The sequence below is a fragment of the Leptopilina boulardi genome, unplaced genomic scaffold (assembly GCF_019393585.1).
Source record: "Leptopilina boulardi isolate dan_hultmark-lab unplaced genomic scaffold, ZJU_Lbou_2.1 LbouV2_44, whole genome shotgun sequence".
NCBI lineage: Eukaryota > Metazoa > Arthropoda > Insecta > Hymenoptera > Figitidae > Leptopilina > Leptopilina boulardi.
Window position 1 is genome coordinate 643922 of NW_026137988.1, and position 72089 is coordinate 716010.

Below are 72089 nucleotides of genomic sequence, written 5' to 3' on the forward strand. Positions count from 1 at the left end.
AAAGAGGTGTAGCTTCAGCAACAATTTACAATAAAAAGCTCACGAAAAATGAAGAGGACTTTCAGAACTTACTGCAAATCGTTGAAAAACACAGAAAAAATATACCTAATGTACACAAAAGTGTTGTTGAAACAGCTTTTAAAAATGCAAGATGAAAAGGTATTAATTTATATACTTTGACTTTAGATATATTATATGTTATAATATAATATAGTCTTTTATATTTATAGTCAAAGTTATTCTTTCGATTGTACTTGCTTTATACGTCCATAATGTATTGTTCCTAAAAATGATTGAATCATTTTGATTTTTTATTGTGAAAAATAATTATTTTGGAAAAGTTTGGATAGTTTAAACAAATAAAATATGTCTCACATAATTTTTTTTAAACAAAATGAGGTAAATTCTTCATTTAATCATTCTAAAAATGAATTACATATTTTAAGCGGCTTTAAATTTAAAAAAGTAACTTTTAACCTGCAGCAGATAGACTTTTTTTCATTTAATGTCAAAAAAATAAGCTTCAAATTTTTTTTTTTTCTCGGAATAATTTTTTTTACTAATTCGGTAACCTGAACTAGTAATTTGCATAGTTTTAACGAACCTGGACATGTAGAAATAAAAATAATAAATTTTTTTTAATAAAAAGCACAAATTTTGCAGAAAAATCAAAATAGCGACCTCTAAATGACCTTCAAAAAATCTGAAAAAAATCTGACATATTTTTTGGGTCAAAAGGAGTATAATTCCGGGTTAAGCTTTTAGAAAATCGAAAGAAAAGGTTTTCGTGAAACGCCCTAATGTGTATAGAAACTTCACTTTCACCCGCGTCGGTAACAGATACCCCTGCGCGCATGTAACCAATACGCATAATCACCAATAGGTGTCACTGCATTTGATCGCAGCTGTCATTCTGCTTGTCATGATAACATACTTTTCCAACTTTTCGTTTTAAAGTCACATTTCTTAATAAATGTATTCCATTTTTTTTGTACGGATACTTTCATTAGCTCCGCACCATTGTATTTTCTTTATTTTTATAATAATACTCTACATTTTTTACAAAATTAATCTAAAATGTGGACAAGCGCAGGATACTGTATTTCAACAAGTGCCGTCAATTTTTGGTATTATTCTGAGGTGCCCCTCACACGTATTTAATGTGAAAGTGTGTTAGTGAGAAATTATCGAGACCGTTCGACACTCTTAAGGGATAATTAATGTCTGATTGAACAATTCTGTATTAAAATTTAAAAAGAGTTCAAGTTCCTCAATTGTCGACGTTTTTTAAAATAAAAAATCCATATCTACAAACAGTAGATAATAATAGTTGACGTAGATAATAAAAATTGTGCTTTTAATTGAATATTCCAAAAAATTAATATTACATTTTCCGATTTTCTATTTTATTTGTTTGCGATTTCTTGTATAGTTTAATTTTTTTTTTTTTTTTTCGTTAAGGAAAGTTTATAATTTTTATGAGCATAAAATTTTATTTTTAAGAGACCTAGAAAATTAAAGACCTATAAAAAATTGAGAAAATGCATTAGAAAACCGTTCATCCATGTCTTTTTTCGCTTTTGGGTATTACGGTTTTTCTTCATTAAAAACATGAAAATTAGAAAAACTATTAAAATGGCAAAAATGATAATCGTTAAGTCTTTTATTAATTTCTTCGCTAATCAATTGACATGAAATTTAAGTTTTTTCGTTACGTGTAAACGAAAAAGTATTTAAAACAACCAAATTCTCATTTTCCAACATTCAAAAAATACTTAATTTTTAAGTTGAGAGGAACATCATGAAAATGATCAATTAAAAAATTAACCAAATATCAAGCGACCGGAAATGAATCACAATTTAACGACGATGGCAAAAAGAAGCTGTGATAGCAACTGCTTAAATGATTAATAGCGAAACAGATAAGTAAAAAAACTTTTAACAAATTTAATAAGTCTAATTATTTATTATGAAAGTACTAATGAAAATGAAAAATTTTCAGATAAGGGCAGAAAGTTCGTAAAGAAGAGATAGGTGTACTACAGCGACTTTCGACCAAGATCAGAAGAAAAGAAGAAATACGGCTGACTGTTTTGAATCAGCAGATGAACAAATTCATAAATCCAAACAAGGGAGAATTGCAGTGGATTTTGATAGTTGGAAACGTGATTTTCATTAAATGTGAAAAATATTAATGTCAGGAATTACGTTTTGGAAGAAAAATTTTCAAATTTTTTTTTTACTTTCATTATTGGATGCCGTTTGAAAATGCAAATTAAAAACTGTTAACAAAAGCGCTACACTATTAAGTAGGAAATATGGTTTTAATAACGAATGGAGCTTTTGGACGTTTAAAGTGAACTGCTATTCTCCATTGTAAGAAGTCACCAATAATTATTAAAAACAAAAATTTATTATTCTTAAAAAAAGTTTTAAAATAAACAAATAAGAAAATGACAAATAAGTTGGCCACCTTAAAAAGCAGTAGAACAAAATTTTTTTTAATTACAAAAAAATTAGGCTTCTTTATAGTGATACTGAAAATGTTTAGTAAGAAACAGATTCTTTCTACCTCATATGGTTTTGCTGCTATTCGAAATTCAAAAGTGTTCGACTACTGTCTGGTTTACGCGTAGTTTTAAGGAATATTGAAAAATCAAACAATTACCGAATCACTACTTGGAAATTTTTTAACGGTAGCGATATTCAAAAATATCACCCTCGTCTGCAATGCAAACGCGTAATCGTTCCTCCATTTCAGAAGTCACCACTTTGTGCAGGACTTCCGGTCTTATGTTGGCGATAATTTCTTCAATTTTTGCTCTAAGCTCTTGTAACGTTTCTATCCGGATAGATTCGTAAAGTTTCGTTTTAACATAGCCCCATAAAAAAAAGTCGCATGGGGTTAAGCATGGTGATCGGGCAGCCCATTCAAGAAATTCACTAAACCTCCCTATCCATTCATGAAACGTATCATTTAGGAAGATTCGCACCAGACGAGCTGTGTGGGGACCAGCTCCATCTTGTTGACAAATCACGTGCTGAAAATAAATTTTAAAATTTTGAATATTTAAAATAATTAATTTTATTAACTGCTTGATAAAATATTTTAAAATCCGAATCTCTTTTTCTCTAAACTTTTATTAGCATAATGAAATTCTAAACCAAAAAATTTTTGACTATTTATTATTGAGTCAGTACACGCCAACAAAACATATCATTGACTTTAATATTTTCAAAATAGCCCAAATTCTTTTATTTTTGTACTCTTTGAAAAAGAGCTTTCCGATCTTTTAGAATTTTTTTCAGCCATTAACTTGACATAAATTTTTTTAAATTTTACATTTTTTAAAGATTTTTTGCGGAAGTGTGTGTTTTTAAATCAATTTTCTAATGATTTGATGCTAAAAATTCCAAAAAATTATGTAGAATTTTGTTTTTAATTTAAAGATTAAAATCTTATTTTTAAAATTGCTTGTACCCGTCGATTTTTTTATTACAAAATTACTTCCATTAACATAAATTTTAAGCCTGGTACCGTTTAGGGGAAAGGATTTTTCCACTTTCTTCGCAGCTTTTTAAAATTAACATAACGGAAAATACCACCAATTTTTTTTATTTTACACATATTTATGTATTACGATGCACAGATTCCAAAAATAATGATAAAAATTGTCGCAAATTTTATAATCATATTTGTAACTATAAGAAAAGACTCAAAATGATTGATTTTTTACTATTATCTCATAAAATACACAAAAATTTAGAAAAATATTTTAGACAGAAGTTTTAGGCCTATTATTAAACTACAAATTTTATTTTTCATACATTTTTTTGAAAAAGGAAAAAATTTGAAAAAAATATTTAAAAAACGACATAACATTTTCACGGTGTTAAAATTGTTTTGAAAAATAATTTTTTATGGAAAAATTTTATATCATAGAACAAAAAATGTGTAGAATAATGAGGCTTAAACTTTTGTCTAAAATTTTTTTTAAATTTGTGTATTTTATGCTATAATTGCAAAAGACCATGAATGTTGGTTATTTTTTATAGTCTTGTTCATAAGAATGAAATTTGCGCCATTTTTCATCATTATTTTCAGAATCAGCAGATTGAAATACAGAAATATTTGTAATATCAAAAGAATTAGAGGTATTTTTGAGCAAATTCTAAATTCATTAACTATAAAAAAATTCTAATACAAATTGACAAATTCGTTTTCCCATGACGGCACCAGGCTTAAAAGTTGCGTAAATAACGTAGTTTTTTGAAAAATTTTACAAAAAAATCGAACGATATAAACAATTTTAAAAATATGATTTTAATCTTTACATTTAAAAAAAATTCTAAATAATTTTTTGGATTTTTTATTTACTCGAACCTAGGACATCGAAGTTACGAAGCTTCAGACTTACCAATGTGCTACGTAACCATATACTGTAGCGGTGGCTGAAGACATATCTAACTACCATGTTATTAGGTCGTTACGGGATTCAATGTACAGCATTAAAAGAATTACTAATTTAAATATGTTAAAATATTATTTTAACTTTAAATTTTTGCAACCCTGTTAATTAAAAAATTATTAAGATTTTTATTTGCTTCAATTACTACAAGAAACGTGACGATTATATACACGTTATTTAAGACGCCGTAGTTAGTGCGCAAAAACTAAATAAAGCCTACAGTGATAGGCGCTCTGAATAACATTTTCAATCGCTTACATTTATTTAAATAATCTATTTTTTGGTAGTTTTAATTTTTGAATCAGCAGCTTAATCAAAAAGTTATCAATCTAATAATCTACATGTTCACTACATGTTCACTTATTTCTAAAGAAAATGGCAAATTTTATATTCAAATGAATACCAGATTGAAGCCACGCAGTAATTGGTATCACCTTAAAAAAATTTCAATTTGATAAGAATTAAAAGATAAGTATAGTCACACTTAATCAATAATAAAATAAATTTTAAATAAAGTAAAATGAAAGTAAGTATAGTCACAATGAATCAAGAATAAGGTAAATTTTAAATGAAGTGAAAGGAAAGTAAAGTGAGAGCAAAGTGAAAATCAAGTGAAAGTGGATTAAAAGTGAATTAAAAATCGAGTGAAAGTGAAGTGAAAGTGAAGTGAATGTGAAGTGAAAGTGAAGTGAATGTGAAGTGAAAGTGAAGTGAAAGTGAAGTGAAAGTGAAGTGAAAGTGAAGTGAAAGTGAAGTGAAAGTGAAAGTGAAGTGAAAGTGAAGTGAAAGTGAAGTGAAGTGAAGTGAAGTGAAGTGAAGTGAAGTGAAGTGAAAGTGAAGTAAAAGTGAAGTAAAAGTGAAGTGAAAGTGAAGTGAAAGTGAAGTGAAAGTGAAGTGAAAGTGAAGTGAAAGTGAAGTGAAAGTGAAGTGAAAGTGAAGTGAAAGTGAAGTGAAAGTGAAGTGAAAGTGAAGTGAAAGTGAAGTGAAAGTGAAGTGAAAGTGAAGTGAACATCAAGTGAAAGTGAACTTCGATTGAAAATGAATACTTACCCGAGGTGCTTCATTATGTCCATTAATAGATCCTCTATCATTGAATGATAGGATTACTCTTTGTATTGTAGTAAGTGATGGAATTGGCCTCTCAGGAAAATCCGCAGCGAAATGGTCGCGAGTTTGCCTGCCACTAAGTCCATCAGACACTTGTCTCATAAACATATACTTTTTTTCTTCTAGTGTATATATTGTAGCCATTTTATACAGAAGACTAATTAAATAAGAAATGAATTCATTCTTTTACACCCAGTTATAGAAAATGAACAAGTATGATCATCGATAATGCGTAAGATTCGGATAAATTTTAAACTTCTTGCTACGATTGTTTTAAGTTTCAAAATGTAAACAAGAAAACCTCATTTCAAAAACAAAGAGAGATTAAATTAATGAAATAGCAAAAAAATGATGCTGAAGAAAAGTGCGCTATACTTTATGGAGCACGGAAAATAAAAATGGCAGCTGTCAACACGAACATTGTTTTAACATGTCAATTTGAAAGCTTGGCAACGTTGCATTAAAGTCATTACAGAATTCATCTGTGTAAATTAATTTTATTTATCAAATTAATTTAAAATATTAACGTATAACAACTATTATTTATTTAAAACTAAATTTTTTTACAATTATTGTTATTTCTTTTTATGCACTATTATAATCCTTAAACCTATTCAATACTATTTTAAGCTGACATTAACAATTTGCACTGTTGCAAATCATCGTCAAAGCTACAAGAAAAGCTGTGAAAAATTACAATATAAGAAAGAATTATTTCTTTATTCGTTTTTCTATTGGTCAACTAGAACGCTCCTAATTTGTTGAGCTTTTGAATATTTTTAAAACTTTAAAAATACTAAATTATATTTTGTAAATATAATTTTAAATATAAATCAAAAAAGGGTAAAATAATAAAAGGTTCAGCACACGGAGAAATAACGTATTGATGACAAAAAAATAGGAATAAATTTTTTAGCTCCATTGTTTTATTGACTGTTACATTTATTTAGGCTTTTTAAAATTACTTGTTGTTAAAGTCATAAAATAATGAAATGCATTCTTCAAAATATTTTTAAAAATATAGGTGCAAACAAAGGGAAGAACCCGTTCTACATTCAGATTTATTAGAAAAAATGGAAAATTACTATTTTTCGCATAGATTTATGATGCAATTTAACAAGTAATTTTTTCTTTACAATAATCCCTGTAGCTGAACAAACTAGTCCACACATTTTAAAAAGAACGAATCAGGTAAAGAGTACAGATTGTAATTACAATTCAAAAACAGATAGTAGAGGTGTGCAAATAGGTTCAAAAGTCGTGTGGTGCCAATACAACCTTTTTTTGAGTCAAGTCGGGTGAAGCTCAAACTTCCTTGAAGTAATGAGAACTTTATATTTTCAAGCACCAAAATTCTTTCGAGTTCTTTATTTTACTCGAGAACTTGAAATATTTTAGAACTTAAAAAATGTGTACTCGATAATTTTCAGGACTTAAATTTTTTCCAGTTCTCTAACGCAGTAAAGTACTAGAAAACTTCAAAAACTTGAACACTTTTGAGTTATCGATTGCATTCAATAATTCAAAAATATCAAGAATTTGATCTCAAGCTTTAAGAATTTACTAGTTCGTGATTCGATATAAAAATTAGGAAAAAATAAAGTTTTTCCATCCATTTTTCCTTCTGATCCTAGTTTAAAGTCACTATAGTACACTTGCTTCTTCTTTACTAATTTCCTGCCCTTATCCTGAAAATTTTTAATTTTTAATAGCATTTTTATAATTAATAATTACAGTTATTAAATTTGTTATAAGTTATCTGTTTCGTTATTAATCCTCTTAGGCAGTTTTTATTGCAGCTTCTTCTTTCTCATCGTCGTTGAATTATAATTCTTTTCCAGTCGCTTGACATTTGCTTGTTTTATTTAGTTGACCATTGTTACGGATTTCCTTCCCATTTAAAAAGGTAGTATTTCTTGAATGTTGTAAATCTATGAGAATTTGTTTGTTATAAGTAATTATCTTTTTTTACGTAAAAATGAATCAAGTTTAAATTTTTCATATTTTAGATTGTTTTTTTACAAATTCATTGTAAACAAAATACTTTTTTCCTTGTAGAAAGTTCACTTAGTTTATTATTTCCTTCAATTTTTAGAAGTGAAATATGCTTTTATGTTCTAAACAATGCCAAAACAGAAGGTTAATTAAATAATAGAAAATTGTGATTAAAATTTTTAATACATTTGTTTATTCAAATAGATTTCTACTGTTTATTTGTAAAATGGAGTGATTATTTTAAAACATCGCCGAACTTAAAATAATGATGAATTTCGAGAAACTAAAATAGATATTATTTCAGATCGCTTTTTATCAAAACGCAAAGAAGACAATTATTTCCATAAATCGCATCGTTTGAATGAAAAAATGGAAAAATACAAATAGATTATTTTCGATTCGTCTTTCGAATAGCAGTTTTTTTTTAAATTTTAATTATTTCACTATTAAAATTAAAATCGGAACAAATTATCCTTAAAATAGGGTTATTAATTGTATTTAAAATTTGCATAAGTCGTTTCGCAATAAATTTCGAATTACTTTCACTTATTGTCTATTTATTTCGGAATAATGTTTTTTTTCCATAATTTCGAATTTCGACAAGCAAACTGAATGATTTGATTTTTAAAAATCATGCGAATTAAGTTTCTCTTTCCGAGTTAAAAATCCAGAACTTTTATTTTTAAAATAAATAGGACGTTAATAATTTTTGGATATTTGTAAAAAAGGATTTATCATTACTAAAAACTTGAACTAAAATCCTTTTTGCTTTAAACTCTGATTTACAATGACAATAATTTACGCTTTTTGTAAGCTTTTGAAATTAATATCCAATTTTCAGTTCAAATCAAAATTTGATAAATAATCACTGCATTTAAAAAAGCTTAATTTTTATAAATTATTAAAATACTAGCGATGTATTCCTCGCACGCTAACGCACGCTCGGTTAAAATTGTACTTATTGTTGTTTACTTATTGTAGTTTATGTATATTATATATATAATTTATATTTTAAATTAATATCTTATTAATATTGTATAAAATTTATCTTAATTTTGATCAGTTTCATTGAAGGATGAAATGACAATTGTTAAATATTAGATTTTTTTTATTATAATTATGACAACAATATTAATTATATTATATTATAATATATTTTTTTTATCTTAAATTATATTATATTATATTATATTGATGTAAATTGTCCCACAAACACATGTAGATTTTGTAAATTTTTGAGAAAAATATTCGTAATAAATCGAAATACTTTTTAAAATATCGGTTTTTATTTTTATTATCTATAGTAAACCGTTATAAAGAGATTCTTGTTTGATTTTACATATATTACTAGTTCTCCGGAATAATGATGTATTTGAATTAAATAATGATGTTGTTAAACGAATGACAGGTGAACCTAGAGAATATTTAAGTAAAGATTCATCTGAAGAAGATGAAAAGTGTGACACAATAACTAACTTAATACCAATTGAAGTATTAAATAGTTTAACTCCAAATGGACTTCCTCCTCACAAATTAATATTAAAGATTGGTGCAATTGTGATACTTTTAAGGAATATTAATTTAGAAAGAGGTCTTTGTAATGGAACAAGACTAAAAGTTATTAAAATGGGTAGTTTTTCTATTCATGCACAAGTAATAACGCGAAATTATAAAAATGAGATTGTAATTTTGCCACGAATTACATTGTCACCGTCTAACGAAGAAATACCATTTCAAATGTCAAGAAAGCAATTTCAAATAAGGCTTGGATTTGCTTTAACAAAAAAGATAGGCAATGAAAAAGAAATTTATGTAAGAAACCTTGTTTACCAAGAAGTATTACAATAATATTTAACACATGTTTTAAAAAAATTCGACTACGAAGAAATCTACTAACTCTACTTTATAAATAAATTAATTCATTGAATTGGAAATGGCTGCGCTGAACAGTAACGGCAGCGCCATAAAAAAATATTATAATTATTATTATACTGATCATATCGCATAGAAAGGATTAAAAAACCATTTAAAAGAAAAAAATATATAAAATATGCTCCCTCATTAACAAAAATATATAAAATATAATCAAGTAATAACAAAAACTGTAAACTGGCTGCGCTGAATAGTAACGGCTGCGTAACATAAAGAAAATAATATAATAAATTATAATAATTTATTAATAACATCACTCATATAAAACTAAATTATAAAAAATTAATTTAAAAATTAATAAGAAATAAAACAACTTACGAAAATTGCACAATGGATGCCATAAATAAGTTAAAACATATTATAACTTTACATTATTGTAAATGAAAATTAAGTATTAAAAATAAAAAATCAATATTTTTCTAAGTCCCTAATTTTTTTGGACTTATAAAAAAAAATAGTTTGTAAGATTTTCTAACAGCATATATGCAAAGTATGGTATTTCGAAATTTGTTAACTTAATATAATAGAAGATGTTTCATTTTAAATTAAGAAATGATAAAATTATTAAGTTAAAAACATTTGATTTTAATGACACTTAAAATTAGACACAATATTATAGGTTACTAACTAAAAATTGAAAAAACAACAATAAATAAAAAAAAATAATAATAAAAAATTGAAAAAATCAAAAAATTCTTAAAAAATTGCAAAATAACCTTTTTTCGGGTTAAAATTGAAAAAAGATGTTACATAAAAATAGTTTGTAAGATTTTCTAACAGCATATATGCAAAGTATTTTGATTTATTTGAAAATAATTGAAAATAGATTTTTCAAGGACGGTGTCGAGGTCACGGGGTCGGTGTCGTTTTTCAAAATTTGTTAACTTAATATAATAGAAGATGTTTCGTTTTAAATTAAGAAATGTTAAAATTATTAAGTTAAAAACATTTGATTTTCATGACACTTAAAATTAGACACAATATTATAGGTTACTAACTAAAATTTGAAAAAACAACAATAAATAATAAAAAATTGAAAAAATTAAAAAATTCTTCAAAAATTGCAAAATAACCCTTTTTCGGGTTAAAATTGCAAAAAGATGTTACATAAAAATAGTTTGTAAGATTTTCTAACAGCATATATGCAAAGTATTTTGATTTATTTGAAAATAATTAAAAATAGATTTTTAAAGGACGGTGTCGAGGTCACGGGGTCGGTGTCGTTTTTCGAAATTTGTTAACTTAATATAATAGAAGATGTTTCATTTTAAATTAAGAAATGATAAAATTATTAAGTTAAAAACATTTGATTTTAATGACACTTAAAATTAGACACAATATTATAGGTTACTAACTAAAAATTGAAAAAACAACAATAAATAATAAAAAATAATAATAAAAAATTGAAAAAATCAAAAAATTCTTAAAAAAATGCAAAATAACCCTTTTTCGGGTTAAAATTGAAAAAAGATGTTACATAAAAATAGTTTGTAAGATTTTCTAACAGCATATATGCAAAGTATTTTGATTTATTTGAAAATAATTGAAAATAGATTTTTCAAGGACGGTGTCGAGGTCACGGGGTCGGTGTCGTTTTTCAAAATTTGTTAACTTAATATAATAGAAGATGTTTCGTTTTAAATTAAGAAATGTTAAAATTATTAAGTTAAAAACATTTGATTTTCATGACACTTAAAATTAGACACAATATTATAGGTTACTAACTAAAATTTGAAAAAACAACAATAAATAATAAAAAATTGAAAAAATTAAAAAATTCTTAAAAAATTGCAAAATAACCCTTTTTCGGGTTAAAATTGCAAAAAGATGTTACATAAAAATAGTTTGTAAGATTTTCTAACAGCATATATGCAAAGTATTTTGATTTATTTGAAAATAATTAAAAATAGATTTTTCAAGGACGGTGTCGAGGTCACGGGGTCGGTGTCGTTTTTCGAAATTTGTTAACTTAATATAATAGAAGATGTTTCATTTTAAATTAAGAAATGATAAAATTATTAAGTTAAAAACATTTGATTTTAATGACACTTAAAATTAGACACAATATTATAGGTTACTAACTAAAAATTGAAAAAACAACAATAAATAATAAAAAATAATAATAAAAAATTGAAAAAATCAAAAAATTCTTAAAAAATTGCAAAATAAGCTTTTTTCGGGTTAAAATTGCAAAAAGATGTTACATAAAAATAGTTTGTAAGATTTTCTAACAGCATATATGCAAAGTATTTTGATTTATTTGAAAATAATTGAAAATAGATTTTTCAAGGACGGTGTCGAGGTCACGGGGTCGGTGTCGTTTTTCGAAATTTGTTAACTTAATAAAATAGAAGATGTTTCTTTTTTAATTAAGGAATGTTAAAATTATTAAGTTATAAACATTTGATTTTAATGACACTTAAAATTAGACACAATATTATAGGTTACTAACTAAAAATTGAAAAAACAACAATAAATAATAAAAAATAATAATAAAAAATTGAAAAAATCAAAAAATTCTTAAAAAAATGCAAAATAACCCTTTTTCGGGTTAAAATTGAAAAAAGATGTTACATAAAAATAGTTTGTAATATTTTCTAACAGCATATATGCAAAGTATTTTGATTTATTTGAAAATAATTGAAAATAGATTTTTCAAGGACGGTGTCGAGGTCACGGGGTCGGTGTCGTTTTTCGAAATTTGTTAACTTAATATAATAGAAGATGTTTCGTTTTAAATTAAGAAATGTTAAAATTATTAAGTTAAAAACATTTGATTTTCATGACACTTAAAATTAGACACAATATTATAGGTTACTAACTAAAATTTGAAAAAACAACAATAAATAATAAAAAATTGAAAAAATTAAAAAATTCTTCAAAAATTGCAAAATAACCCTTTTTCGGGTTAAAATTGCAAAAAGATGTTACATAAAAATAGTTTGTAAGATTTTCTAACAGCATATATGCAAAGTATTTTGATTTATTTGAAAATAATTGAAAATAGATTTTTCAAGGACGTTGTCGAGGTCACAGGGTCGGTGTCGTTTTTCGAAATTTGTTAACTTAATATAATAGAAGATGTTTCGTTTTAAATTAAGAAATGTTAAAATTATTAAGTTAAAAACATTTGATTTTCATGACACTTAAAATTAGACACAATATTATAGGTTACTAACTAAAATTTGAAAAAACAACAATAAATAATAAAAAATTGAAAAAATTAAAAAATTCTTCAAAAATTGCAAAATAACCCTTTTTCGGGTTAAAATTGCAAAAAGATGTTACATAAAAATAGTTTGTAAGATTTTCTAACAGCATATATGCAAAGTATTTTGATTTATTTGAAAATAATTGAAAATAGATTTTTCAAGGACGGTGTCGAGGTCACGGGGTCGGTGTCGTTTTTCGAAATTTGTTAACTTAATAAAATAGAAGATGTTTCTTTTTTAATTAAGAAATGTTAAAATTATTAAGTTATAAACATTTGATTTTAATGACACTTAAAATTAGACACAATATTATAGGTTACTAACTAAAAATTGAAAAAACAACAATAAATAATAAAAAATAATAATAAAAAATTGAAAAAATCAAAAAATTCTTAAAAAAATGCAAAATAACCCTTTTTCGGGTTAAAATTGAAAAAAGATGTTACATAAAAATAGTTTGTAATATTTTCTAACAGCATATATGCAAAGTATTTTGATTTATTTGAAAATAATTGAAAATAGATTTTTCAAGGACGGTGTCGAGGTCACGGGGTCGGTGTCGTTTTTCGAAATTTGTTAACTTAATATAATAGAAGATGTTTCGTTTTAAATTAAGAAATGTTAAAATTATTAAGTTAAAAACATTTGATTTTAATGACACTTAAAATTAGACACAATATTATAGGTTACTAACTAAAATTTGAAAAAACAACAATAAATAATAAAAAATTGAAAAAATTAAAAAATTCTTAAAAAATTGCAAAATAACCCTTTTTCGGGTTAAAATTGAAAAAAGATGTTACATAAAAAAAGTTTGTAAGATTTTCTAACAGCATATATGCAAAGTATTTTGATTTATTTGAAAATAATTGAAAATAGATTTTTCAAGGACGGTGTCGAGGTCACGGGGTCGGTGTCGTTTTTCGAAATTTGTTAACTTAATATAATAGAAGATGTTTCATTTTAAATTAAGAAATGATAAAATTATTAAGTTAAAAACATTTGATTTTAATGACACTTAAAATTAGACACAATATTATAGGTTACTAACTAAAAATTGAAAAAACAACAATAAATAATAAAAAATAATAATAAAAAATTGAAAAAATCAAAAAATTCTTAAAAAATTGCAAAATAAGCTTTTTTCGGGTTAAAATTGAAAAAAGATGTTACATAAAAATAGTTTGTAAGATTTTCTAACAGCATATATGCAAAGTATTTTGATTTATTTGAAAATAGATTTTTCAAGGACGGTGTCGAGGTCACGGGGTCGGTGTCGTTTTTCGAAATTTGTTAACTTAATATAATAGAAGATGTTTCGTTTTAAATTAAGAAATGTTAAAATTATTAAGTTAAAAACATTTGATTTTCATGACACTTAAAATTAGACACAATATTATAGGTTACTAACTAAAATTTGAAAAAACAACAATAAATAATAAAAAATTGAAAAAATTAAAAAATTCTTAAAAAATTGCAAAATAACCCTTTTTCGGGTTAAAATTGCAAAAAGATGTTACATAAAAATAGTTTGTAAGATTTTCTAACAGCATATATGCAAAGTATTTTGATTTATTTGAAAATAATTGAAAATAGATTTTTCAAGGACGTTGTCGAGGTCACAGGGTCGGTGTCGTTTTTCGAAATTTGTTAACTTAATATAATAGAAGATGTTTCGTTTTAAATTAAGAAATGTTAAAATTATTAAGTTAAAAACATTTGATTTTCATGACACTTAAAATTAGACACAATATTATAGGTTACTAACTAAAATTTGAAAAAACAACAATAAATAATAAAAAATTGAAAAAATTAAAAAATTCTTCAAAAATTGCAAAATAACCCTTTTTCGGGTTAAAATTGCAAAAAGATGTTACATAAAAATAGTTTGTAAGATTTTCTAACAGCATATATGCAAAGTATTTTGATTTATTTGAAAATAATTGAAAATAGATTTTTCAAGGACGGTGTCGAGGTCACGGGGTCGGTGTCGTTTTTCGAAATTTGTTAACTTAATATAATAGAAGATGTTTCTTTTTTAATTAAGAAATGTTAAAATTATTAAGTTATAAACATTTGATTTTAATGACACTTAAAATTAGACACAATATTATAGGTTACTAACTAAAAATTGAAAAAACAACAATAAATAATAAAAAATAATAATAAAAAATTGAAAAAATCAAAAAATTCTTAAAAAAATGCAAAATAACCCTTTTTCGGGTTAAAATTGAAAAAAGATGTTACATAAAAATAGTTTGTAAGATTTTCTAACAGCATATATGCAAAGTATTTTGATTTATTTGAAAATAATTGAAAATAGATTTTTCAAGGACGGTGTCGAGGTCACGGGGTCGGTGTCGTTTTTCGAAATTTGTTAACTTAATATAATAGAAGATGTTTCGTTTTAAATTAAGAAATGTTAAAATTATTAAGTTAAAAACATTTGATTTTAATGACACTTAAAATTAGACACAATATTATAGGTTACTAACTAAAATTTGAAAAAACAACAATAAATAATAAAAAATAATAATAAAAAATTGAAAAAATCAAAAAATTCTTAAAAAAATGCAAAATAACCCTTTTTCGGGTTAAAATTGAAAAAAGATGTTACATAAAAATAGTTTGTAAGATTTTCTAACAGCATATATGCAAAGTATTTTGATTTATTTAAAAATAATTGAAAATAGATTTTTCAAGGACGGTGTCGAGGTCACGGGGTCGGTGTCGTTTTTTGAAATTTGTTAATTTAATATAATAGAAGATGTTTCGTTTTTAATTAAGAAATGTTAAAATTATTAAGTTAAAAACATTTGATTTTAATGACACTTAAAATTAGACACAATATTATAGGTTACTAACTAAAAATTGAAAAAACAACAATAAATAATAAAAAATAATAATAAAAAATTGAAAAAATCAAAAAATTCTTAAAAAATTGCAAAATAACCCTTTTTCGGGTTAAAATTGAAAAAAGATGTTACATAAAAATAGTTTGTAAGATTTTCTAACAGCATATATGCAAAGTATTTTGATTTATTTAAAAATAATTGAAAATAGATTTTTCAAGGACGGTGTCGAGGTCACGGGGTCGGTGTCGTTTTTCGAAATTTGTTAATTTAATATAATAGAAGATGTTTCGTTTTTAATTAAGAAATGTTAAAATTATTAAGTTAAAAACATTTGATTTTAATGACACTTAAAATTAGACACAATATTATAGGTTACTAACTAAAAATTGAAAAAACAACAATAAATAATAAAAAATAATAATAAAAAATTGAAAAAATCAAAAAATTCTTAAAAAATTGCAAAATAACCCTTTTTCGGGTTAAAATTGAAAAAAGATGTTACATAAAAATAGTTTGTATGATTTTCTAACAGCATATATGCAAAGTATTTTGATTTATTTAAAAATAATTGAAAATAGATTTTTCAAGGACGGTGTCGAGGTCACGGGGTCGGTGTCGTTTTTCGAAATTTGTTAATTTAATATAATAGAAGATGTTTCGTTTTTAATTAAGAAATGTTAAAATTATTAAGTTAAAAACATTTGATTTTAATGACACTTAAAATTAGACACAATATTATAGGTTACTAACTAAAAATTGAAAAAACAACAATAAATAATAAAAAATTGAAAAAATCAAAAAATTCTTAAAAAATTGCAAAATAACCCTTTTTAGGGTTAAAATTGCAAAAAGATGTTACATCAAAATAGTTTGTAAGATTTTCTAACAGCATATATGCAAAGTATTTTGATTTATTTGAAAATAATTGAAAATAGATTTTTCAAGGACGGTGTCGAGGTCACGGGGTCGGTGTCGTTTTTCGAAATTTGTTAACTTAATATAATAGAAGATGTTTCTTTTTTAATTAAGAAATGTTAAAATTATCGAAAATTATTAAGTTATAAACATTTGATTTTAATGACACTTAAAATTAGACACAATATTATAGGTTACTAACTAAAAATTGAAAAACAACAATAAATAATAAAAAATAATAATAAAAAATTGAAAAAATCAAAAAATTCTTAAAAAATTGCAAAATAACCCTTTTTCGGGTTAAAATTTAAAAAAGATGTTACATAAAAATAGTTTGCAAGATTTTCTAACAGCATATATGCAAAGTATTTTGATTTATTTGAAAATAATTGAAAATAGATTTTTCAAGGACGGTGTCAAGGTCACGGGGTCGGTGTCGATTTTCGAAATTTGTTAACTTAATATACCTAATAGAAGATGTTTCGTTTTAAATTAAGAAATGTTAAAATTATTAAGTTAAAAACATTTGGTTTTAATGACACTTAAAATTAGACACAATATTATAGGTTACTAACTAAAAATTGAAAAAACAACAATAAATAATAAAAAATCAAAAAATTATTAAAAAATTGCAAAATAACCCTTTTTAGGGTTAAAATTGCAAAAAGATGTTACATCAAAATAGTTTGTAAGATTTTCTAACAGCATATATGCAAAGTATTTTGATTTATTTGAAAATAATTGAAAATAGATTTTTCAAGGACGGTGTCGAGGTCACGGGGTCGGTGTCGTTTTTCAAAATTTGTTAACTTAATATAATAGAAGATGTTTCATTTTTAATTAAGAAATGTTAAAATTATTAAGTTATAAACATTTGATTTTAATGACACTTAAAATTAGACACAATATTATAGGTTACTAACTAAAAATTGAAAAAACAACAATAAATAATAAAAAATAATAATAAAAAATTGAAAAAATCAAAAAATTCTTAAAAAATTGCAAAATAACCCTTTTTCGGGTTAAAATTTAAAAAAGATGTTACATAAAAATAGTTTGTAAGATTTTCTAACAGCATATATGCAAAGTATTTTGATTTATTTGAAAATAATTGAAAATAGATTTTTCAAGGACGGTGTCGAGGTCACGGGGTCGGTGTCGATTTTCGAAATTTGTTAACTTAATATACCTAATAGAAGATGTTTCGTTTTAAATTAAGAAATGTTAAAATTATTAAGTTAAAAACATTTGGTTTTAATGACACTTAAAATTAGACACAATATTATAGGTTACTAACTAAAAATTGAAAAAACAACAATAAATAATAAAAAATCAAAAAATTATTAAAAAATTGCAAAATAACCCTTTTTAGGGTTAAAATTGCAAAAAGATGTTACATCAAAATAGTTTGTAAGATTTTCTAACAGCATATATGCAAAGTATTTTGATTTATTTGAAAATAATTGAAAATAGATTTTTCAAGGACGGTGTCGAGGTCACGGGGTCGGTGTCGTTTTTCGAAATTTGTTAATTTAATATAATAGAAGATGTTTCGTTTTTAATTAAGAAATGTTAAAATTATTAAGTTAAAAACATTTGATTTTAATGACACTTAAAATTAGACACAATATTATAGGTTACTAACTAAAAATTGAAAAAACAACAATAAATAATAAAAAATTGAAAAAATCAAAAAATTCTTAAAAAATTGCAAAATAACTTTTTTTAGGGTTAAAATTGCAAAAAGATGTTACATCAAAATAGTTTGTAAGATTTTCTAACAGCATATATGCAAAGTATTTTGATTTATTTGAAAATAATTGAAAATAGATTTTTCAAGGACGGTGTCGAGGTCACGGGGTCGGTGTCGTTTTTCGAAATTTGTTAATTTAATATAATAGAAGATGTTTCGTTTTTAATTAAGAAATGTTAAAATTATTAAGTTAAAAACATTTGATTTTAATGACACTTAAAATTAGACACAATATTATAGGTTACTAACTAAAAATTGAAAAAACAACAATAAATAATAAAAAATTGAAAAAATCAAAAAATTCTTAAAAAATTGCAAAATAATTTTTTTAGGGTTAAAATTGCAAAAAGATGTTACATCAAAATAGTTTGTAAGATTTTCTAACAGCATATATGCAAAGTATTTTGATTTATTTGAAAATAATTGAAAATAGATTTTTCAAGGACGGTGTCGAGGTCACGGGGTCGGTGTCGTTTTTCAAAATTTGTTAACTTAATATAATAGAAGATGTTTCATTTTTAATTAAGAAATGTTAAAATTATTAAGTTATAAACATTTGATTTTAATGACACTTAAAATTAGACACAATATTATAGGTTACTAACTAAAAATTGAAAAAACAACAATAAATAATAAAAAATTGAAAAAATCAAAAAATTCTTAAAAAATTGCAAAATAATTTTTTTAGGGTTAAAATTGCAAAAAGATGTTACATCAAAATAGTTTGTAAGATTTTCTAACAGCATATATGCAAAGTATTTTGATTTATTTGAAAATAATTGAAAATAGATTTTTCAAGGACGGTGTCGAGGTCACGGGGTCGGTGTCGTTTTTCAAAATTTGTTAACTTAATATAATAGAAGATGTTTCATTTTTAATTAAGAAATGTTAAAATTATTAAGTTATAAACATTTGATTTTAATGACACTTAAAATTAGACACAATATTATAGGTTACTAACTAAAAATTGAAAAAACAACAATAAATAATAAAAAATAATAATAAAAAATTGAAAAAATCAAAAAATTCTTAAAAAATTGCAAAATAACCCTTTTTCGGGTTAAAATTTAAAAAAGATGTTACATAAAAATAGTTTGTAAGATTTTCTAACAGCATATATGCAAAGTATTTTGATTTATTTGAAAATAATTGAAAATAGATTTTTCAAGGACGGTGTCGAGGTCACGGGGTCGGTGTCGATTTTCGAAATTTGTTAACTTAATATACCTAATAGAAGATGTTTCGTTTTAAATTAAGAAATGTTAAAATTATTAAGTTAAAAACATTTGGTTTTAATGACACTTAAAATTAGACACAATATTATAGGTTACTAACTAAAAATTGAAAAAACAACAATAAATAATAAAAAATCAAAAAATTATTAAAAAATTGCAAAATAACCCTTTTTAGGGTTAAAATTGCAAAAAGATGTTACATCAAAATAGTTTGTAAGATTTTCTAACAGCATATATGCAAAGTATTTTGATTTATTTGAAAATAGATTTTTCAAGGACGGTGTCGAGGTCACGGGGTCGGTGTCGTTTTTCGAAATTTGTTAACTTAATATAATAGAAGATGTTTCTTTTTTAATTAAGAAATGTTAAAATTATTAAGTTATAAACATTTGATTTTAATGACACTTAAAATTAGACACAATATTATAGGTTACTAACTAAAAATTGAAAAAACAACAATAAATAATAAAAAATAATAATAAAAAATTGAAAAAATCAAAAAATTCTTAAAAAATTGCAAAATAACCCTTTTTCGGGTTAAAATTTAAAAAAGATGTTACATATAAATAGTTTGTAAGATTTTCTAACAGCATATATGCAAAGTATTTTGATTTATTTGAAAATAATTGAAAATAGATTTTTCAAGGACGGTGTCGAGGTCACGGGGTCGGTGTCGTTTTTCGAAATTTGTTAATTTAATATAATAGAAGATGTTTCGTTTTTAATTAAGAAATGTTAAAATTATTAAGTTAAAAACATTTGATTTTAATGACACTTAAAATTAGACACAATATTATAGGTTACTAACTAAAAATTGAAAAAACAACAATAAATAATAAAAAATTGAAAAAATCAAAAAATTCTTAAAAAATTGCAAAATAACTTTTTTTAGGGTTAAAATTGCAAAAAGATGTTACATCAAAATAGTTTGTAAGATTTTCTAACAGCATATATGCAAAGTATTTTGATTTATTTGAAAATAATTGAAAATAGATTTTTCAAGGACGGTGTCGAGGTCACGGGGTCGGTGTCGTTTTTCGAAATTTGTTAATTTAATATAATAGAAGATGTTTCGTTTTTAATTAAGAAATGTTAAAATTATTAAGTTAAAAACATTTGATTTTAATGACACTTAAAATTAGACACAATATTATAGGTTACTAACTAAAAATTGAAAAAACAACAATAAATAATAAAAAATTGAAAAAATCAAAAAATTCTTAAAAAATTGCAAAATAACTTTTTTTAGGGTTAAAATTGCAAAAAGATGTTACATCAAAATAGTTTGTAAGATTTTCTAACAGCATATATGCAAAGTATTTTGATTTATTTGAAAATAATTGAAAATAGATTTTTCAAGGACGGTGTCGAGGTCACGGGGTCGGTGTCGTTTTTCGAAATTTGTTAATTTAATATAATAGAAGATGTTTCGTTTTTAATTAAGAAATGTTAAAATTATTAAGTTAAAAACATTTGATTTTAATGACACTTAAAATTAGACACAATATTATAGGTTACTAACTAAAAATTGAAAAAACAACAATAAATAATAAAAAATTGAAAAAATCAAAAAATTCTTAAAAAATTGCAAAATAACCCTTTTTAGGGTTAAAATTGCAAAAAGATGTTACATCAAAATAGTTTGTAAGATTTTCTAACAGCATATATGCAAAGTATTTTGATTTATTTGAAAATAATTGAAAATAGATTTTTCAAGGACGGTGTCGAGGTCACGGGGTCGGTGTCGTTTTTCGAAATTTGTTAACTTAATATAATAGAAGATGTTTCTTTTTTAATTAAGAAATGTTAAAATTATTAAGTTATAAACATTTGATTTTAATGACACTTAAAATTAGACACAATATTATAGGTTACTAACTAAAAATTGAAAAAACAACAATAAATAATAAAAAATAATAATAAAAAATTGAAAAAATCAAAAAATTCTTAAAAAAATGCAAAATAACCCTTTTTCGGGTTAAAATTTAAAAAAGATGTTACATAAAAATAGTTTGTAAGATTTTCTAACAGCATATATGCAAAGTATTTTGATTTATTTGAAAATAATTGAAAATAGATTTTTCAAGGACGGTGTCGAGGTCACGGGGTCGGTGTAGATTTTCGAAATTTGTTAACTTAATATACCTAATAGAAGATGTTTCGTTTTAAATTAGGAAATGTTAAAATTATTAAGTTAAAAACATTTGATTTTAATGACACTTAAAATTAGACACAATATTATAGGTTACTAACTAAAAATTGAAAAAACAACAATAAATAATAAAAAATTGAAAAAATCAAAAAATTCTTAAAAAATTGCAAAATAACCCTTTTTCGGGTTAAAATTTAAAAAAGATGTTACATAAAAATAGTTTGTAAGATTTTCTAACAGCATATATGCAAAGTATTTTGACTTATTTGAAAATAATTGAAAATAGATTTTTCAAGGACGGTGTCGAGGTCACGGGGTCGGTGTCGTTTTTCGAAATTTGTTAATTTAATATAATAGAAGATGTTTCGTTTTTAATTAAGAAATGTTAAAATTATTAAGTTAAAAACATTTGATTTTAATGACACTTAAAATTAGACACAATATTATAGGTTACTAACTAAAAATTGAAAAAACAACAATAAATAATAAAAAATTGAAAAAATCAAAAAATTCTTAAAAAATTGCAAAATAACCCTTTTTAGGGTTAAAATTGCAAAAAGATGTTACATCAAAATAGTTTGTAAGATTTTCTAACAGCATATATGCAAAGTATTTTAATTTATTTGAAAATAATTGAAAATAGATTTTTCAAGGACGGTGTCGAGGTCACGGGGTCGGTGTCGTTTTTCGAAATTTGTTAACTTAATATAATAGAAGATGTTTCGTTTTAAATTAAGAAATGTTAAAATTATTAAGTTAAAAACATTTGATTTTAATGACACTTAAAATTAGACACAATATTATAGGTTACTAACTAAAAATTGAAAAAACAACAATAAATAATAAAAAATAATAATAAAAAATTGAAAAAATCAAAAAATTCTTAAAAAATTGCAAAATAACCCTTTTTCGGGTTAAAATTTAAAAAAGATGTTACATAAAAATAGTTTGTAAGATTTTCTAACAGCATATATGCAAAGTATTTTGACTTATTTGAAAATAATTGAAAATAGATTTTTCAAGGACGGTGTCGAGGTCACGGGGTCGGTTTCGTTTTTCGAAATTTGTTAATTTAATATAATAGAAGATGTTTCGTTTTTAATTAAGAAATGTTAAAATTATTAAGTTAAAAACATTTGATTTTAATGACACTTAAAATTAGACACAATATTATAGGTTACTAACTAAAAATTGAAAAAACAACAATAAATAATAAAAAATTGAAAAAATCAAAAAATTCTTAAAAAATTGCAAAATAACCCTTTTTAGGGTTAAAATTGCAAAAAGATGTTACATCAAAATAGTTTGTAAGATTTTCTAACAGCATATATGCAAAGTATTTTGATTTATTTGAAAATAATTGAAAATAGATTTTTCAAGGACGGTGTCGAGGTCACGGGGTCGGTGTCGTTTTTCGAAATTTGTTAACTTAATATAATAGAAGATGTCTGACCACTGATTTTAAGATAAACATTCTCAATTATTCAAAAAAAGTGTAAATAAATAATTTATTATTACTTACCGGTGTTAAGAGGCATTTCATGATCTTGCTTTTTTTCCTTCATAATTTCATTGTTTAACGTTGTCATCTTCCACAATATTATTATCTTATTTTTGAAATTTTCTGCATGCTTCTTCTTGTCACAAATTGAATATTTTTTGCTTTTTATTTTTCTATTTTCCATAACTTTTTAAATAACATAAATTCTTGACACGTTCGCTGCTCTGAACGCACATTTCTCATCTTACGCGTTGTTTGGCACTTTAATATTATCATCAAAGAAATTTGCACATAATAATCAAGATTTATGTTTTTAATCACTTCTCACAATTCTTTATCACTTATCTTGTTATATTTTTTCTATTCGATAATTATTTCTGCGAAATATGATGAACATTTAGGTTAAGTTTTTGTTTTCATTTAAGTCACATGTCTGCCATCATGGTTTTCTGATATCTTGTAAAGCGTCGCGCGCACAAAATTTAAGTAGTTTTTGAAGCTGATAATCAACAACCTTTTGGTAGTGTTGAGTGTGGAGTATATGCAATAGCATTTGCAACATCTATATTATTTAACGTAATGACAAACCGTGTAAATTACACAGGCCAACACTGATTTTGGTGCGGCAAATGTCAGACCTGTTTTTGATATGTTTTTTCATGCTGAACACAAATCCGTAAACAAAAAGTTCCTATCAGCTCTAGTTTTTGAGAAAAACGGGTTTTAAATGTTCAAAAATCGCGTTTTTGGCTAACTTTGAGTACCTTTAGCACTGAAATATAAGGTCGTAGAACCTTCCACTTGGGCTTAAATTGAGGCTTAATGTTTCAACTATTATCCCCAAAAATGACCTATGTTGCACCATAATTTCAAAGTCATTTGTTATCATTTTTGATTCGCAAATATTAATTTTGTAAAAGTTTGAGCGCGTACCGCTAGCAAAGAAAAAAGGTTCATAGAACCTTTTATTTGAACTTAAAATAAAGTTTGAATTTTAGACTACAAGCCCTAAAAATTATATTATTCAGTAATAACCTCAAAATTGTTGGTAACTAGTATTTAGCTACAGAACTTATTTGATAATATTTAAATAATTCTAGTCAATAAAATCAAAGGTGAGTGAACCTTCTTGTTGAGCTTCAATTCAATTTATCCCTTGATTGTAGTTCATAAAAATTACATTGCTGCACCTTAACCTCAAGGACTAGATGTACGCGCACAAACTTTTACAAAATTAATATTTGGGAATCAAAAATGGATAACAAATGACTTTGAGGTTATGGTGCAAAATAGGTCATTTTTGGGGATAATAGTTAAAACATTAAGCTTCAAATTAAGCCCAAGTGGAAGGTTCTAAGACCTTTTGTTTCAGTGTTAGAGGTACTCAAAGTTAGCCAAAAATGCGATTTTTGAACATTTTAAACCCGTTTTTCTCAAAAACTAGAGCTGATAGGAGATTTTCGTTTACGAATTCGTGTTCGGCACGAAAAAACCTATCAGAAACGGGTCTGACATTTTCCGCACCAAAAAAGTTTGCTAATTTTGTTGGCCTGTGTTATGAAACTGATAATAACAAAATGAGAAACCGTTTTAAGTCAATGTTTGAAAATAATCGCTTAAATCATTTTCCGGCAGTAAGAACGTCGCACAATAGGAATTCGATAATAGAGAATGATTAGAACCGTCTTTTCATAAATTGAACTTAGGAACATAAAAATTATATTTTTAGTAATTATATTCCCAGTAATAATATTAACAGAGTTCTATTAACACAAGATTTAAAAATTAAACATTCTCTAAATGACACTAGTGAAAAGAAAATAATTCGTACAACTGATAATAATGTGAACAAAATTTCACCACATGAATATTTAATAATGAAAAATTTTGAGTAAAGAAAATGATAAAAAGATAAATCGAGCAATTAAAGAAAAGGGAAGAAAAAGGATGGCAAGGCGCGAAGTTACATAAGAGCAGAAATTAATAAGACAGGAGAATGAGAGATTGAAAAAACGTAATCGTAATAAAACAGAAATAAAAAAGAAAGAGTGCAAAAAAAATTTGACATACAAAAAAAGAAATTATCTAAGTAGATATACTGTGCCGGTTCTGGACCAATTAGTATTGAGTCGGTGTGAGTCAATGTGTGTAGGTGCGTGTCCGTGTGATAGGCCAGGGCTGTGCCATTTTGTGTCCGAAAGAGTGGGAGAAGGTGGGGGTCCGTTGTTATAAAAAGCGTGATTTTTGCGTTAATTTTTTAGTTCTAATCTGAATTTCAAGTGTGAAAGAAATAAAATCAGAAAAAGAAGTTATTGAATTAAAATAGTTTTTTAAATAAAAGTTGATAAAATTTTTTTGATTCTCCTTATTAAAAAAAAGATGGATTTTAAACAATTTAATCAAGTTGCAAATATTGTTTTACCAATAAAACCAATGAAAATGCTGAAAGTTGGTGAATTGTATCATGTGTCGGATTTGAAATACATAAATACAAGATTTGGTCCAAAAATACTTATTGAAATTGATAATGAATGCAGAGTATTTTTACCAGAACGAATAGTGAAACTTTTTCTCGATGGTGAAAAGCATCTTGAACTTTTTGATAAATTAAAAGAAGAAATTCAATAGGGATCAGTCTATTTCAAATATTTGGGTGGAGATTATAATAATTTTGAATTACAATCAGCTAATGAAACCAATTCTGAATAATGGCATATATACCAAGAGATACATTAATTCTCCATACGGCATATAACCTAACTCCATCGTTCAATAAACAGATTGTTGTTGGATTTGCAGTCAACGATTTCAAAAATTTAATTGTGCAAGTAAATTTATGTAGCAGCCATCCACGAACAACCTTATCTTTATATTCATATGAATGGGATTGTGTTTGCAGTTATTTTACGGAAATTTCTAGTTTTTTTTCAAAAGCAAATGAACCCACGTATTTTCAAATGTGGTAATTTAGAATTAAAATTTGTCATCTACATGGGTCAGCGTCTTATGATGATTAAACGCTTAGACAAAAGTTCTGTACATCCATTTTATTTTAATGCAACAACGTTTGAAATTTTAAAAATCTTAAGTGACCTTATTGATCAAAATATTTTTGATTTAGAAGAGTTATTTGTGCAAAATAATGTAAATATTATTATTCAAACTATTGGACATATTATGTTTAATAGAAATAGAGTTACAGATGTAGAAAGCATTGAAAAATTTGTGAAAAGAGAATTTAGTTTACTTAAAATGATTTTAATGAATAGAGATAATGTACCTGTTTATATTGCACGATTATTTTGTGAATTGTGTACATTTCATTTAAAAAAATTATGTGCTGAAATTTTCGAATATTTAGAAATTTTACGAATTATTGAAGATAATAATTTTTTGTAAAAAAAATACGATGCAATATATTAATATTTTTTATAAAGTGATTCAATTTGTTTTATTAACCTTAAAATTTAATTTCTTTTTTAAAAGGAGAAGAAAAAAAACACTTTTAAAAAAAAAATAAATAAAAAATCTTTATTTCTTATATATAAATAAAAATTACATATTTTCTATCCAACTATTGTGAGAATTATCGAAACCTAACCATTTTACATAAATCTTATTACCACGTTTTTTTATTACTTTTTCAACTAAATAAATATCAGGATTATTAGCTGGAGCGAGTTCTTGTTGATAAAAATTTCCAGCAACTGGATTATTTTGATAATCTTTTAGTAAGTAAGTCGTTGGTTCAGTATTATTTACAACATCAATGGTGAAGATTTCTGTTGTCCAATTTGGTGTATATCCTTTCTCAAAAACATGTTTTAATTTACTTATTCGTATTTTATCACCAATTTTAAATTTCAATTTTTTTTTCAATGATTTTACACTAAATTTTTTATATATACTAAATAAGATTTTTCGTTCATTCATTCTGTTTACATCGTTTGGTTTTATTTTAATTGTTCGATGTATAGTATTATTGTAGGATAAAATTAATTCTTGTAAAATATCTAACCACCTGTAATTACCGTGTAAACTAAGTTGCATCCACATTTTATTTTTTAATGTACGATTAAATCGTTCACAAATTACAGCTTTTAAATTACTAAATGTAGAATACATATTTGTTTTATATTGTTTCATGAGATTCTTAAAGTGCGTATTGTAGAATTCTTTTCCTTGATCAACGTGTAAATTTTTTGGCACACGACCTTGATGCAGTACTGATTTCATAGCAGCAGTAACGTCTTCACCAGTTTTATTCTTTACAGGAACAGCCCAGGCAAATTTTGAGAAAATATCGATGACAGTCAAAATGTATTTGTAACCTTTATTTTCTTTTGCATATGTCGTTATTTCCACAAGATCGGCTAGCAAAGTTTCATCGATTCCTCGAATGTCAAATTTTCGTCTTGAATAATTTCTTCTCGCAGGCTTGTGTAACTCTTTAATGAGAGCTAATTTTTCTTGATTCATTTTTTTCTCAAGTGCTCTTAGTCTGTATTCAAATTGAGAAATAAATTCAGAGTTTAGAAACACTCGTTTATTTAATGCATCATATTCTGTTTTGAAATTTTCAAAAAATTCTTTTTGTCCTACCTGCCCGAAAAGTATGTCATTTTGGGCACTTAAAGCGGGCCCAAAGTATCTCATTGTCGCTCGGGGTTAGACAAGCGGGCGTAAAAGTACTTTTACGCCCGCTCCTTTTGGTCAAGAAGGACTAATGGAATTTTACTGTTTATAATATATTACAGTATTATATTCACACACATACATACATATACACACACACTTATGCAACTTATACTTTTTGTCTAGTAATTTAATTTTTCTTGTATTTTTATCTGTACTTTTCAGAACAGTCGTGCCCTCAAACGACATACTTTTCGTCCAGGCAGGACAAAAAATTACGTTCGTATCAAGGGCACAAAAGGTGATTGTGACTTAGGCGAGATTTAGCAAACCTCGGCGATTCGAAGCGCCCGAGGCGAAGCCAATATCGAAGCCAATACCCAATCTTGCCTACGCCACAATTACCTATTTTGCGCCCTTGATACGAAAATAACTATTATCCAGATCAAACGTTAATTTTGTGATGGCAGAAGTAGCGTCATTAAGTTGTCTTAATACTGCAATACTATTGTAGAATTCTTCTGCATCTTTTTCTAATAAATTTTGCACCAATTTTAAATTTACTGCATCATTGTTTTCTAAAGCTTCAGCTACATTGCGTAATTTTTTATTTTCAATATCAAAGTGTCCTTCAGTGGTGACCTTAACACCAGGAGGTCCACGAATTGAATTTTCACTTTTTCTAAAGGAACGTCCAAATACGTCGAGAGACATTGTTCAACTAATGTTTCTTACAATTAACATTCATTAATAAATAATGTTAGCTTCTCGTAATTCTTCAATAAGAGATAAAATTTCGTTTGTATGACTTGAATTTCCTGCTGCTTGTGCTGCTAACAGTAAACGTAATCGATCAACCAATTCATTTGTATCATCCCAATAGATATAATCCAAATTATTTCCATCTTTAGCAGTCATTTATTGTAGAATAATACCTCTAACTAAAGAATTCTTATCGCTACCACTTTTTCTAGAAGTTGATAAGAATTTTTCAATAAAATGATTAAATTTAAAGGCTTTACTCGCACAAATATCACCATCAGCGGTGTAGTGTTTTTTATGAGCGTTAGTTGTTAAAATAATTGTTTTAAAGTTTTCTAGATCCTCTAAACTCACAACAGATTCGCTAGAATTTTTTTTAAAAAGAAGCTCAAGTAACCCTTTACTACTGCGAAATGTCATGTTACCAACATGAATATAGTTTTGACTGAAATTTATTGCAGAATTACCAATTATTATCAATCTGTCTTTTGTTAATTTTCTTACACCATATACAGTATCGACATCTTTCTTCCTTTGATTTAAAAGTGTAAGCTATTCTCTTGTATTTTCATCAGTTGATGGTAAGAAGACGCTATTGTCATTTCTTGATCGGATAATTCTAAAGGTTGTAACTGTTCTTCAAATGTTGCTGATTTAAATGATTCATCATTTAAATTATTATCGTTGAAACTGTCAAATTCTATTTCCAATTCTTCATTTTTAAAAATTTTTTTCTCTTTCTTTATACCATCAACTGCTTTAAGTATTTCAATATCACCAACTAGCTTTTCCAGAGGATTAACAATAGGTTTAAAAGTGTCCCCTAATTTTAGCTCAAAGGACTCTTTACCTAATTTCAATAATTTATGTTTTGTGCGAGACCTTTTTGTTTATAAATATGATCAATTCTTGTAGAAGACATCTTGATTAACAATGTTTCTAGTATAACTAAATCTAAAAACTAAGGGAAAATCTTTTTTATACTTCACAAACTATTATAAAACAATCAAAACCCTTTCTATATCTACCACAATTGAGTTCACTGTTTTTTTTCAATGACAACAAAGCCATATTTATCATTATTCCAACAAGATGAACAAAAATCTCTAAATTGTGTATATGACATATCTGTATTGACATGGTCGTTATATATATGTTTAAGGTTTAATTCGTCTTGTCTGAAAATTACTAAAAAATTAACGTTATCGCGAATTGAATGCTTAGGAATTCGTGTATAAGTTTGACATAAATAGAAACAATCAATAAGTCTATGACGACCCATTGAAAAAAATGCTCTAATTCTATCCTGCTTATCACATGCTACATCGTCAAAGACAATTGTTGAATTTGGTACAGCTTCATTAGGTTGAATAACATTTTCATGCTCTTTAAATGGAAAATACTCAACACCTTCAACTAGTTGAACCTGTTTTCTCTAAGAATTTATACTTTGGTTGATTTAAAGATTTAGAGAAGATGTAGATATTTTCAAAACGTAGTCCATTTGGATGTAAGAGTAGTGTGAGTAGGGCATTTGTTTTTTCACAATTTGAAGGCCCACAAAAAATAGCTCGCACCGTATTGGGTAATTAACTTCCATGACGTTTTTTTCCGTCTTTTGTTGCGTCATTTTGTCAAAATTTGTAACTGGTAATTTTATTGATTGCTCTTTGAACTCCATCTTCATGCGTACTGAGATAAAAACTATAAATACAAGGTTATTATTTGTTTATGCGTCAGTTCATTAAGATCCTTTCATTAGTGAAGAGCGTCGATTGAGGGCAGAAACACGCCAATTCAGGCGAATGTTGAGAAACATGACAATCTAAAAAATATTAGGGAAACCTGCCATTCCAGTGAAGATTTCAAAAACATGCCATCTCAGATGTCAAATTTTTGTTGATTGTTTTAGGTTGATAACACTGTAAACGAAAAATTGATGAGTCAAAATAATTAATATTTTGTTGAATATTGATGGCTAAGTCGGAAGAACCTTTAATAATTTTATTATTAATAATTATACTTTTCTTAATTTTTAATATTGATTTCAAGAATAAAATTTTGTTAACTATAATATAACATTCTCATGAAAGTGTTACCAACCTAAAACAATCAACAAAAATTTGACATCTAAGATGGCATATTTTTGAAATCTTCACTGGAAAGCTTCCCTAATATTTTTAGATTGTCATGTTTTTCAACATTCGCCTGAATTGGCGTGTTTCTGCCCTCAATCGACGAGACGTATCCACATTTTGTACTTTTTGATTGTCAGGAATTTTGTATCTCGATTTCGATTTTGTACTTTTTAATTGCCAGGAGTTTTGAATCTCGAATTGAATCTTCAATTTGCGGTTGTGGTGGGAGTTCAAAGCACTTAGTATCCTCAAATGATTATAAAATTGACTGCATAATTGACTATTGCTGTTAAAGGTTTTTAGAAATTTTCAAATTCAGCAAGAAACGCTGGATCTGAGTAAAATTAACCTTCAAGGTTGAAATTGTACCTTGAACTAACACAAAAACCTATAAATACCTCGCTTTTATACCTTTTCACTTTAGTCCTTAAAAAAATATCAAATGAATATCAACATGCGTGTAAAGAAAAAAGCAATCAGTCGTCGAAAACCTGTCAAACGAAATACATATTCCTGGTTATCAATATTGTGGATCTGGAACAAAATTAGCAAAACGATCATAACAAAACAATGGAATCTATAGCTTTGGGAAAAGGTCTCTATCTCAAGCCATACAAGCAGGGATTAGGATTAGAATGTACTGTAAAAGAAAAAAAAACAAAAAAGTAAAGATGAAAAAAATTGTTAAATTACCACATCGAGCGTTAACAAATTCTGATTTACTTAAATATGCTAAAATTTTGAAAATTTCTCACTTTCGAGGTGTTTTTATGCGTGATGAATTTCCAGCTAAAGGACCACATAAATTTGAATCAGCTATAATTAATTTCGATAGTAAAAATAGTATTGGTACACACTGGGTTGCATATAAAAAGAAAAAAAATGATGTTATATATTTTGATAGTTATGAAAATCTTCAACCACCAAGAGATTTTGTAAAATATCTTAATGTAAAAACAATAAAATACATACAATCACAAAAGATATCAAAATTACAATACTTTTGTGTGCGGTCATTTATGTTTAAAATTCTTGTGCAATCAATTGGATGTAAAAAATTTCTATTCTCTCTCTTTTGGTATAAATAAAGACTATAAACCATTTTTTTCTTCAGTTTACATTGAAGCAGCAAAATGAACGATTCATTAACGTTAACCTTGTCTAGAAATACATTTATTTTAGAGACACAATACTTTCCACCAATTGAATTATCACCCAATAAACATTACGCTCTTGGACTCGTTGAATTTTTAACCTTTAATTCAATTCCCAATATAGATATTGGACAAAATAAATTTTATGTCGATGAAGAAGATATCACAATACCGACTAGTAGCTATGAAATAAGTGATATTCAACGTTATTTACAGACAATTTTAACACTTAAAGGAATTAAACTCAACATTAAACCAAACAATAATACTTTACGTAGCGAGATTAAGTCTAATTTTGAGATAAATTTTAAAAAATCTGATACAATAGCAAAATTGTTGGGCTTTAGACCACAGATACTTGAAGCCGGCTTCACCAGTTCACTATTCACCAGTTTCTATTATAAAGGTTAATTCATTGAGAATCGAGTGTAACATTACAACAGGTGCGTATATAAATAATCATAAAGTGCACACTATTCATGAATTTTTTCCCAGTGTACGACCAGGATATAAGATAGTTGAAGTCCCATCTCATGTTATTTATTTACTAGTCGCTGTGAAGACAATTGATCACATTGAATTACGAATAGTCGATGAAGACGGAGATATTGTAAATTTTCGTGGTGAAACAATAACTATTCGATGACACATCAAATCATTATAGAAAAAAAATCATGGGAATTGTATTCAATAGAAAAATAACTGATTACGGTTATAACAAGAGTGAAGGATGCCAAAAAAGATTCAGTTACAAATCTACAATCAAGGTGTTAACACCAAAAAAACAAACTATTGAAGAGTCTAGGATTGAAAGTGATCAAACAACAGAAGAGAAGAAGAAATAAAAAAAATAAAAAAAAAACAAAATAAAAATGGATGACGAAGTGTTGAGTATTGGAATACCAATTGTTTTTGATGGAATCCATTTGTAATCTTAATGTACTTAATGTTGAAATGGATAAAAAGCACTATGCTGTACTCTATGAAATGTATATAAATTTTCAAGCTAGTTACTATTCTGATAGAGAATCACAACCATATTTGACAAAAGCAGAATTTTTTAATTATGCTCCACTAATAGTAATTGATTGCTCAAAGCAAAATGAATCTTTAAAATATGGTCCTGTTGACATTCGACTTGAATTTGAAGCTAAAGAAAATTTTTCCGCTCAAACTGCAGCTTATTGTCTCATTTTACACGACAGAGTAGTGGAATATAAACCTATAAGTGGGGGAGTAAAAAAAATTATATAAATTGACAAAATTTTTTGTTTTATTAGTCATTTGTCAACAGAATGGAGTACGTTGTAGATGTTCAGGGCTTTAAAATGCCTAAAAATAAATTTATTGTAAAAGAACTCGCTATTTTACCGTTAAATGAAAAAAAAGAAAAAAAGCACAACGACCGTATAATTTTTTATTTCAACCACCATGTGAATGGATAGAAATTAATTCACAATATAAAAAATTGAATTCTTGGTTAGAGCAAAATTTACATTGTTTAAGATGGTCAAATGGTGACATTCCATATACATTATTAGCCGTTATATTAGAAAACATATTTAAAAAAGCGAGGAAAATCTATGTGAAAGGCTTGGAAAAGAAAAATTGGCTATTCTTGTAATAAGAAACCGTGTCACAATCATCAATATCAAGAAACAGCAATAAAATTAGAATTTGTAAAGTGCGCTTTACCAAATGTACATGTGTTAAAAAAATGGCTATTAACTGAATATATTATTAAATATCAATAATAATAATATTTTTGTAAAATTAAAAAAAATTGTATAAGAAGCTTCTTTGTAATTAAATTAAAATTTAAAAAAAATGAATTCAATTATTTGCGTATATATATCCTGAAACCTTTATTAAAGTACATATTATATTATATATTATAAGTACATATTATATAACATGATGTATTTGTTTTTTACTAAAAAAATCTCTATTTCCTATTATTATTTAAAAAAAATTTTTTTTATGTCTATATATTTATAAATATTAATTTAAATTTAAGAAAGTAAATTAATTTATCTAAAAACAAAAAAAATAATCATATCGCTTTTATATGTGTTGTAATATAATATCACCTCTATATATATATATATATATATATATTCTTATTATAAAAAAAGTTTCAAAAAATTAAGAATATAATACAATTTTTTCTATAAAAATTGATTTCAAATATTTTTTATAAAAATTTAAGAGAGAACGAAATACTAAGTTATGTCAATGAAAAATTAAAAATAAAAGAATGATTCCGTCGGTTCACGAAATAAAAATAATTTTTTTTTCTTATCAGCCTGCATTTATTTTATTAAACGTATATTGGTAATATGATACCAATTTTAGTATAGTAGTAAGATTTTTTCTTTAAAAAATATATTTATTTGGTGTAAAAAATGAGAAGAATATTTAATGAATTTATAGTTGACCGTCGCTAAAGTAAAATGTGAAAAATTTACTATTTTTTAAAGATAAAGTTTAATAAAAATTCATCAATTAATATGTATTACTATTTCTATTGTAATAATCAAAAAGAAAAAATTTTTAAATGTAAAAAGAAATGCGATATTTTTGAGTTATTTTAAACTCTCAATAGAGTTTGTAGGTATCTCAAGTGGTGCATGGAGGACGGCGTGACTAAAGGGGATCATGAAGCGGGGGACGGACGCATAGAGCGAAGCATTGCCTCGAGAGGACAGCGGAGCAAACGGGGAGACCAACGAAGCTGAGGAAGCGGAGGACAGACGAAGAAGTCCAAGCGATGCCTTGCGACTACACACAACTTTCAATGTGTGCGAGTGCTATAGCAGTTATGCGTGCTATAGCACTACTACGTGCCGATATAGATGTGTGTGTCTACTGTATGAAATAAAAATCATGCAGTTGACAACTTTCTTTCTTTTTTTTTAAAATTAATTATTTTTATTATAAAATTTTAAATTAAAATATATTACTAAAATTATAAATATTGAAAGTTTATATTAGAAACTTTAATAAATTTATTTTTTTCTTTAATAATATAAAGATCTATTATTTTATTTGTAATTATTAAAATTTTTTTAATAAAAAATTTATTATAAAAATCGAAATATTTAATATTTGAAAAATTTTTTTCTTATTTTAAGATAAAAGAAAAAAACACAAGTTTCTTTGTGCTTCAGCAGTTCCTCGTTTTTCCTGGCTGGATGTGTGCGTGTCCCCATATCGGTGTTATGATGTCGCTTTTTTTTCTTTTTTAAATATAAAAAATTTTAATTTATTTTTTTTTAAATTCAATTAATTTTTTTTTAAATTTAATTAATTTTATTATAAAAATTAAAATCTTTTGTAAAAATTCAATTACTTATTTTATTTATAAAAATTAAAAATATTTTTTAAAAGAATACTTATAAAATTAAAATTTTTTTTTTTAAGGATTAAATGAAAAAAATTATTGTTACTTTTTAGACATATATATAATTTTAAACAGTTTTTTTTACTACATATTTGTATATATTAAAAAGGAGTTCCTTTTTTTTTAAATAAAATATTGATAGAAGTAATATATAATTTAAAAAAAAAATTTACACTTTAATAAAATGGTATTGCTGGTTATAGTATTCCAGCTTAGCTGCAACTCCGTCTACAACTGTTACGATGTGGATGAAGAAAACATCGTTTTCTCCTGCTAAGTTATAAGCAGCAATAGCATTTTGGCAGACCTCTAGGATTGTATTATATGGAGTGCTTAATATCCACTCCACTGGTACTGTTATGTCAGGTGTCAATAGCACATAATCCATGCTGGAAAAAAGTAAAATTATATATAATATTTACAATTAAAAAAAAATTTTAATACAAAAATGTGTCTATTTAAAAAGAGTTAAAAAATTTCAATAATAAAAAACTCTTGCAGCGTAGAGATCAAAAATTTCTTTTTTTTTTATTTCAACACTGTAAGAGTTTTTTATTTTTAATGAAAATTTTTAACCCTTTTTTAAAATAGGCATTTTTTAAAAATTAAAAACAAATATTAAAAATATTATGAAATTTAGTATATATACTTGGACCTATTTTTAGAATATTTTATACTTAAAATTCAGTATGTAATATTTTTAAAATAAGAATATTACATACTGAATTTAAGTATAAAACATTCTAAAATAGATCTCAAGTACATATACTAAATTTCATAATATTTAAAAATATTATTACATTTTTAATTAACAACATCGAAGAAAAAATATTCTGAAATTTAGAATATATACTTCGACCTATTTTAGAATATTTTATACTTAAATTCAGTATGTAAGTATTATTTTTAAAATTAGAACATTACTTACTGAATTTAAGTATAAAATATTCTAAAATAGGTCTCAAGTATATATACTAAATTTCAGAATATTTTTATTTCGGTGAACACTTTATTAAAATATTATTATTATTATTATTATTACAGAAAAAACTTACTTAACATCTGCAAAAGGATCATGCTCTTGATTGTCTGACATGTTTTTTTTGTTTGTTGTTTTTTTAAAATTCTAAAAACAAAAAAATTAATTAAAATACACTCTTATTGTATATACATCTATATTGCGCAATATAGACGTATATGTAATAAGAGTGTATTTTAATTAATTTTTTTTTTAATATATTTTTATTTATTGCACTAAAAAAACACTTTTTTCAAAAAACACTACTTTTTAAAATTTTTATTTATTTTTTTTTTTTAATTAAGCAACTTACTTCTTCCGGGTATTATGAAGAACTGGGGCACAAAGTGTGATACATTTGCATAAGTGGGGTGATATCCCCCAATATGCCTTCCACTTTGTTTATATTTTTTAACGAATGATGAACAAGGCTAAGATTTTGCTGCGACAAAACCTGTGGACCCAGGATGGGAGGTTGTTGAGTCTATCGTTTTGGAAGGCTTCTGGCGTCTCTTAATCATTTTATATTATTTCAATTATAAGATGTATTATATTACATATTTTTTTTATATATGACTTTTTTTTCTTTTATAGCCCCAAGGCAGTGTATCAGTTGTTGATAATTGGAGATTTCTCTTATCATCTAACCAACTGAGCGCTATTTTCTTTTGTTTTATTGTATAAACTTGATGTTAGCGGCTTTTAAAAAGGAATTGAGTTTTCATCAAATTTTTGTGAGAATTTAAAGAATGCTTATAATCCTCAAAACTTATTGTTTTTAATGTACTCTTTTTTATTCACTTTGCTTTTTTATTTTTAGAGTTTTTACTAAAAATTTTAAAAGCATATAATTTTGAACGTAAACCAATAAATTCATCCATAATTTCACCACAACACTCGCCTTTCATAAGACCTAAAACTTTTTTATTACACAATGGTATTCCGTAAACATTGTTTAGAGAATATTCTGATGTGTCAAATTTTATAATATCTCTTTTTATGTATTCGTAGAAATTAGGAACTTCAATTTCATATATCAAACTATCTGTATCGGTATACAATAATTTCGCCTTTTCACCAAAATTATTTTTTTTTGTAATTATAGTGAAAATCATAAGTTATTATTTTTGAAACATCTTAAATAGTTAAACCAGTATATATTGGTTTATTAAAAGTGATTTTCAATTTCTTTAATTCAATTATAACCATGTCCTCATCGAATATGGTGCAACTATTAAAATTAGGTTTACCTATTAGTGATTTTGCACCATACTGCCCCTCCCATTTGGTAACCAATCGAACATCTTTATATTTTCGAACGTTTTCCATCGTTTTACCAAAAACAGCGTTATTCATTAATTTATAGAAATTTTTTTTCAAACTCATTAGTGGATTTTTTTCTCATTTCCGTATTCAAATCAATGTAACTCTTTAGCCAAGGTTTTTGTTTGAATTGAAGAACTCTGTAAATTTTTGTTAATTTCATACCTAAAGCCAAGTACAATTTTAAATTTCTATAGTGTACAATGTATTGCTTCTTGGGGAAAAGAGTTGTCATTAATTTAGGAATTTTACACTTTGAGTGGGGTGATACAAAGTGCTCTGGACATAAAGGTAAATCCTTATGAGAATCGTGTAATTCTACAGGATATTCCAAATCAACTTCGAGAATATAGCCAATTGATGAATCATCAGCTATATTGTGAATGTTAATTTTTGAAATATCCGATAACCATTCAAATTCTCTATAAGGTAAAAATTCTGACATAGCTGCACCATATTGGTTATTAATATCGAAATACATAATATATTTTTCAGGTAAATTCGAATTAAATTCTGGCCCCATGTATCTATTATTTGCTTTCGAATATCTATTGGAGCATTGAGAGACACCACCTCTGATACCGGATTCAATAAATAATAACATTTCAGGATCTGTTAATAATTCCAGTTCAATTTCTGTAAAGGACCCCGCACGTTTTGCATGGAAAATGGCTTTCAGCCAATTTTTCTGAAACTTTGTAGTTTTGTAGTTTAAGGCCTCCTGAACAAAAAATGTTAATGGCAAAACTTAAAATAATGGACAGTTTTTTTGCTACAATGGCTCAAAGTTAAAAAACAATAGCATTATGGGCATAGACTTTTGTGAATTTAAAACTTTTAAAACTTAATTAAATCTGCTTAAAACTCGTTACTCGGGAGTTTTCGGGGTCGCTGATTACGAAACCGAGGTTTGTTTTTTAAAATTCAAAATGGCGGATCCAATATGGCGGACGACTTTCCTAGAATTTGATTGAATTCGCATGAAACTCATCACTCGGGGGTTTTCGGGGTCGCTGATTACGAATCCGAGGTTTGTTTTTTAAAATTCAAAATGGCGGATCCAATATGGCGGACGACTTTCCTAAAATCTGATTGAATTCGCATGAAACTCATCACTCGGGGGTTTTCGGGGTCGCTGATTACGAATCCGAGGTTTGTTTTTTAAAATTCAAAATGGTAACCGGTGACACTGAAATGTAGGGAAAGTAAAACTGTGAATCTTCCACAGATCATAGTGACAGCAAAAGAGGCAGTACGTCAAGCCTTCTCAATGTAAACAGCGAAAAAAGCGCTTAAAGCCTGATTCCGTCTGATTTGGACAACAAGATCATTAACGAAAATAGCATTCAATGCGTTATATTTCGGAAAAAGGAAGCTAAGTTTCTTCTGAAAATCAGGAAGGAAGTTGCCAAGATGGTAAAATCTTGTGACATTCAAAACAACATTAATCGCACGATCAAGTACAGACTAAAGGTTCTTCAGGACCTGATAGATTAAGCCCAGGTGAACCAAAAAACAACGGAAAAGGGACATACTGAACCTTACGTTTTTGTTTCGATAGTATGTAGTCGGAAGGACTGGGATGCAAAGAAAGAGCGTACTCTTGAGAAGTACTGCAATACCATCACGATTTTAACGTTACTGTAACTATTACAATTTGGCAAAGTACCTAAGTATGGAGTCATTGGCTTTTAAATCAGGCGAATTCAAGCGATTTTCCAAAAAGTCGTCGACCTTTTTTGATCAGTCATTTTGAGCTTTGAAGAACAGCCCTCACGTTCATAATAAGCGACCCCGAAAACCCCCGAATAACCATTTTCAAGAGAATTCAATGATTATTTTTTAAAATCATCGACCTTTTTTGATCCATCATTTTGAGTTTTGAAAACCAGCCCTCAGATTCGTAATCAGCGACCCCGAAAACCCCCGAGTGATGAGTTTCATGCGAATTCAATCAGATTTTAGGAAAGTCGTCCGCCATATTGGATCCGCCATTTTGAATTTTAAAAAACAAACCTCGGATTCGTAATAAGCGACCCTGAAAACCCCCGAGTGATGAGTTTCATGCGAATTCAATCAAATTCTAGGAAAGTCGTCCGCCATATTGGATCCGCCATTTTGAATTTTTTAAAAAAACCTCGGATTCGTAATCAGCGACCCCGAAAACCTCCGAGTGATGAGTTTCATGCGAATTCAATCAAATTCTAGGAAAGTCGTCCGCCATATTGGATCCGCCATTTTGAATTTTGAAAAACAAACCTCGGTTTCGTAATCAGCGACCCCAAAAACTCCCGAGTAACGAGTTTTAAGCAGATTTAATTAAGTTTTAAAAGTTTTAAATTCACAAAAGTCTATGCCCATAATGCTATTGTTTTTTAACTTTGAGCCATTGTAGCAAAAAAACTGTCCATTATTTTAAGTTTTGCCATTAACATTTTTTGTTCAGGAGGCCTTAAACTACAAAACTACAAAGTTTCAGAAAAATTGGCTGAAAGCCATTTTCCATGCAAAACGTGCGGGGTCCTTTTAACATTGCGTCAAAAGCAAGTCCAGGTGCTGTGTAGTAATGTAAAGGATCTAATTTATAGGTATAAATACAAGTTTTTATGAGATAAAGATCAGAATATTGTCCTAAATTTTTTATATTAAATTTTTCCCATACATTTTGTGCACGAAGATAATCTTCATATGAAATACCTGAATTGTTCAAATTAGAGAAAAATGATTCTCTTGAAGGAAGACACTCTTCATCTAAGCGTGACCATGCATTAATGTATTCATATGGGAATACACCTTTTCTCGTTAATAAATGAAATTCTTCATCATTAAGACAATGCTGTTTTGTAATTTGTTTTTCATTATCAGTCAAGTAGGACGCTAATTTTTCCAAACTACTTGCCATAAATCGAAATGAGTCAATAAATCGAAATTTAATTTTTGTATTATCAACGTCTTTTGTAAATGAAATGTATTTTTCCTTATTAATAGGTAATAAACTAATATTTCCATCAAAACCAGTCGCAAGAGCTCGAATAAAAAAATGTGAATCATAACCAGATAGATTATGAAAAACAATAGGAATAATATGAGAGAATTTGAAATTTACATTACAGCTTTGATGAGCTGGACCACGATATTTACCAGTAAAATGACAATGATCACGGTGTTTAAAATCATCATCATTATTTTGAAAAGGTTTCTCACAAATGTGACACAATTTAGCATTTTGAAAATCTAATTCCTCTTGTTTAGTTAAATTATTCATAGGGATAATTTTGGAAAAATAATTCTCATTTACATTGTTGGCAATACTTTTTAATTCATCAATGAACCATTGAATACAGTCATGATCACGATAGAGATTTGTTTTTGAAAGTGACTCATCAAAGCTACAATGTAAATAATAAGCAACATTGGTCGGGATATGCTTTTAAAGATTACATGTATTTGTGTCTGTCTCTGTAATTGGCTCTAATAGACATTCAATATCTGCGTATATTACAAAAGGAACCTTATCTTTATAGCGATAATTTTTAAATTTTAAAATATTATTTTCTATATTAGGCAAAATTACTCTACACTTATTTTTTTCACAAGACAATCTATGTCTTTCATATGAGCATACTTTAACAAAATGACATAGACATCGATCACATATTAAAATACAGTGCTGATTTTTCGTTACCTGTGAATTAACTAAACGTGAAAGATTTTTTATTAATGCAAAATGATATATAGTTTTTATATCATCATCATCATCATCATCATCATCATCATCATCATCATCATCATCGTTATTTTTTTCTTCTTTTTCAATCATTAATAAATGTACTAATCTAAAATTTGGATTTTTTTTACTCAAATAAATCGGAACAATGTCTACTGTTTTTCTTCTTCTATTATCATTGCATTCATCAAAACCATAAACATTAATTCTTAAATTATTTAATTTCTCAAATTTATTTAAATCATTTAAACTAATTGGAAATTTAATATCATTGTATTTTAATATGTGACTATAGTGAGGATATGACTCAGTGCGAGTTACATGATCTCTTGCAGGATTTAAAGCTGCTGTTACACACCAAAGAAAACAAAAAGGATCATTATTTTCAATGTTAAACAGCTTTTTTATTTTTAATACATTTAGGTAAATCAGTGTAAGTGGAATATCCCACTAAAAATGCTTCATATCTATTGATATTTACAACTAAATTTATAATTTCTTTTAAACTCCAACCAGATTCTTTTTCTTGAAATTCCTCAATTTCCACTAATACACTATCTTTCACTTCATTATTATACCAATCCACAATGGTCTGAGAGCCTTATAAAATTGCCAAAATTTAAGGTTATTGATTAAATTCAAATTTAACGTTATTATTTTATAAATAAGTAATAATAATATTAAATGCTATTTAAAATTATTTTTATAAAAGTTAAAAGCGTTTACGAGAATTCAAAAGTTATAAACAATTTATAACAATCATGGCAGACGAAAATTTATTTTGATATAAAATACAGTGAATGTATTTAAAAAAATGATTGTTTAGAAATTCTATTAATATTTATATCTCGAGAAGTTTTTAATGAATGGTAAGTTTTTTCAAACATTTTATTCTTTATTTTTTTCAATTTTCGTTTTATGATAATATGTACAGGTTAAGAAAAAGTGAAAATACATAAATATGTAAATGTTATATTAAATATTTAATTTGCAAATATTCTTAAATTTCAGAGTGAACATGAAGAAAAAATTTACAAAACGCGAAATCATTGATGTACTTTTCAGTAAATACGATGCTGAAAACGAGAAAGACGATATTGAAGTTCCATTAAAATTTATTCTGAGTCAGTTAGAAATTCAGATCAATTCTGTGGAAGAGAAAACTTTGGAAAAATTAAGAATTTTTTTGAGAAAACTCAGAAGTGATCGGAATAGTAAATGGCAAACTGTTAGAAGAATTTCTTGTAAATTCGAGACAAAATATGGAGACTGGTTAAATTCTGAATTCTTAATTCCAGATTTAAAATCTAATTTAGATACTCCTGTAGTAATGTCAAATGCGAAAAAAGGAGCAGGTCGACCTCCTCTTCAGTTTCATGAAATGTCAGATCGATCAAAAATGCGAGAAATAGGAAGGATATCAAATGAAAATAAAAATGATTCGGTAAGACTCATAAGTGCTTGTCGTTATGCAGCAAAAAAATCTAAAGAAAAAGACTTGGAAGTTGTTCTTAAAGAGCTTGAAGAAGGTCCTGACAAAGCTAAAAAAATAAGAAAATTAATGGAAGTGCAAAGTATTGTTAAATTAAGTGCAGTTCAAGCATTGTCGTTTTTACTATCTCGCTCATTTTCCAAGGAGGATTATGTAAGGACACGCTTATTAGTGAAACAACAAGGAGCCGATATTTTTCCACCATACGAAAAAGTGCTAGCTGAAAAACAGTTGTGTAGGCCGCCAGAAAAACACGTATTAATTACAGAAATTGAGGCAAAAGTTCTTCTTCAACCATTATTAGTTCACACAACTGAAAGAACTTTCGAATTGCAAAAAGATGTCCTCCTTCAATATTTATCTAAAGTAGATAAATCTTGTACTGAACTTGAGACGGTTTTTATATTTTCATATGGATTCGATGGAAGCTCTGGTCATTCTCGGTTTAATCAAGGGTATCTGGACACGTCTCAAACTGTGAACGACGATGGAAGTTTATTCGCTACCACTTTGGTACCATTGAGATGGCTGACATCAAATAATGTCGTCTTGTGGAATAACAGATCTTCGCAATCTGCGTCATTTGCTCGACCTGTTAGTTTGATGTATATGAAGGAATCCGCCGAACTCATTTTGAAAGTGAAAAATGATCTTGAAAATCAAATAAACGAATTGGAAGCTCATGAAATAATTTTGTCTGGTGTTAAAATTCAAGTTCATTTTTCTTTATATTTGACTTTGATTGACGGTAAAGTTTTGAATATAATAACTGATACAAAGAGTATGCAGACTTGCCCTATTTGCCATGCAACTCCAAAAATGTTTAATAATCTTTCGAACAAAGGTACAAGTGCTTTCATTCCAAATCCGTTATCGCTTCAGTACGGAATAAGTCCTTTACATGCTTGGATAAGAATATTAGAGCTTTTGTTGCATATTTCGTACAGGTTGGAATTCAAAACATGGCAGGTGAGAAGTAAGCAACACAAAATCAAATTTGCTGAAAGAAAAGCTAAACTTCAAAAGATGTTTTGGGAAGATTTATCTTTGCATGTTGACAAACCTAAGCCTGGTGGAAGTGGCACAACCAATAATGGAAACACAGCACGAAGAGCCTTTGAGGATCCAGTCAAATTAGCTGAGTTATTGGGACTTGAAAAACAGTTAGTTATAAACTTCAAAATAATTTTAATAGCTTTATCCGTTCAGCTTCCAATCGATGCAAATTTATTTGATGAGCTATGTTTCTCTACTGCCAAAATATACGTCAAGCACTATCCATGGTTTCCAATGTCAGCAACTGCTTACAAAATTCTTTTCCATGGAGGTGACCTTATAAGAAACAGCGTCGTCCCTGTGGGAATGCTCGGAGAGGAAGCATCTGAGTCGCGAAACAAAGATTACAAGAATTACAGACAAAATCACAGTAGAAAATGTAGTCGGCTTGTAACTTTGACAGATTTATTTTACCGGGTAATGGACACATCTGATCCCGTAGTTAATGATTTCAATTTAACCTCGAGAATTAAAAATCGAAAGAAATTGTCACTTCCACAGAAGTAAGGAATTTGCTTTCAATTAAAGAAATAGAAAAAGAAGAGATAAGAGAAGGAGAACAAGAAACTGATTCATTCGAGCTTTCCGAATTTTATGAACTAGAGGAAGTAGAACTGTCAGAAGAAGAGGAATTTAAATAGTATGGCAAAATTTTATGAAATATATTTACGATTTCATAAAATATAGATATTTATGAATATTTAAATATTTCTATTTGTAAATTTAGATTTCAAAAATTGAAAATTGAAATTTTACTGTTGTAATTTATTAAATTGTTATTTTATGTGATGTTACATTTAATATTAAAAATCTTTACATAAAAAACACCTTAGTAACTTTTTTAAAAAAATTTAAAAAAATTAAAAATTATTGTTTAAAATATTAAATTTAAAATTCATTTTAAATCTTTAATATTACAATTTTTTATTTCATATATTCTATTAATTGTTTATTGTTTATTATTTACATATATATTACTGTTATTGTTTTCCTCAATATTATAAATTGTTATGCGCTTGAATTAATTTTTCCTAACTTTTATTCGACATTTTGGATTCGTCTTTGAGAATTTTATAGATCCAACAATTTAAAATTTTTCTTATAGCACTGGGACATTGAAATTTATATTTTTTGACACCAGATTCAGATTGAGCGAGTACAAAAACCTTGGTACTAAGAATATTTCTGTGCACTTATTGGATTTTAAACACTTTTATCCGTCATATTTTATCCACCATTTTGTGTTTTATGATTTTGACTACAAATTTCGATTCAGGGAAATCAACAATCCCATTGTGAGCAGTTCCAGCTAATCGCGATCATAACTTGAATTTTGGCAGTTTTTCGAGGTTTTCAGACCACTGTGCAATCATCTAAATCGGTAGAGAGAGAAAGAATTGAATTTTTTGTACTAACATGCTTTATATCATCAATCATTTCTCCTTCTTTTAAACTTTCAAATTTACATTTACCTTTAAATTTAAATGCTGAATTAAATTTTCCTTAACTTTTTTAATTGTAACTAATTTTGCATCCTCCAAAAAATGTTTCACATCTTTATGTTTTAAATTAACTATTGAACCAGTTTTAATTCGACTTTTAAAAGCATTCTCTAAATTTTGCCACTTGATTCGATTATCACTCTCTTCCTCATTTTCTTCTTCTTCTTCCTCTTTCTCTTCTTCTTCTTCTCTAGTAGCCGCCTAACGTCCACCACTTTTTTCTAATAACAATTGTTGAAATTTGTTTCCAAATGCTTATAATAATGATAAAGATGAAATGACACTACGTTTTTCATGCACATGTAAATTTTCTCTGTTCTCTCGAAAATATTTTTTCACTTTATATATACTACGTTTATTCAATTTAATTAATTGTTTACACTCTATGGGGCATGGTCCATCTTCCCTTTGACAAATAAGCTCATAAGCTTCTTTTGCGCAAGTCACAAATGTTTTACAAAGCTTCGAATCCATTGTTCTGTAAATTTTTATTTTTTTTAAACCTATTACTTAAATGTTTCAACAAAAATGATTTTTACAATATATTTAACACACAGTTTATAGAACACCCCCACCACTTAAATCACTTTTTTTAAAACACGTTAAAAAAAAATTTATACATAAATATATACGTATCTTAATCGAGAAATATTTCGTAACGCATTAGTTAAAGAAAGAAATATGACAAACACATTTTTTTTTATTTTATTTATATTATCAATGAAATTTTATACTTACCACTTCCACTTTGACTTCACAGAAAAAACTGTGAGAATCGTACAATAAAAAAAATATATATATATAACATTACTCACCTTAATCGATAAAAATATTTCTGAGAATTGTTTTTCAGAATAACCCCCCTCTCTCTTCCCAAATACTTAGTCATAAAAAAAATGTTACCAAGCAATTTTTTTTAACAAATCCCCCCCCCCGCATCTCCGCTACGATTATTACGCCGACCACCTTTTCACCCGCAAATCCCCCTTTAATGGCACAGCCCTGACCTATCACACGGACACGCACCTACACACATTGATTCACACCGACACAATACTAATTGGTCCAGAACCGGCACAGTATATCTACTTATCTATAAAAACTGAAGATGGAAAGAAAATGCATGTAGGAAAAGAAAAATATCAATGGATACTCAAGATGAAAAGAAAGTGCGTCAAGAAAATAATTTGTCATGTAAGAAGAAAAAATTTTCTACGGAAACGGAAGATGAAAAGAAAGTGCGACAAGAAAAGAATTTGGCATGTAAAAACGATAATTGAAATAAAAAAAGTGCAGGAGTTGCAATAATGTCTTTTAAAGATTTCAATGAAAGTAAAGTTCCATAGAATTATTTAGGTTTAATAAATGTAGAATGTAAGTTTTGTAATGCGTTACATTTTTTGTGTGAAAGACTGTCACATAGATCATATAGATACATCACCGAGGAATGTCCCCGTGAAGAGGACATTATGATATCGCCTGAATGTCACAAAATTATTCCCGCTTAATATCAGCTTGACATTCGAGCAATATTCCTTGCTACTTGGGTGGTAGATCCAATATAAAGAAATTTTTTTTTACATTTCTAATATTAAATTTTTTTGAAAAAAAATAAATAAAAAATATGGTTAATGCACACTAGCAACGCAGTCGGCCGCTTGCGGAAGACAAAGTTGCTAGTTATCAATAATATTTCTAGAATTTAGTTTTATTTATATAATTAACAGAAGTTAGAGATGACATTTTCAGACATTTGAAGTAATTAATTTAAATTTTAGACAAAATAATTTTTATAAAAATGGTTTGAAAGTAATTCAATGGCTTTTAAAAAATTGAGTAAACAAATTTAAAAAAAAATTTTAAATCGAAAAAAGCTATTTTTTTATAAAAATTAAATATTTCAAAACTCATTCGTAATTGTACAAAAAATATGTTTATATATTGAAAATAAATTAATAGCTAATTATAACTGTTTTTGAAACATATTTTCGATTTAAAAATTCATTTATTTTTTAACGGACATTTTTAATTCTATTATTAAAAATCAAAAAAGAAAATAATTTATATAACTTTTTAAAATGTTTTGGAAATTAAGAAGAAATTAATAAATTAGCTTTTTCTTTAATTTTTAATACTAATGTCAAAAAAAATTTAATCGAAAAAAATGAATTCATAAAAGTAAAATTCAAAATTTTATCTGTCAAATTTTTTTAATAAAAAACATATATTCTAGAAAATAAAGGATGGATTTTGAAATATTTCATTTTTATCAAAAATTTAATTTTTTTTGATTTTCGAAAAATAGTGAAAAAATTTGTTTATTTAATTTTTTTATGACCATTGAATTCCTCGCAACAATTCAGTTTAAAAATGAATTTGTCCATTTAACATATTCCGTCACATAAATGATAATGTCATCTTGGTTTCTTCTTTAACAAGTAAACATTTTTGATTGACGTTTTTACTTTTCACTTCATTTTTCTATTAAATAAAAGTTTTTAATTCTCTGCTTTAAGAAAAATGTTTTGTAAATGTGTTAGAACATTTCAGTGATAAATGTATACGTTCTTCGTAACGGCACACATTCATAAATTGTACCTATATTTTTCACTCCTGTTAAAATAAATAAAATTGAAATCGAAATAACTGTTTTTTTGATAAAAATGAAATATTTTAGAACACATTAAAATTTTTTTATAAAATGTTTTTTTCTTTATTAAAAATCTTGCAAGCTCAAAAATTTCAATTTGACTATTTTTAAAGCATTTTTTTCGAATAAACAATTTTTTTAGAACATACAGCTTTTTTTAATATTAACATCAAAAATTAAAAAATATTTATTAAAATTTTTGAGGTGTCAATTTAATTTTAATAATAATTTTTTTTAATTACAGATGGGTTTTGTTTTATTTCAGTATTATCAAAAAGTAAATTTTTTTCGATTTCCTATTGAAAAATGGTTAAAAATTTGTTTGCCTTGTTTCTTTATAATCATGGAATTCCTCTAAAAAATCAGTACAAAAAAGATTTTGTCCAAAATTTAAATTAATTCCTTCATATAACTGAAAATGTCGTTTCAATCCTTTAATTTTTAAGTTGTTTTTATGTAAACAAATTTTAACAAATTAAAATTTTTTCCATTGACGTAATTTAAAATAATTAAATCGATTTAATAATTTTAATAGCATTTTTTTAAATTATACATGGAAAATTTGAAAAAAGCCTGTAAATTTTAAATTCAATTTTTTTAAAATCATTTTTTATTAAAAAAATATTATTAATTTTATGTAAATATTCCTTATTCTCTTATGGTTACAATAAATTCAATTAAACAAAATTTAGTTTTTTGAATTAAACATTTTTTTATTCCTATTTTATCATTGTTATAGCAGAATTTTAGAAAAATTTACTGATTAATGTTTTCAATAGTTTTCTGCCTTGGAAATATTCAAAAAAAATTTATTTATTAGAATATATTTATTAACCTATTTATTATATATTAAAATTTATTGTAATAATGGAAACGTCACATTGAATGCACTATTTTTATGCTACTTATTGCTTTTCACAATTAAGTTCTGTTTTTACCACAATAAAATTTTAAAAATGGCGCCTGTTTCATATCTATTCCACGCACATACAGGTATTCATGTGGTCGCATAGTTCTCGTCCCACTTTTTGCCCTATATATTTTTTTTGGAAATTATCTTAACTTTATGAAAAAAAATAAAAAAGTTAAAAAAAGATGTCTTTTTTTCAAAAATCAAAATTTTATTTTTAATTTTATTTTTTCAAGGTCAAAAAATTTTTTTTTCGAAAAATTGTTTATACCATTAGAAAGTGCGTAAAAAATGCAAAAAAATTCATATATAATAAACATTCTTTTGTTATGTTTTAAAGGAATTGCTGATTTTTGAAATATACGATGTAGAGCAAAAAATTAAAACTTTGACTCCCTCCACTTTTTACAATTGTTTAAATAAATTAATAATCTTTGGTACTTGAAGTTGTATCTAGTAGGACTAAAGTTTAAGCAAACTTTAAACCTGATCCCAGGTAATTAAAATTTAGACCCGGATCACTTGACGTGGAGTGCCTCATGAGTATCCTTTAGTTCCTACAAGTTCAAAAGTCTTGTGGCAAATTAAAACTTCATCACAATTAGAAAAACCTCGATATGTTATTGTTGGATTTCAATCAGCGAAAAAAGATAAACTTAAAAAATACGCTTGTCATTTTGATCATTGCAATATTACAAATGTTAAACTATTTTTAAATTCTTAATATTATCCTTATGGAAATTTGAATTTAAACTTTGATCAAAACCAATTTGCTCTACTTTATGAAATGTATACTAATTTTCAAATATCTTATTATGCAAACGATTCAAAACCTTTATTAACAAAAAACATTTTTAAAGTATTATATCCTCTAATTGTTATTGATTGATCGAAACAAAGTGAATTCCTAAAACAAACGTCAGTAGATGTTTTCTACTGAAAGAAGATTTTCAGTTTCAGTCTCACCAGCAAGAGAATTTCATATACATTCTTGTCGACACCTAGCGGATGCAGAAAGAACTATATCAAAACTAAGCAAACACTGTCAGGGCACGACAATGTCGCACCGCAGAAATTATCGCTAAATTTGACCCTTTAAAAGTTCTCTTCCCACTTTTTGCCCTATATATTTTTTTTGGAAATTATCTTAACTTCATGAAAAAAAAATAAAAAAGTTAAAAAAAGATGTCTTTTTTTCAAAAATCAAAATTTTATTTTTAATTTTATTTTTTCAAGGTCAAAAAATTTTTTTTTCGAAAAATTGTTTATACCATTAGAAAGTGCGTAAAAAATGCAAAAAAATTCATATATAATAAATATTCTTTTGTTATGTTTTAAAGGAATTGCAGATTTTTGAAATATACGATGTAGAGCAAAAAATTAAAACTTTGACTCCCTCCACTTTTTACAATTGTTTAAATGACGTGGAGTGCCTCTCATACATTTCCCATGATCAAAAACTTATTGAAATTAAAGGATCTTTCTCAATAAACTTCAATAATTTTATTTTATTATTATCAGAGGGTAAAATGTATGGAACCATCCATTCAAGTTTATTAATTGAAATTTTAAATTCTTCATCAGCCCGTTCTCCTAATTGAATTATAGCATTAATATCATTTCGTGCTCTTCTTAAAATAAGTTCATGCAAATTGTTTATAACAATAACACTGGTATTAAAAAAATTATTTAACCATAAAAATCGTGTTCAGCATAAAAAATACAGAAGGAACACTTATCTAGGTCCTTTGAAATATAAAATGTTTCAAGAAATCTATTTCAATTAGTAGTAAAACTTTAAACGCGTTTTTCTCGAAAAGTTGATTTTGATCGACAGCACCGTTTTCTCAGTCTCGGTCACATATGTAATATCGTCGATTGAGGGCAGAAACATGCCAATTTAGGTGAATGTTGAGAAACATGACAATCTAAAAAATATTAGGGAAACCTGCCATTTCAGTGAAGATTTCAAAAACATGCCATCTCAGATGTCAAATTTTTGTTGATTGTTTTAGGTTGGTAACACTGTAAACGAAAAATTGGTGAGTCAAAATAATTAATATTTGTTGAATATTGATGGTTAAGTCGGTAGAACCTTTAATAATTTTATTATTAATAATTATACTTCTCTTAATTTTTAATATTGATTTCATGAAGAATGTTTCGTTAACTATAATATATAACATTCTCAAGAAAGTATTACCAACCTAAAACAATCAACAAAAATTTGACATCTGAAATGGCATGTTTTTAAAATCTTCACTGGAATGGCAGGTTTCCCTAATATTTTTTAGATTGTCATGTTTCTCAACATTCGCCTGAATTGGCGTGTTGAGTATGACGCTAGTAAATTATAATAATTATTATTGTTAACATATGGGGGATCTCGGGTGAAGTGATCAAAGTAAAAAAAAATTTTGTCTCAATTTCGCTCAAACTGGAGTAATTTGTACTTCTATTGGGTGGTAATTTATAGTAAAAAAATTTTTCAATTTGGATCAATATTTACTCGGGGGGAGGGGGTTGAAGTTTATGGGTAGCGTTTTCTTTAATAATTTTTTTTCTTGAGTATCAAAAAAAAAAAATTTTATCAACATCAGTTTCGATAGCTTTTTTAATACTCTTTCGATTGAGAACATGCATTTTTGAAAAAAAAAATTTTTGAAACAAAAAAAATTAATTTCAAAATTTTTTTTGACTTTTTCGGGGTAAAAGGTACGATTTTTTTTTTTTTTTTTAAGGAAAGCTGAGATTTTTTCCTGTAGGGACATGTAGTTGAAAAAATGGGACAAGAAAGATTAAACCTTGAAAATTAACATTTTTTATTCACTTTAGCGCTGCGCTGCGATGTACCACGTGACACATTAGTAGTATGGTATTTGGAGAGAAACATTAATGCTCTCTGCATTTTACAGAGTTGAAACTGTTATTGAGTAAATACCTGTATTTCATCAACGTTTAAATTTGGATAATAATAAATGAATAATAATTATATAAACTGGAATCTTGGAAATTATAAAATTCATCATTCATTTCGTTATTAATTTATCCATTTATTCGAATATTTGACTGCAATGAGTCTTTATTTGACTAAGGAATAATATAAAATGAATATTTTTTTCATTAAAGTTTTCTTCATAATTCATTACTTACATTATTATTGATGGAGACGACTGCTTTTCCCCGAAAGGACAAAATGTCGAATGGACAAAACGTCGAATAGCAAAACGTCGAATGGACAAAATATCGATAAGCCAAACTGTCGAATGGACAAAATTTCGAAAAGTCAAGACGTCGCATAGTCAAAACGTCGAATAGTCAAAACGTCGAAAGGTCAAAATGTCGAAAAGTCAACCCACACAGCACCGAAAGTTTCCTAAACCTGTATTAAAGCTGTGCGTGCCAAGTTGGAAAAATTTACCGTAAAGCTTAGCACAGGTTGTGTAAATATGTAAATGTCCGCAATTGAGTAAATGTTTAGCGTAAAACTGTACTGAATCTTTAAATTACGTATTTAGTACAGGTTTAGCGTAAAACTGTACTGAATCTTTAAATTACATATTTAGTACAGGTTTAGCGCAAAACTGTACTGAATCTTTAAATTACATATTTGGTACCCCTATCGAAAATTCCGATATCGAAACCTATATAGGAAACTATATGGGAAACTATATTGTTTCCCATATAGTTTCCTATATAGGAAGCTATATATAGCTATATATAGCGTCAATAATATAAAAAAAAAAAATTCTTCCGACGTGTTGACTCTGAGACGCGAACCCTCGACCATCATAGCTCTCAACCACACTGGGAGCGCCTTAACGGGCTCGACCAAGGGAGGCTATGAAATATCTTGAGAAAATGTCTCTTATAACGAAAATACTTTAAACAGATACTTATATTATTTTGTAAAGTCATCAAACAGTTTTTCAGATGTTTATTATTACAAAGAGTATATTTTTGTATACATATATTTTTTTCCAATGGTATATGCGTTTTAATACCCAATTTTATATTCGGACTTTATTAACTTCAACATTTTAATTTAGAATGACATGAATTTAAATTTTAATCAAGTGAACTCTGCATAAATTTCAATTTTTTTGGAAATAAATTAAGTAACAATGTTCGTATAGCAAATTTTTTTTAATAAACTAATGTAAATTCATGTCATTCTAAATTAAAATGTTGAAGTTAATAAACTCCGAATATAAAATTGGGTATTAAAACACATATACCATTGGAAAAAAATATATGTATACAATAATATACTCTTTGTAATAATAAACATCTGAAAAACTGTTTGATGACTTTACAAAATAATATAAGTATCTGTTTAAAGTATTTTCGTTATAAGAGACATTTTCTCAAGATATTTCATAGCCTCCCCTGGTCGAGCCCGTTAAGGCGCTCCCAGTGCGGTTGAGAGCTATGATGGTCGAGGGTTCGCGTCTCAGAGTCAACACGTCGGAAGAATTTTTTTTTTTATATTATTGACGCTATATATAGATATATATAGCTTCCTATATGGGAAACAATATAGTTTCCCATATAGTTTCCTATATAGGTTTCGATATCGGAATTTTCGATAGGGGTACCAAATATGTAATTTTAAGATTCAGTACAGTTTTGCGCTAAACCTGTACTAAATATGTAATTTAAAGATTCAGTACAGTTTTACGCTAAACCTGTACTAAATACGTAATTTAAAGATTCAGTACAGTTTTACGCTAAACCTGTACTAAATATGTAATTTAAAGATTCAGTACAGTTTTACGCTAAACATTTACTCAATTGCGGACATTTACATATTTACACAACCTGTGCTAAGCTTTACGGTAAATTTTTCCAACTTGGCACGCACAGCTTTAATACAGGTTTAGGAAACTTTCGGTGCTATGTGGGAAGACGTCGCATAGTCAAAACGTCGAATAGTCAAAACGTCGAAAGGTCAAAATGTCGAAAAGCCAAGACGTCGAATAGCCAAGACGTCGAAAGGTCAAGACGTCGCATAGTCAAAACGTCGAAAGGTCAAAATGTCGAAAAGCCAAACTGTCGAATGGACAAAATGTCGAATAGCCAAGACGTCGAACGGACAAAATGTCGAAAAGCCAAAACGTCGAACGGACAAAATGTCAAATAGCCAAAACATCGAACGGACAAAATATCGAATCGCACAAGACGTCGAACGGACAAAATGTCGAATAGCCAAAACGTCGAATAGCCAAAATGTCGAAAAGCCAAGACGTCGAAAAGTCAAAACTGCGAATGGACTAAATGTCGAAAAGTCAAGACGTCAAATGGTCAAAATGTCGAATGGACAAAATATCGAGACGTTATTTTGCTCTGAGTTTCCCTTCTATATAATGCACTAGTTTGTGTTGCGTTTAACACTCGATAGATATCGCTAGTTGTATTGTTTTTAATATTTTTTTTTTACATTTTTTTATAATAATAATAATAATAATAATAATAATAATAATAGTAGTAAAGTAATTATTATAGTATAATAATAATAATAATTATAATAATAATAATAATACAAACTTTTAATTTTAAGCAGTTAAACTAGTGTGCATTATATAGAAGGGAAACATAGAGCAAAATAACGTCTCAATATTTTGTCCATTCGACATTTTGACCATTTGACGTCTTGACTTTTCGACATTTAGTCCATTCGCAGTTTTGACTTTTCGACATTTTGGCTATTCGACGTTTTGGCTATTCGACATTTTGTCGGTTCGACGTCTTGGCGATTCGATATTTTGTCCGTTCGATGTTTTGGCTATTTGACATTTTGTCCGTTCGACGTTTTGGCTTTTCGAAATTTTGTCCATTCGACAGTTTGGCTTTTCGATATTTTGTCCGTTCGACGTCTTGGCTATTCGACGTCTTGGCTTTTCGACATTTTGACCTTTCGACATTTTGACTATTCGACGTTTTGACTATGCGACGTCTTGACTTTTCGAAATTTTGTCCATTCGACAGTTTGGCTTTTCGATATTTTGTCCATTCGACGTTTTGCTATTCGACGTTTTGTCCATTCGACATTTTGTCCTTTCGGGGAAAAGCAGTCGTCTCCATCAATAATAATGTAAGTAATGAATTATGAAGAAAACTTTAATGAAAAAAATATTCATTTTATATTATTCCTTAGTCAAATAAAGACTCATTGCAGTCAAATATTCGAATAAATGGATAAATTAATAACGAAATGAATGATGAATTGATATAAATGAGTATTTATTTGATAAGACTGATTACTATAATAAAGTAAACTCTTATTAGTATGCTACATTTATTTTTGAACCGATTTTATAATTTCCAAGATTCCACTTTATATAATTATTATTCATTTATTATTATCCAAATTTAAACGTTGATGAAATACAGGTATTTACTCAATAACAGTTTCAACTCTGTAAAATGCAGAGAGCATTAATATTTCTCTCCAAATACCATACTACTAATGTGTCACGTGGTAGATCGCAGCGCAGCGCTAAAGTGAATAAAAAATGTTAATTTTCAAGGTTTAATCTTTCTTTTTTTACTTTGATCACTTCACCCGAGATCCCCCATATTAATTATTTTATTAATTAATTATAAAAATTATCGATGGCTTTGCGGAATGTGATTTTTTCACAAAAGAACTTAAAAATTTCTTTCACGAATTTCTTACCAAAAACAGACACAAAAATGTAATAAAAAATTTAAAAAGGAATAAAACACCCTTTTATTAAATTGAAAATAATTTTTGTTCATTTGATGACAGTCTCAACCCTGTAGAATGCAGATAGCTGTTACCGAAGTAAACAGGAATAATATAGGTGCGTACAACGATGATCTTTGCGTCGATAGCGTGGGTGCACCGCCTACTTTAATATTATGTTTCTCACAAAATTATTGTTGTCCCACTTTCATATTTACATAGCTCATAGAAGCATAATATAATCATGGGACTTATAACCTCAGCTTTCCAACGAAAATAAAAAAAAATATCCGAAGGGGTGAAAATCATAAAATAAGGGTTGATTTTGAAAAAAGGGGTGAAAATTTTTTTTTCTTAAGTTTCGTATGCATTTTTGAAAAGTACGTGAAAATTGCATTAAAATTCATTATAGATAAATTAAAATCCATTAACCTTTATCGTAGTTATACGGATTTGAAAATGACAATGTTACCCTTAACGTCAAAACTTCTACCCCCTCTACTTTCTACAAATATTTTTTTAATGAGTTTATTTTTTAGAGATTTATTACTATCATATAAGACAACAATTTACCAAAGTATGAAGCCAATCCCAGAACATTGACTTTTTGGGCTGGGGCGATTGAAAAAGAATCTCTCATATAAATGTATAATAATTTTGGTATCTCTTATGATTATATTGTATTAAGCTACCATCACCAAGATATTTCATTAGATCTGTTGATAAAGGAAGGTTGCCAAAACTATCAAAATACATGGTTTTATTGTTGCGTTTCTTATAAGCTACCCAATGTGTACCTTGACCTTCTTTATTATCCGAATTAATTATTCCTGCCTCATATTGGTAAGGTCCTCTAAATGGTAGTTCATTTCGCATGAAAACTCCACGAAAATGTAGTATTTTTACAGCTTTGGCAGCAAGTTTTTTTTCCTCCTTGATAATCGTTTCTTTTTTTTCGTAAATCCTTTTTCTTGAACAGAGGATGTAATATGAGGACCAAGTCCTTGTCGGTATGGTTTCAGATGCAGTCCTTTTCCAAGTGATATTTCTTCCATTTCCTTATTATGTCGGCGAGTTTCAGCAAGTTGTTCTTTGGCTGTTTTAGCCTCATTCACAGCTCTTGCATTACCAGATGCTCTACCAGCAAGAGCTCTCAAGGCACTTAGTCCTGCAAAAATTGGAATGAGTGGTAAAAATCCACCAACTATAGAAGGTATAGGAAGAATTCTTGGTGATAAAATTTTTGACTGTCCACCAGCCTTTTTTATTGCTTTTCGTGCACCAATCATAGCAGCTCTAATAGTTTTTTCAGTGTCATTACTAGGAACCTTACTTTTTCGAGCAGAGTCAACAATTCTTCTCAGTGCTATTTATTTTTTCTTGCACATTGTTTTCTTCTTCTTTAATGAAGACCTTTTCTTCTTCTTTTTTACCCCCATACCTAATTTTGATTTAGCTTTTATCGTTCCAGATATAGCTAAAGCTGCTGCCTTTTCACCGATACTTGAATCTGATGCCGTAACACGTTCCCAAGCTTTTTCAGCTAATATTTTGTCTGCAGCGTTTCTTGCTTCAATATTTTCACGATTTTTCAAATATGTAATTTCGTGAGCTTTACATGCAGCGTTTAATAGATTTATACCTTGATCTCCACGAGCTAATCGTTTTGCTAACTTTGTATCAGGTCCACAGAATTGGTAACCAGGTAAATGTAATTCAAAAGGTAGACTATTAATAATACGGTTGACTAAACCTTTACCTCGACAGAGACGTTTCTTTTTACTTTTGTGTAAAATCATTCCATACTCTACAATGATCTATAATCATACATCCAAATGGTTCAAGTTTTGAGAACATTTACCTTTATTCCAAATCTCTACAACAACCCAAATATTAATTTTTGGAAAATGTTATTAGTAATGTTGATGGTGTTGAATATTTTCCATTTAGTGAGCATGAAGAAGTAGTTTCACCGAAAGATGCTAAACCAAATTCTATTTTCATTTTTGATGACATTGCTTGTGAAAAGCAAGATAATGTTAGAGCTTTCTTCTGTATGGGTAGGCATGTAAACGTTGACAGTTTCTACTTGTGTCAAACGTATGCCCGTATTCCAAAACACTTAGTTCGAGATAATGTCAATATATTGATACTCTTTAGGCAAGACGAAAAAAATTTAAAACATGTCTATAAAGATCATGTAAATACAGACATGTCATATACTCAATTTCCCGAGTTATGCTCAGAATGTTGGAAATCTGACAAATATGAATTTGTTGTCATAGATAAAGATAGGAATTTTAATGAGGGAAGATGTAGGAAAAGGATTTGATTGCTTCATTTCACTATAAATTGAAGAACTTTTCAATTTTTAAGTTAGTACAGTAAATGTTGGCAAGACGAAAACATGTATCGAAAAGAACAAGAAACACTGCGTCAAATAGCAAAAGCAAGTGATGCTATTAGACGAAAACATCATTTACTCAAAATGGGTAAAGAAGCTGCAGAAACAATGTTAAAAGAAACTCTACAACCAATAGTTACACCTCTTCAAAAGTTGGTAAATGTAACTGACACATCCCTAAAAGATATTAAAATTAAAATTGAAAAAAATATTAAGAAGGAGGATAACAATTTCTCTTTTTTAACTGCTGTTGCTGATGGCGAAGAATTGGATAAAACTCTACTTGATGAAACTGTTACTGAAAAAAATCTATTCTATAAGAGTTATAATGTTGAAAAGGAGAAGGAGGAAGAAAATTATGAAAAACTGACAAATAAATTTATTTTTATGTTAGACTGCTAAGTTAAACTGCTAAGTTGTTTGAACTTTTATTTAAGCAGAAACCTGATGAAGCGTTAATCAGTCCAGATGATTTAGAAAATTCTAAAGAAATTCTTATCACTACAAATGCACATCGAAAGAATTACAATCCAACTGAATCTGTAAATATTAGTAGGAATTCTAAATATACTGGAATTATTGCAAAACTGATCAAAAGTTCACCACAGAAAGTAAGTGGAACTTTTTTAAAGAAAAAGAAGAAGAAACAAAATATTACCTCAATTTATGATAGCAAGAAAACACTTTAATCCAGACTAAATTTATTGGAATAATACAAATGAACTTGTTGATCGTTTACGACTACTCATAGCATCGCAACAAGCTGGAAATCCAAGTCATAACAATGAAATTATGTCAATTATTAATGAACTGCGCGAGGCTCGAATTATATATTAAGAGAATATCAAGCAACTACAGTTTAGTATTAAAATGAGCATTGATGTGTTTGAACATCCTTTAGCACAACCTGTTGTCTCTGCAAGTCGTGGACCTTCTGGTGTTGGATTTAAAGTTACTCCAAGCGGACATTACGATCTTGATAACAAAAGGCTTTGTAACGTTCAAATATATGCTCACAGTTATAGATATATTTTCCAAATATGCATGGGCTGTACCTGTAAAAAGTAAAAATGGAAAAGATATTTCTGTAGCCATGAAATTGAAATTAAAGCAAGGCCGCATTCCAAAAAATTTGCATACTGATAGAGGAAAGGAATTTTACAACTTTGGTATAAAAACAAAAAAAATTTTAAATATGTGTTGTATGTTAAATAATATATGTGATACAAAAAGGAACAATTTTTTAAAATTTAAGAAAATTGTTCCTCTTCGTATCACTTATATTATTTGAAATACAACACATATTTAAAATTTTTTTTGTTTTTATACCAAAGTTGTAAAATTCCTTTCCTCTATCAGTATGCAAATTTTTTGGAATGCGGCCTTGCTTTAATTTCAATTTCATGGCTACAGAAATATCTTTTCCATTTTTACTTTTTACAGGTACAGCCCATGCATATTTGGAAAATATATCTATAACTGTGAGCATATATTTGAACGTTACAAAGCCTTTTGTTATCAAGATCGTCATGTCCGCTTGGAGTAACTTTAAATCCAACACCAGAAGGTCCACGACTTGCAGAGACAACAGGTTGTGCTAAAGTTCGCTTCGAGTACGGAACTCTCGATTTCAGTGCGAGTGTAACTCGCTCTTGTCCGATTTTATTTTTTAATAAGTACAAGAATTGAAATTGAAAAATGAGGGTAAGAGAAAATAGAAGGTAAATTTTTTATTGATTACTTTTAATTTTTAAATATTCTATTTAATTATTAAAAATATACTTTTCCGTAGATTATTATATGTATACTAATTTACTTATCATTGAGGTAAATGAGGTTCATTTGAGGTAAATTTAATAAATTAATGAAAGTTAAAAAATCAATAATTCGCATTTTGTCTATAAAATTTTGCGTTTTAATTGAATTTAAATCATTTAAATTACCTAAATGAGTTAAATAAAATTATTGCTTCCTCCGCGAGGAAGCCAAATTTTTATGAAATGAACATAAAGAAACCCCTGTTTTATTTTAGAGTTATGAATACTGAATAAATAAACTTAAGGAAAAAGTCCACTTTTTCAACTTCTTATCATGTTTATTAAGTTATTTCTATAATCTACACATAAAAATACGTAAAAATAGTAAATTTGAAGCCCTTTAGATAAAATTTTTTTCGTCATTCGGAGATGCATCGATTGCAACTTCCGAATCGTTATTTTTAACGTAATTTATATAAATATGGTTTTGATCATTGCTCCAAAAAAGAACCCTGAATGGTTTAAGGCCATTGTCGTGAATAATATTACCCATACTTATTTCCTGCATTTTTTCGAGAGCTGATCTCGGATCCTCGTGAAGATACTGCTTTTTTAAGTATGCACATTTTGTATTTTTCAGTACGTTTAGACTGGGTAGAAATGGAGGTTCTGGATCCCCATTATTCATGTGTTTCGCAGCTTCATTGATCCTAAAAATTTCAGGTGGTTTAGAGCATAACATTTTTGCAATATCTTCCCTTATCAGTTGCCTAAGATATCTTTTGCTACACTTTTTAGAACCCTTAACGATTGAAAAATTCAACCTTACAACATCTTTCAAGCTAAAGTTGTCGATTTCGCATTTTAAGACACTTCCACAAGCACACCGACCTAGACGACAAAAAAACCATTAACTTCATTAAAATTAATATATTAATTAGGGGATACCAGGGACGATTGTTACAATTTTTAGAAAATCTCTTACAGTGACTAGAGTTTAATTTTTATTTTTTTGGCAATATGATAAAATCACAGCTATATTATCTGATTTTGAAAAGGCATAATTGTTTTAGCTCTATATGTATTATTTAATTAACTAGAAGCATTTGAGTGTCAGCGTGCAAAGTGTAAGAATCATCCCTATGCCAGGGTAAACTATTACAATACCAAAAATCATCTAAATTGAATACAATTAATTTTTCTTGACATTTTTATTAATTATTTGTAATTTTCAGTGAAAAAAAAGTTATAACAATAAGAAAACCCTAAATTATGTTCTACCTTATGTTAATATAAAACAAATTAATCGTAGGGAAGACTATTTTTTCAAATATTTAATTTTGTTATATTAGATTGAATTTGTAATAAAATATTTATTATTTTCAAAATATTAATAAAAATTATCAAAATTTAATATTTTAAATATTTATAGTAATTCTTTAATAATTCTATTCTAATACGTTTATTTTGTTTCTTTTATTGTGTTTCAAATTTTCTTCGTGCAAATGAAAGATCTGACTTTAAAAACACTGTATGTTAAATAAAAATTCCGTTAAATCAAAATACTATGTTAAGTGGATGTACTAATAAATAAAAATTCCCTGAAATTAAATTAAATTTAATTGCATTTTGTTTTAGGTATGACCGTATTAGATCTTTAATTTTATACTTATTAAATAAATTCTACTCACTTGGCCGATGAGTCATTAATTGCATCAAGTGCAAGAAAAGTTACTGATGAAAAGATGGAGGTGGAAAGCGTGGAGCTACCCACCACCATCGTTGAGACAGAAAAAAAATGGAGAACTTGGAGTTGCGGACTGCTTCCCCGGAGGTCGAAGGATGGCGTGCCATCCTTGGATTTCTGGAGAAGCAGTCCGAGGTTGTTGAGCAACTCGTCGACGCACTGAAAATAGTGCGGGACGGGATGCTCAAAAACAACTCCAAGGAAGTGAAGAACAGTGCCAAAGAGGCTTACCTCTACAGTGGGAGTCTTCGAGGCATAATTAAAGATGCAAAGGAGGAGGGAGAGGGCTTCCTACGAAAGTTAGAGGAAGCTGACTCCCTCTCCCAAAAGAGAAATCGGAGTCACCAGGGAGTAAAGTCCCTGGCGACCCCGATTTCGGCAACAAAAGGCAAAAAGAGAGATGCCTCGAGGACTCCCCCTGAGATGGGAGCATTGAAAAAAGGCAAAACAGGCGAGTTGGCCGTAAAGGAAAACCCACCTGTTGCCAAAACAATTGGTAACACGAAAGAGACTTCTTCCCAGGTCGACTCTGAGACCTGGCAAGAAGTCAAAAAGAAAAAGAAGAAGAAAGCCTCAGAGGGAAAAGCCAGGGAGTCGTCAAGTCCTAAAGCTGGACGACCCCCAGGTAAAAGGTTCAGAGGAACGGAGGCCATCAGGGTATCCGCGAAGGACGGTCAGTCCTACGCGGATATCCTGAAGGACATGAAAGCGGGGGTCAGGCCCGAAGAGACGAAAACGGAGATTCTGTCAATTCGAAGAACCAGAAGGGATGAAATCCTTCTGGTTCTGAAGAAGGGGCAGGATCTGTCTGGTTTCAGAGGTGCCCTGGCCACCGCTCTCGAAGGAAAGGCGGAGGTGAAGACGCTGGTCTCGACGAGGTCGGTAGAAATACTGGACCTCGACGAGACCATCGTCGACACAGAAGTTGTTGAGGCAGTCCGGGTAACACTGGGCAAGCCAAACCTAGATGTGCCATGCCAAGTCTTCACTCGGTATGGTCATAACAAGATGGCGATTCTGCGACTCCTGGAAACGGACGCAGAATCCCTTCTTGGGACCGGAAGAGTGAAGATTGGCTGGGTCAATTGCAGAGTCCGTGCCAGGTTGGAAGTAGAGAGGTGCTATAGATGCCTCTGCTACGGCCACCTGGCCGGAGGATGCACTGGCCCAGACAGGAAGGCTGCTTGCTGGAGGTGTGCCAGTCAAGACCACCGGAAGACGGGATGCAAAGGCGATGCCAAATGCATCACGTGTTCCGACAGTGGGATGACGGATCTGAAACACCTTCCAGGAAGCAGGGCTTGTCCAGTTTACTGGAAGTTGCTCCAGGACCTAAAGTCCCGAGCTAAGGTTTCTTCAAGTTAACCTCAGGAAAGGAAGAGTCGCGCAAGATCTCTTGATGCAGACTGCCAGAGAGAGAGGAGCTGATGTGCTGCTTTTCAGTGAGCAGTACAAGAAGCCGGGATTCTCTGTCTGGTTTGAGGATGCATCAAGAAGATCAGGTATACAGGTGTGTAACCCGGACATCACCATTGGTGACTTCCTGGAGACAGATAAGGGGTTTGTTTGGGTAGAGGTGGCAGGTGTACGTATATACAGCTGCTACTTCTCCCCAAACGATCCCTTTAAAAAATTCGATGCCGAGGTTCAAGCTCTTGAAGAAAGCGTTAGAGCTTTCGGCGGTGATGTCCTCATTGCGGGAGACTTCAATAGCAAGTCGCCGGAATGGGGAGAGAGCCGCTTAGACAGGAGAGGAACCTTGGTAGCGAATATGGTCGCAGCGAACGATCTAGTGGTGATGAACCGGGGTCAAAAGTTCACGTTCAGGCGCGGGGTATCAGGGTCAATTAACGACTTGACAATCGCGTCGCCCCGCGTGGCTCGTAGAATAAGAGAGTGGAGCGTTCTGGACGAGACGACCATGAGCGACCACCAGTACATTGAGTTTATAGTCTCTGAGAAAAATCTGGGAGGGAACAATAGACTGCAAGGTGGCAGCAAGAAGCCCTCCTGGAATCTCAGAAGACTAAATAGAGAGAGATTGGCGGAGTCTCTAGCCGAGTCTCGGTCTATTCAGGAACTCGGTTGGACGACGAAGCCAGTCACTCTAGAAGAAAAAGTGCGTGAGGCGAGGCGAGTTATTATCGCGGCTTGCAGGAACTCAATGCCTCGCCGGCAGAAAAGAAAAGCTAAGAAAGCTCTGTACTGGTGGAATGACGAGTTAGCCCGCCTAAGAAGAGAATGCCATGCAGCGAGGAGGAAGTATACCCATTCTAAGGGAGACCTCCTGCTGCAAGAAGAGTGGCATAAAGCCAGGCAGATCTTCAAGCGGGCTATAAGGAGTAGCCAAAGAAAGTGTTGGAAGGACCTGATCGGAGAAGCGGAAAATGACCCATGAGGGTTGGCCTTTAGAGTAGTTTCTAAGAAATTAGTTTCGGGGCAAAAAACCTCCGGTCTGGACAATCCGATTTGGGTCCGAAAAATCATACGTGCTTTGTTCCCCCATGTGGAATCTGGCCCCCGAGAGGACTATACTCACTGTGTAGTACAGAGGGAAGAACTCTTCACACTTGAAGAGCTTAAAAAGGTGGCAAAGACGTTGAAAAATGGCAAAGCGCCAGGCAATGATGGAATACCCAACGAGATTCTTAAAGAAGTTATCGCTGTGTATCCGGAGCTACTTCTCGACGTCTTTAATACATGTCTGGAGTGTGGAAGGTTTTTCAGTGACTGGAAAACACAGAAGTTGGTCCTCCTTAGGAAGGGGGATAAACCTCTAGATAAAGTCTCATCGTTTAGACCAATTTGTTTATTGGACACGATGGGTAAACTTCTAGAGGGAATGATTCTGGAGAGACTACAGAGAATCCTGGTAGGCGAAAGTAGCTTATCCGAAAACCAGTTTGGCTTTAGAAAGGGCCGGTCAACGGTAGACGCGATTTTAGCGGTTGTTGAAAAGGCAAATAAAGTCAAATCAGGGAAGAAGAAGGGATTTTGCGCACTCGTAGCCATAGACATACGGAACGCGTTCAATTCCGCGAGATGGGATATTAGTATTGAGGCGATGAAACGTAAAGGGGTGCCAACCTATCTGTTGCGAATGATAGATGACTATCTTAGCGACAGATGGGTTGTATACGAGAGCGATGCATGTCATATCAAAGAAGAGATGACATGCGGAGCTCCCCAAGGATCGAAGGTGGGTCCAACCATATGGAACGTCATGTATGACGGTTTCCTTGGGTTGGACTTACCGGAAGATACGTTTCTAACCGGGTTCGCGGATGACGTGCTTTTAGTATGCTGTGCGGACGAGATAAATCTTTTACAGATAAAACTCGATGATAGTCTGCGACGAATAGGGTTTTGGTTGGACCGACATGCCCTGAAAATGGCTGTCGAGAAAACCGAGGCTCTGCTCGTCACAGACCGGAGAGACTTCCGATTCCCGCGGTTGGAAATTGGAGGATCTGTAGTTTCATGGGGGACAAAATTGAAGTACCTGGGAGTGACGTTGGACAAACGTTTGAGTTTCGGACAACATATTAACATCTCGTCACTCCAAGCCACCGAATGCATGGGAAACCTTTCGAGGATGATGCCCAATATCGGTGGCCCCAGGGAAAAGAAACGTAGACTAGTGGCGACTGTGGTTCAATCAAAGCAGCTTTATGCTGCCCCTGTTTGGGCTTCGGCCCTAAAGTTCCACAGCATCTCTGACAAGCTCCTCGCGGTCCAGAGAGACCCGGCACGGAGAATTGTGTCAGCCTTCAGAACGGTGTCTACTTGCGCTGTTCTGGTACTCGCTGGATTACCGCCAATAGATTTATTGGCGATGGAAAGGAAGGAGATCTTCCATCTTAACAAAGATCTGGCGGGTACTTCAGAGCATAGCGATAGACTCAAAGCGATAATACGCCGAGAGTCCAGAAGTAGACTCGTTCAGAAATGGCAGGAGAGATGGGATGGGGAATCTAAAGGTAGGTGGACCTACCGCCTGATTCCCCTCCTCGCCACATGGTTAGATAGGAAGCACGGTGAAGTTGGCTACTACCTTACACAAGCGTTGTCAGGTCATGGATGTTTCGGACAGTATTTTTGTCGATTTAAAATAGAAGCAGAAGCGAGATGTGTGTATTGCAACGGTTCGGGCGTCGACGAAGCAATACACACTGAGGACGCGGAGCACACGCTCTTTTTCTGCGGGCACTGGCGTGAACTTAGGTTAGCCATGTTCTCGGCTGTGGGCACTGAAGTCACACCCGAGAACATGGTTTCTATTATGTTGCAGAGCGCGGACTCTTGGAGGAGCGTCGAGTCCTTCATTACAACCGTAATGAGGACGAAGGAGGACGACAGGAGGAGGTTAACATGGAGAAATCCTGCTGCTCGGCAGGGTGTGCGCGCGGGACGGGGGAAACCTTAACTGGATCTCCCTCTTCTAGCGCTAGCACTCAGTTAAGGATTTAGGACCGAGAGCAACGGTAAGGAGACTTCCACTGGCGATGTATAAAGCTAACAGCAGTTCCGCCAGTGGAGTTTAAGTCTCAAAAAGGGTGTGGTTTTTAGTGGGTCGACCAGAACAAGAGCGGTCATCCCCACATAACCTAGGAGTACGGGCTCCAGGTATCTGACTTGGAAGTAGGCCTCCAAGGTTATGCAGATTTTCCACTTCCCTCGTAAAATAAAAAAAAAATTAAATAAATTCTGTGAAATAAAGATTCTAATAAATAAAAATTCTCATATTTATAAATTCGGTGAACAAGAGAATCTGCTATATAAATATTTAGCTAAATAGAATTTTTCTTAAATAAAAATTCTTTAGTATTAAAATTCTATTAAAAATATAAATTCTAACTCATAGAAGTTAAAAAAATGAAATCGACATTTTCATAATTTTTATTATCTTAATTTCTAACTTTTCACAAAATACACATAGAAAGTTGTAGTTTTTCCTAATTTATTTATGCACAATTTAAGCATATGTAATACTTTAGAAAAATTGCAAATTTGTAAAAAGAACTGCAACATTCTAGGATCATTTTGTAAGAAGTTACTAATTAACCACCATTGTTTATTTAAAAAGTATTTAAATAATAATTAGATTTTTATTCTTTATCAATTTTCATATAATGTTCAGTAAATTGCAAAATTAGAAAAAAATTGCAACTCTCTAGGTGCATTTTGTAAAAAGTTACTAATTAATTAACTGTGACAGTCCCCGAGAGAAGGGACCTTAGCTCACCAAAACGAATTTCACAGGGCAAGCGTTTGAAGAAGAAGCAGAAACGCGGAACTCGAAGAGTGGGGCGGAACTTCTGAAAAGTCCCCCCACCACACTAACACAACGTTGTGTTTCTGTATACGTGAGCTTCGTCTACTTCGTGTATCTTCGGGTCTCACGTACGCGAAGCTCACGTACGCGAGAGTATAGTTGTGTAAGTAAAGTAGTGGGGCTGATTTCTTGAGTGCCACAATCCGCCTCGAAATGCGCTTGACATACCTATCTTCAAAATGTTATTGTATCAAAAGCAATTATCCTAATCAGTTTTTGACTTTTGCATGTGAAAAAGCAATTCAAAATCTATCATTTACCATATAAAACTCAATATTGACCTCTGGTGAGCTAAGGTCCCTTCTCTCGGGGACTGTCACAACTAATTAATTAATTGCAAAATTAAGAAAAAACTGCAACTTTCTAGCTGCATTTTGTAAAAAGTTACGAATTAACAACAATTGTTTATTGAAAATTTAATTCACCCTTGTAACTTTCGGTAGACTCATCCATACATTAATAAATGTTATAAATAAACAGTAAAAAATGTAAAAAATAAAATTTTTTTTCGTAAGTACATAATCCTTCACAGCAGTTAATCTTTACTAAAAATTTCGTAAAGATTTCCTTGAAATCTTGGGGATATTTAATTGCAAAGTTTAATGAAAGTTGCATAAAAATTTAAATGTCCCACCAAAATAAATATTTGGCGAAATTTGAAAATTGAAATTTTTAGGAAATGTTTGTCGCAAAAATTGAGTAAAAGTTTTAATGAAATTTTCAGGAAATGTTTGTCGCGAAAATTGAGTAAAAATTTAAATGAAATTTTCAGGAAATGTTCGTCGCAAAAATTGACTGAACATTTAAATTAAATATTCATTAAAAATTTATAGCGAAAGTTGAGTGAAAATGTAATTTAAATATTCAGTCAATTTTTGTGACGAACATGTTGGACGGAAATATCCGTAAAAAATACAAAAATAATATTTAAGAAGTATTAATATTATTATTATTAATAATAATATTAATAATAATAATAATAATAGATAGATAGATAGATTTTTATTATTATTATCAATGAAAAAAATTTACTATCTGGGAATAAAAATAAAATAAATAACATACAAACATTGTTGCTCTGCTTTGATGCTTTGTTTCACATTGAATCAAGCACTGCATGCTTGTTGAGCAAGAACTTTTGATAACAAATTGGAGAGTACTGGGGATTGAACCTACGTTCGCCGCGCGCTAGCTAAAGACCCTAACCACTACACTACAGATATCTGGCTGAGAAAAAAAAATCTTCCACAGGCTCTGCAACTTGCTGATAGAAAAGTAATCTTACTTATCAACCTAAAAGGGCGGGCTCATTTAAAAAGGTTTTCACGGAGATATTTGAATATTCTGAATATTCACATTGCAGGTGAATATAAAAATTAAAAGTGAATCGAAATAATACTGTCAAATCATGACTGAAGGTCATGTGAAAAGGTTATTATATAATTAATTATTTTTTTAAATATTATCTATTAATTAAAAATTCACAAATTTTCGAGAATTAATTTTAAAATTTTTTATTTATTAATAAACAATTATATTAGTATTGTTAAAGACAAGAAAAAGCGTTTTAAAAATAGTTATGAAAATAATTTCAATATATTAAAATAAGAAATGAAAGTGAACACAAAAATTCTATTTTTTAAACATTTAAATCAAAATTATTATTCAAAAATTATTTATTATAATTAAAAATGTATTAATTAATGAAAAATTAATTTTTAAATATTTTATTTTTTGTAAAAGATTGTGTCCTTTGCAAAATGGTTTTTAAAGTTGAAATAAAATTTTTTAAAAATTAATATTTCGATTCGAAATAAAATTGACTAAATAGACAGAAAAAAATGCTTGTAATATATTTATTTGTGACAATTTGTAAAATTTAATTATTTTCAAAATGTTGAATTACACTTCTTTAAAAATTCGTTTTTTTTTAAATTTTACTAAAATTAATTAAAAATTTATTATTTTTGAAAATTCAATTATTTTGAAAAAAATTGAATTAAAATATTTTTTAAAATCTAATTTTTTTAAATACCTACTTTAAATAAAAAATTTTTAAATACATACAAAAAAATTATATTACAGTAAAACCCCGTTTATCCGAGCTCGCTTTATCCGAGGTCTCGATTATTCGAGGTGGTGTCCAAGTAGTAAATTCTGCATTTTGTGAGTCTAGTCCTAGTCATCCGAGTTAATTTTAATTTTTTTATAAATATGAGTTTATTTTCAATAAATTTAAATTGTTTAAATTATTATGATATATATACAATATTATTTTCCCGTTTGTAATAAATAATAATTGCTTAAACAATAATAATGTTAAATTGTAATAACAATTCGGATTATCCGAGTTTTCGCCTTATCCGAGGTAGGTCCGGTCCACATTAGCTCGGATAACCGGAGTCCTACTGTACTTAGAAATAGGATAAGTAAATTAAACAATTAATATAAACACATTTATTACAAAAATTTAAGTAAACACAAAAACATAAAATATAATTCTGTTTGACAGAAATAAATGTTAACTGACAAAAGAAATGAGGGGCACTACCACATCTACGCGATTTTTAAAAAAAAATTTTTACAACAGAATTTATTCTTTTTATTAATTTGAAACGTTTCACATATAAAAGAAGAGGTTTTAAACTATAAAAAACCATTTAGTTTTCTTTTTTTCGATGGAATAATGGCCGCCTGAAATTATCACTTCGTGTGACATGATATATAAAATACAGGACAATTACACAGGCACACAAAAAAAACAAGTTGTCTGTTTCTTAAACTAGACATATATTTCCTATAGTATTTTGGCCCGCTGAAACCGAATCTGAGCTCAGAATTGCTCCATTCCCTCAGTTTTTTTTAAATCGATCAAAACCACCCTTAAACGGACAAATTCACACTTCGGAGATAAAAAATAAATCAACTTATTTTTTAAAAAAACCGAATTTTACATCTACGAAACTTTGCTCCACTAACTCAAAAACAAAGTCAGCATTGATCCATCACCCTCTGAATTTTTTTAAATCGGAAAAACTACCCCTAATCTGAAGAATCAAATTCAGGAGGTAAAAGAATAAAATAACTGATTAAAAATTTTATAACCAGGTATTTTTACTCCATCAAGGCAGAAACAAAGCCAGAAATGCTCCCTCACCCTCTAAAGTTTTTTTAAATCGAAAAATCCACCCTAAAATAGAAAAATTTAAATTTAATGAGTAAAAAATATTATATTACCGGTTTTTTTAAAAACAGAACCTTACATGTATGTAGTTTTGCTCTACTAACTCAAAAAAATAAAGCCAGCATTGATCCATCACCCTCTGAATTTTTTTAATCAAAAAAACTACCCTTAATCTGAAGAATCAAACTTAGGAGGTAAAACAATAAAATAACTGATTAAAAAAGTTTATAACCATGTATTTTTACTCCAGCAATGCGGAAACAAAGCCAGAAATGCTCCCTCATTCTCTAAAATTTTTTTAAATCGAAAAAACCACCAAAGAATCAAACTTAGGAGGTAATACAATATAATTATATTGTATTACCTCCTAAGTTTGATTCTTTGGTGGAAGGGTAGTTTTTTCGATTAAAAAAATTTAGAGGTTGATGGAACAATGTTGGCTTTATTTTTTTGAGTTAGAAGAGCAAAACTACATACATGTAAGGTTCTGTTTTTAAAAAAACCGGTAATTTAATATTTTTTACTTATTAAATTTGAATTTTTCTATTTAAGGGTGGATTTTTCGATTTAAAAAAAATTTAGAGGGTGAGGGAGCAGTTCTGGCTTTGTTTCTGCTTTGCTGGAGTAAAAATACCTGGTTATTTAAATTTTTTTAATCAGTTATTTTATTGTTTTACCGCCTGAATTTGATTCTTCAGATTAGGGGTAGTTATTTCGATTTAAAAAAATTCAACCAGTAAGGAACAGAGTTCTGTATTTGTTACATAACTAAATTACGTAACAGGGATAAAAAAAATATTATGAGGCATTTTTTGTCAACGCGGACACCCCCCTCTCGCCCAAATTCTTTTCATTTTAAATTCATGTTTAATGGCTTAAATTTTAGTTAAAGGAATATACTTTTGAAATCTGAGTGGCATATTTCCAAATACAAAGGGCTAAAAAGGCCTCAAGCATTACTTTTTGGATTGTTCAAAATGAATTAGAGTAACTTTTTATTGGTAAATTTAAAGAATAACCTTTATATTGGATCCTATATTTTGTTTTTGGATATTTGCCACTCAGATTTCAAAAGTATATTCCTTTAACTAAAATTTAAGCCATTAAACATTAATTTAAAATGAAAAGAATTTGGGCGAGAGGGGTGTCCGCGTTGACAAAGAATGCCTCTATATATATATATGTGTTACGTAAACGTATCACAGTGTAGGAACAAAAATCTATATTTGTGACATAACATTGTTTCAGTATGAATATGTATCATAGTTCTTTAAATGAGAAGAACAGTAACTTATTTTAATACCAAAATGGATTAAAATAAGAAGCGTTGCAGCTTATTTTAATACCTTTTAGTTTTCTGTGAATGTAACAACGATCTAGTGTTGTTATACATGTTGTCCCGAAATTTCCAAGACATTTGGGTATTTTGTAACGCTCTTATTTTTGAGAAAAAGAAACTTAAATGAAAGATTGTTCAGAATAACAAAATCAAATTGCACATTTTAACATATTTTGCTATTCTGAACAAATTTTTAAATTTTTTTGTCAAAAAGGCTATTATTACGAGATATCCAGACATCCCTATAATTTTAGGACAACCTGTACTATTGTGGTGCATAATAAAGTTGTTATTAAGTTATCATAATATAGAACAGTTCTGTCACTCTTTTGTAACAATGTTCTAGAATTCAATGACAATGAGGTTATATAACAGATTCGTAACCAACTTGTAACAACTGTTCTGTAAAACTGTGACATCACTGTTATAGAACATTTATAGAACGTGTTTGCTGGGTAGGCTTTGGCTTAAGGCTTGAGTTTGACTCAAGACTTGAGTTTGGCTCGTGGCTTGGCTTTGGCTTAAGGCTCACGTATGGCTCAAGGCTTAAGTTTGGCTCGAGGCTCACGTTAGGCTCAAGACTTGAGTTTGGCTCGAGGCTCAAGTATGGCTCAAGGCTGAAGTTTGGCCAAACTTAAGCCTTGAGCCATACATGAGCCTCGAGCCAAACTCAAGCCTTGATACATACATGAGCCTCGAGCCAAACTTAAGCCTTGAG

General features: G+C 28.5%; 1 protein-coding gene and 1 long non-coding RNA gene across 15 annotated transcripts; one reads left to right on the plus strand and one right to left on the minus strand.

Annotated features, from left to right (window-relative positions):
• Positions 1-10072: 10072 nt before the first annotated feature.
• Positions 10073-23070, plus strand: LOC127289526 (uncharacterized). Of its 14 annotated transcripts, none has more exons than XR_007844186.1 (3): positions 10073-10351; positions 13977-14333; positions 15061-16519. It is a non-coding gene; the product is annotated as an uncharacterized LOC127289526 (long non-coding RNA). The 14 variants fall into 14 exon arrangements; XR_007844185.1 differs by lacking the exon at positions 10073-10351 and adding an exon at positions 10794-11078; XR_007844189.1 differs by lacking the exon at positions 10073-10351 and adding an exon at positions 11703-11805.
• Positions 23071-26681: 3611 nt separating this feature from the next.
• On the minus strand, positions 26682-27748 carry LOC127289537 (uncharacterized). Its single transcript, XM_051317522.1, has 3 exons — positions 27729-27748; positions 27158-27627; positions 26682-26932 (listed from the first exon to the last, which is right to left on the minus strand). The coding sequence occupies exons 1-3, from the start codon at positions 27746-27748 to the stop codon at positions 26682-26684; spliced, it is 741 nt and encodes a 246-aa protein (XP_051173479.1).
• Positions 27749-72089: the final 44341 nt, after the last annotated feature.

Coding starts and splice junctions, on each gene's coding strand:
- LOC127289537 (XM_051317522.1), bottom strand. CDS start 27,748: ATGACATACTTTTCGGGCAG. Junction 27,628..27,728: donor ATGACATACTTTTCGGGCAG/GTAGGACAAAAA, acceptor ATTTGAATACAG/ACTAAGAGCACTTGAGAAAA. Junction 26,933..27,157: donor GATGCAACTTAGTTTACACG/GTAATTACAGGT, acceptor TTTTTGAGAAAG/GATATACACCAAATTGGACA.